We start from the raw sequence: 67,475 nt of genomic DNA on the forward strand, positions 1-67,475 counted from the left end.
GTATACCAATATAATAATAATAACAAGGTCCTTCACCAACAGCTCATCCACCAAGCAAGTAGAAAGAGGATAAGTTGTTTGGCTGGCAATAAAGGAAGAAGGAAACTCCTCTTCTAAGCAAAGAAAGAAGACTGATGTTCTCCATCTTTTGGAGCAGCAACCCATTGGCCAATTGTTGAGTTGGAATGGGGATTTAATGTAGTTCTTTCGCTCTGTAAATCACCAGTTGACATACAAACCAGATGATGAGCTGGAGACTACTAGAAGCATTCAGCTTTTCCTTCATGAATATGTCCCTGCTAACTACCACAACCCCCAACCTCATCCGACATACATATGCAACATTATTTCTTTCCTCCAAATGTAACATTCCTGTGGGCTGTTGAGAAAACAAAGGTGAATTTGTGCCTTTGTTTTGCTCCTAATTTATATTTTGTTTTTATTTATATAAACCGTCTTAAAGTATTATTCGTTTATGGGAGATTTGAATAAATTAAGACACTGGGCAGATGTGATTTTGAGGTATTTATATGCCTGTTGTCATTTGGGTGGAAAGATTGGAAAACTATATAACCAGAAAGATTATATAGTTTTTGTGTGTGTGTGTGTATACAAGAAGCACCTGGTAGTCAAATTTATAGGCATTACCTCCCATCAATTTAATTTCTGCATTTTCTGATCTCAGCGCTCTTGCTATCTGCTAGGTAAGTTCCTCCGTCAGTGTAGTTAAGAGGTGCTAAGTTTGCCTGACACTTGAACTTTATTGTATGTTATGTCCTTTTGTGTCCCTCTGTGCCCTGTTGGAAAATTTTCTGCTTTACACAATGCTCAAAGCTAACTTGCTTCTCTGCTTCCCTAGAATTCAATTCGGCACAACCTTTCTCTCAACAAGTGTTTCCGGAAGGTGCCTAGACCTCGGGATGACCCTGGGAAGGTGAGACGCTCCTGTAAGCATTGAAAGAGGGGGCAGGAAGGAGAGAGGAGTAGTTGACAGCCTAGAGTCCTGTGGCTGTTTTAATTACCCAGAAGAGGAAATCATGTTAATTAGAGAAGCAGCTTTATTTTTTCTCAAAGGAAGAGCTTGGCTATCACGTTTGTGGGCCCCCACTAGTATGAGTGACTAAGAGAGATTGTGAAATCTTTTTTTTTTTAAATAGAATTATTTATGGTAGAGTTGACTTTCATGCCCCCTTACTTATGTGTGGCACTCTTTCTAGATGTGAAAGGTAGGCTAAATAACCTTTGTAGGAACTTTTCTGTACAAAAATCCCATGACTTTTATCTTCAAAAGGGAAAAGAGATAAATCAATTTCTTCATTCGATAGACGTGGACGCTGGAGTTCAGGAGAGAGCCTTGCCTCAGATTACACAGAAGGGGAGGGTTGTGTCTGGGCATTTCCAGCTCTTTGAACTAGATACCAGAACAATTGAGGCCTGTGTTTGGACCACAGGTCATACCTCTGACATACTCATTGAACTTTTAGGACAAATTTACTCCTCAAAAATAGCCAGTACCCTCAGGATTCTGTGTGATTCTCCAGTTATTTTTCTTTCTTTTTTTTTTTTTAAAGATTTTATTTATTTATTTGAGAGAGAGAGAATGAGAGACAGCATGACAGGGAGGAGGGTCAGAGGGAGAAGCAGACTCCCTGCCAAGCAGGGAGCCCGATGCGGGACTCGATCCCGGGACTCCAGGATCATGACCTGAGCCGAAGGCAGTCGCCCAACCAACTGAGCCACCCAGGCGCCCCAATTCTCCAGTTATTTTTCTTAATATAATTTTTTTTTTTGGTGAAAATCCTCCCACATATCTACTTTTCCAAAGGTGGGAATTTCCATATATAATGATTTTGTTTTCTATGGGGATGGGTTCTCCTTCCAGGGCTCTTATTGGACAATTGACACCTGCCCTGACATCTCCCGAAAGAGAAGACACCCTCCAGATGATGACGTAAGTCTTCACTTCACGGGGAGATGCCGTTTCTGAGGCAGCTGCTCAGTCCACGTCCTGTCCTGTAGTTTTGGTCCTTTCCTGTGTTTGGGGCAAAGGATGAGGTAAAACCATGGGTCTCGGGAGGATGTTTAGTTTCTGCTTCTAGATTTCTGTTCTTTTACAACCCTCAGCTATCCCAAGACTCACCAGAACAGGAGGCAAGCAAGAGCCCACGGGGAGGCGTTCCAGGGGGTGGAGAAGCCTCACTGCCTTCCGAGGGGAATCCTCAGATGTCCCTTCAGAGCCCCACATCTATCACCAGCTACAGCCAGGTGAGAAGTAGAGGTGTCAGGGTGCACAGGGACGGACGGACGGACGGACAGGTGGGTGGGTGGCTGAACAGATTCATAGATCTGCCAGTTCAAAATTCTGTATTGAGTACCTATGATGTAGTAGGCCGATAAATTGGGAAAGAAGGGGAAAGCAGAAGAGGGAAGCTGAGAGAGAGAGAGACGTAACAGAACTTTGAGAAGGATCAGATGGAAGAAAAGTGGCAAGAAGAGAAAGGGAGCCAAAAAGGTTATGAGAATGGAAGATGGATGGAGTGTGGGAAAAAGGCTCAAGGTACATCCCCATAGGAGTAAATGAGACAGACGGGGGGAAATGATGTTCACTCATTGACAAGTTAGGAGAGGATGAAGACAAGCCAGAGAGCTTGGTGAGCATGAAAGGGCTGTGTTCCTGATTTAGCACATGGGTCGAGTCTCTCTCTTACTCCTTTTTGCAGGGCACGGGATCTGTGGATGGTGGAGCGGTGGCAGCAGGGGTTCCAAGCCGAGAAAGTGCCGAGGGTCCTCCTCCCCTGTATAACACCAACCATGACTTCAAATTCTCCTACTCAGAGATCAATTTTCAGGATCTAAGCTGGTCCTTTCGCAACCTCTACAAATCCATGCTGGAGAAATCCTCTTCCTCCTCTCAGCATGGTGAGCCTGCAGTTGGGATGGGGGCATGAACGTCCTTATACTCCTGAAAGGGTGGTAACATTCTCTTCTCTCCCTTCTGTCTTATTTTTCACACGAGGAGAGGTTGATCACTGGTCAGGGGAAGCATCTCAGAAACCAAAATTGTTTGGAGTCAAGCTCTTCTGGCTTAGTTCTGACGGACAGCTGTTTCGAGAGGCAGGCTGGGTTATTAGTTTCAGAAAGTGAGTTGGAGGGATCCCCCTTCTAGAACTAAGGGCAGTGACTTGATGGCAGCAAGCAGGTCATTTAGAGGATGGCCACTAGGGGACAGCAGTGTTTCCTTTCCCTCAGAATCTGCTTCATTGTGAGACAATTTTTTAGCATATTTATATTTATGTTGATTTTTATTAAAAAAAAAGGATGTATTTATTTATTTGAAAGAGAGAGCGAGCAGGTGGGAGGGGGCAGAGAGGGAGGGGCAGAGGGAGAGAATCTTCAAAAAGACTCCCCACCAATAGCAGAGCCCACCTCGGGGCTCTATCTCACCACCCTGAGATTATGAGATCATGACCTGAGCTGAAATCAAGAGTCAGACGCTCAACCACCTAAGCCACCCAGGTGCCCCGTGTTGATTTTTATTAGAAGAAATCTCAAACAGATGCATAAATAGAGAAAATAGTATAATAAACCCTCAGGTTTCCAACTTTTAAGACGGCGCAATTTTAACAGGTACCAATATTCTGTTCAGCTTGTTTCATTTACCACCCAGCTTTTTTTTTTTTTTTTTAACTGGAGTAATTTAATGCAATTCCCAGGCATGTCATCCCACCTATAGATACTACTTCAGTGTGCAGTCTTAATGATAAAGACTTGGTTATCCACTGCCATTATTATTCTTTTTTTTTTTTTTTTTTTTTTTTAAAGATTTTATTTATTTATTTGACAGAGAAAGACACAGCGAGAGAGGGAACACAAGCAGGGGGGAGTGGGAGAGGGAGAAGCAGGCTCCCCGCCGAGCAGGGAGCCCGATGCGGGACTCGATCCAGGGACTCCAGGATCATGACCTGAGCCGAAGGCAGTCGCTTAACCAACTGAGCCACCCAGGCGCCCTGCCATTATTATTCTTAACACAATTAATAATACTTCCTTAATATCAGTTTATATTTTGTCCATACTCAAATTTCCCGAATTACTGTGTGAGAGTAATCTAAAGTTCTTATTGGAAGGCTCCTTAAGAGATCATCTGGTCCAGCCCTCTGCAACTCCTGTTTGTTTCTGTTGTTAAAGAAATTAGAGGTGGGGGTCGACTTCGGGTGGGACATCAGAGCCTCTTCTGTGTAGTCACCTTGTACAGGCCACAGGGGATGAATGGGATGATGAAAAATGATTAGAAGCCACCTTTTGGAAAATTTATATTAACTGCCATGGATTTCTTCTTTTATATCTCGGGGGATTTAGATCTGGAGTTATGCTCCAAGATTGTAGCCTTTGCTTGACGAATGAGTCCAAGTTGGGATTGGTAGATCAGAAGTGGGGAGGAGGCAGGGGCTCTCAGAGACAAAGTGAAAAATTAGATTGAGTGAGGATTCAAGTGTTCACTCAAGTTTAATGGTGGCTGAAAGCCCCTACCTAGTCTCAGTCTCTAGCTCTTCCCTGCCCAGTGTGTGTGAGAAATTCATCCATCCTTACTCTATGCCTCACCCAACTCCATTTGTTGGTAGTGAATCCAAGAAGGTGGTAACAGCAGAAGAGTGTAGACACAGGAAGCAAGGAGAGTAGGTGCCCAATGGCTTTATTTTATTTGTAATTTACCTTTTATTTATTTATTTGAGAGAGAGAGAGAGAGAGAGCATGAGCAGGGGAGAGAGGGAGAAGCAGGCTCCCTGCTGAGCAGGGAGCCCAATGTGGGGCTGGATCCCAGCACCCTGGGATCATGACCCAAGCTGAAGGCAGACGCTCAACCGACTGAGCCACCCAGGCGCCCCTGTAATTTACTTTTTAAACTTCCCCTGATAATCTGACTGCTTTTGACACTGTGATTCCAGGCCTACCCCCAGATCCCTGAGGAATAGCATAAAAAGGTACATGCTGACCTTTTTGCTAAAATTTGAGCACTTGCCCCACTGTCAAGGCCCTCCATCTGTCTGTTGTATCTACAGAGGTGGGGGAGTCTTGGGAGGCAGAGGGAGCTGAGAGGATCCTTGCCTTCTCAGAACACCCTTACCCTTTGAAGTCTGGGTTTTTTCCCCCAAAAGCCTCCCATCTCAACCCTGTGGAAGTCCTGTTTAGTGAAAAATGCACTGCGGTGTCCAGTAAGGTCAGTCGGTTAAGCGTCTGACTCTTGGTTTTCCACTCAGGTCATGATCTTAGGGCCCTGGGATGGAGCCTTGCGGTGGGCTCCATGCTCATCGGGGAGTCAGCTTGAGGCTCTCTGCTCCTCCCCTTGCTGGCCATGCTCTCTCTCTTTCAAATAAATAAATATATCAAGGAAGGAGGGAGGGAGGGAGGAAGGAAGGAAGGAAGGAAAAAAAGAATGCATTGCCAATTCACTTGGCTGCCTCCTCCCGCCCTGCAGGCTTCTCGTCTCTCCTGGGGGACATGCCGCCCTCTAACAACTACTACATGTACCAGCAGCCGCCGCCGCCGCCGCCGCCGCCCCAGCAGCCGCCGCCCCCCCCAGCAGCCGCCGCCCCAGCAGCCGCCGCAGCAGCCGGCCCCCGCCCAGGGACCCTCCGCTGTAGGGGGTGCGCCTTCACTGCACACCCCAAGCCCGGATGGTTGTACCCCAGCCGGGGGAAAGCCGGCTGGGGCCGAAGGCTATGGGCCTCCTTCCGTGATGGCCATGCACCCACCCCCACTGCAGCACGGAGGCTACCACCCACATCAGCACCATCCCCACCCCCACCCTGCCCAGCAGCCGCCGCCGCCGCCGCCGCCGCCGCCGCCGCCGCCGCAGCCGACTCAGCAGCAGGCGCAGGGCCAGGCTCCTATCAACAGTACTGGCTTCGGTGAGTAAGGAGGGCGCCCTGACCCGCTTGTTCTGACTGAGGCCTGGAGATGCAGTTGGTTAGGCAGTTAACAGTGGGCGTCTAGCCTCGGCCCCCCATTAGAGCTCCTCTGAGCCAGCGGAAGTTGCTACTTAGAGCTCTGTGTTTTGGAATTCTTGGACCACCTGCCATTGCTTTACATATTCTCCTGCCTAGGAGCTAGGCTGCGTCTCCCTAAAGCATCCATAGCTTTACTAGTCCTCCATCTCCCGGGAGGGAGATTTTAAGATTATCCTGGTAATGTAATTGATAAGCTTGCACGTAGTCAGTCGGCCGTTAGTTGGCTGCTGGCTTACACTTCACCCTTTTTATTATCCACTCTCCCCACCTCTTTATAGCCTTTCCTCCTGACTGGTGCTCCAATATCGACTCCTTAAAGGAAAGCTTTAAGATGGTGAATCGGCTCAACTGGTCCAGCATTGAGCAGTCACAGTTCTCAGGTGAGTGATGAGAGGAAGATGACCCGAGGGAAAAGGAGGACATTGTGAGTGGGAAGCCCACTAGAAACCAGCATCAGAAGGGGTTGGTTTGGTGAAGTTTGAGGACGGAGGATTCCATGGTTTTCCCTCCATATTTCACAAGGCGGATGATGCCAGTGTTATTGTCAGATTAATTTTAATTAACTTTGCCTTAACTCACTCAAAATATGACCGTGTTTTATCCTACCCTGTTCTGTCCCTGGAGTGGGAAGGCTCTCAGGAATTCAGAGACCTGGGCCGCTACTTTGTAGTTCTGTCACCATTTACTGGCTAAGTCACTCACTCCCTTTGAAATTTTGTTTTCTTTGCCAGCAAGATGGAAATTGTAATAAGAATTTAGGAAGGAACCAACAGAAGAAGAGTTTGAACACGTAGAGCTCTAGGAGATGTCAGTTGTTATTGGCAATGAATCTAGTCAGTGATGTTGATTTATGATGTGGTGGGAGCAGTGAGAGGGGGGTAGAGACTGGAGGGGCTTCGGGACCCCTGCAAAGGGTAGCACTTCTTGCTTCTCTGTTTGTAGAACTGATGGAGAGTCTGCGACAGGCAGAGCAGAAGAACTGGAGCCTCGACCAGCATCACATTGCCAATCTGTGTGACTCTCTCAACCACTTCCTTACCCAGACTGGTCACGTGCCCCCCCAAGGGGGCTCCCACCGGCCACCAGCCTCTGCCCGTATTGCTGACTCCTGTGCCCTTACCAGTGGTAAACAAGAGCCAGCCATGAACCAAGGTAGCGAACCGAGCAAGTTGCCAAGGAGGTGGAGGCTCTGACGAAAAGAGAGGGGGAGGAAAGGGCAGAAGAGAACTGAGAAAAGTCATCTGATGAGCAGTGACCCAGACTGAGCAGCGGGACTGGTTTGTCTGCTACGTTGGCTGAACATCTAGTGTATCAGTCAAGTCCTATACTGAAAAACTGTATGAGTCCCTTTTCCACCTTAATTTGGGAGATCAGAATTACTTACGAAAAGGGCGGAGAAAGTGCCCATTCCAGATGTGTGTCGCAGTAACCCCTACCTGGATCATATCAGATGGGGTCGTGATTCTCTACAGTTACACTATCTTTAAACCAGTGAAATGAGAGCGATTCAGTGATTATGTTTCTGTATTAGTCATCCTTCGACTAGCCATGATATTTCACAATTCTAAGGACCATTAGGATCTCTTTTTGCCCTAAGTGGTGAGGACTGATAGCTTCTGCTGAAGCTACAGAAGAGAGCAAGGAAGGGAGGCGACTTTAAGGGGAGAAAGAGTACTTCTTTCCCCCTCTATGTTGGGCCCCACTTCATTGAGTAGAATGAGGTATACTCAAGTAACTCTTATCTTGCTTTGGCAGTGAACTCTTATGTGCACCCACAAGCCCCCCACCTCTACCCTGGCCCATCACCAATGTACCCAATCCCCACCCAGGACTCAGCAGGATACAATCGCCCAGGTAAGAGCCAGGAAGCTTGTTTCTCCAACAACCCAAGACTCTCCCCTGACAAGTTGTTTTTGCTTTCCTCTGGCTCTGAGCCTGCATTCTCTTCCCTTTTGCTTGCCCCTGCTGGGAGTGCGTGAACCTTCATGGTTCCTAAGGCTCGAGGGTGGGCCCCTTGCCAGGGAGATACATGTCATGGGAGCCTAAAGAAGGCTGATCTACTTTGAGCATAACTTGTGCCTGCAATAATGAAAGGAAGTTAAAGCAGGGGTGCTTGGGTGGCTTAGTCGGTTGAATGTCTGACTTTGGCTCAGGTCATCTCGGGGCCCTAGGGTCAAGCCCCACATCGGGCTCTGCGCTCAGCGGGGAGTCTGCTTCTCCCTCTCCCTCTGCCTCTCCCCCTGTTTGTGGTCTCTGTCCCTCTCTCTCTCTCAAATGGATAAATAAAATCTTTAAAAAAAAAAAAAAAAGGGAAGTAAGAGCATGCAAATAGACCAAAGATGTAGAACATTTATGTCCAGCTTTGGAATCTAGATGGAAGATATGCTCAGGCAGATACAATGAACATGTTATACAGACATACCTGCTTTGTGCCCATGTCTGCTTTCCTGTCACCTGACTCCTATATCAGGGGTCTGGGATTGAACTACCTCTGATGGGGGTGGGGGAAGTTGGAGGAAGACCCTAACTTGCCATAGATAGTATAAAAGAACAGATCATTTGCTTTTAAATACATTTTAGAAAAATTGCTATTATTATCCTGCCTAACCACAAGTGTTTTGAATTTTTTGGGTGACATCAGACTCTTTGTCTATTCCTTATCCATGTAATACATCTACAAATTTCTCTACTGTGATTTCATATAATAGTACGTTGTATATATTTTTTTCATTATTACATGGTCTTCATAAGTATAATTCTTAGTGGCTGCATAGTGTTAAATTGCCATGCGAGCTCTGTTTACTCTGGTTTATTTCCTGAGACCCCACTGAAGTGGCAGCCAGCAACAAAAACAACCCTGGGCTGATAAGGACCATGGTTTCACCAGCCCTTCCTCATGGTATTATTTGGGGCTGAGCACTGCCTATCTAGATCGGTGGAATAACTTCCCAACCACTGTCCTTCTAATTTCTTTCTCTCTTCCTGACAGCACACCATATGGTCCCTCGGCCACCGGTTCCCCCTCCGGGCACCAACGAGGAGATCCCTGATGACTTCGACTGGGACTTGATCACTTAGGGCATCATGGAGAGCAGCCCTGAGCCCGAGGCTGGGCAGCGAAGTCTGGCAGTGGGGCAAGAACGGCCCTGGCCCACCCCTTCCTCCTTGCTGTATATACTTATATAGCCTCTTTTTTTCTTGCTCTGTCAGAGGAGCCACCGCGAGATGCTGCCGAAGATAACCCCCCCTTTCCTGCCTCCTTCTTCCTCTTCCTTCTTGTTTTTTTCCGAATTCTTTTATTATTATTCTTATTATGGTATTATTATTATTATTATTGTTATTATTATTATTGGTTCTATGCTGTCCCCAGTCTTCTGCCCCTCCTCCATGGACCGTGTCCACCCCTTGCTAATTTAAAACCATCTGGCCGGAAGGTGAGGCCTTGATGGTGGCAGAGCAAGGTTTCAGACTTTGATTTACCTTTTTCCTTGAGAAACTCAATGCCAATCTCACCTTTTGGCCCTAAATTGTTTTCTGTTCCTGTCAGTTGAGTCCAGTACTAGAGAAGCCACATTCTCAAGTAAAAGGGATCTAAAACATTGCTTGGCAGCCATGAATTTGCAGGTTTTACTCAATGGTGCTAATTTTGTCCTCTGAGCTCTTCCTTGTCCCTTTATATCTTCAATCCTTACCTCTGCCGATCCTCACTCCCCATCTAGGGTAAGAGTGATGGTGGTGGTGCAGGAGGGTGACCATAAAATCCTAGTGGAATGAGAGGTCTGGGTTGGGTGGAGTCAAGTACTGTAGAGGGGCAATGGAATATAAAACAGTCTCTATGTGCTACTAGAAACTTCCATTGGCTTATTCCTTGCCCTTAGTCTATTGGAGATAGTGTTGGTCTTAGCCAGAACTCTGCTTCTGTGGTAGGGATGAGGACACCTATTCAGCATAGGTTCAGCTTTTAGGAGATGGTTTCAATTTAACCCTTTTGAGTTTTTAAACATAATTTTCTCTGGAAATTAACTGTGGCTCGTATTTGTATTTACAAATTATCCTTCAGTCCCCCTTTCCCATTCGGCAAATATTATTTTGTTCTCCTTCAGTTGTTGGCTCAACTCTTCCTCCCCTTTTATCTTCTTCCCCCATTTTATGGATCTCAAGAAAGAAAAGTAAGCCATTATCACTCTTTTAGTTTCATCACGTCCTAGGACAAGATGGGAACCTCTTTCCCACTGACCATAGCAGAACCAAACCTATAGCATTGGTGGTAGGAGGGTGGGGAAAGGGAAAAGGAGCTGGCATACACATGGGTAGGGGATATTTCAGTTATTTAATTGTGTAGGCAAATGCTTCTCTTGGAATTCAGATCATTGGGGCTGAAGCTTTTGCCGTTTGGCTTTCGAGGAGTGAAGGAAATTGGTAGATGGGAGTGAATAATCTAGAGAGGAGAGTTTACGAGGGCCAAGGGAGACCCCCCAGAAAAAGGTACAGGGACAACTTCTCTCTTTTAAGGAGGAGTGGCCATGAGTTACTGCTGCAAAGTACTTAGTGTATGTTTAATGTTAATTGTTGAATATTAGTTACGAGAGGGAAGAACAATTTTACTTCTGTTTTTATTTCACTGAATGTTCCCTCTCTGAAAGCTACAGGACAAAATGTAAGGAATGGACAAGGCCACTCTCTCCGTGATTTCTGCTTTTCGTTCGTATTCTTTTATTTACCCATGATTTCCAGGAGATCTAGCTTTCTGCTCTTCTGCTTTTCACCTCATCCACCCCTTCCTTTCTTTGTAAGGGGGTTATATATGAGAGTTTGTTGAAGAAGGCTGAAGCAAAGGGGCAAGAAAGGGCGGTTAACTAAAGAGCACTTTATTTCTGTGAAGTTCTTTGTAAGAAATGGGGGTATGAGTGGCTTGAATCCCCCGTTGGGCAGTCAGTGGGGTTGAAGTATGACATAATATTTCCCATTGGGGAAAGGAGAATTTCTCTTAGAGGGTGGCAACATGCCTTTGCCCTGTGTCCCTATTCTAGGCATCTCTTCCTGATTCCTACCAGTCAAGGTGCCTCCTACACACTTCCCATTTGTTCTCCCCAAGATTCCCCCTTTACAAATGATCACTTCTCTTTTCTAAACCCCTTTTCTACTCAGATCCATACAGGATTTGCGAGGGTAGACTAAATTGTACGTGTAAATGTCCCTTGTTTATAATTCATCTATGTCTTCTGAAAACTAGTCTCATGAAGACTCTGGTGGGCAGCCGGAGTAACTGAAGTTTGGGGCTCGGGCTGGAGATTGGCCATCAGGCTTCCTGGGATTTTAGCTCCCTTCCATTACACTCAGCCTTGCTAAATGGCACAGGACAAAGCGGACCCTCTTTGGGCCTCAGTTTCCCTTCCCCTCCACGAAATGGAAAGAATACTACTTTTTCTTGTTGGTCCAGCATTGCTGGGCTCGACGTATAGTTGTCGTCGTATTGGGTGATGTGTGCAAAACTGCAGGAGCTCGCTGCCTACAAGAGGAAATGAGGGAGAAATAGGAGGAGAGGGACGGATGGAGCAGTTACGTGGTGTAGATCCACTCATCCTTGCTTTCTGCTCTTCGACCCCCAGGTTTCCGGTTTGGTGAGTCCTTCGTACCACCCATAATGCTTTACATTGGTGCAGGCTGGCAAGGGGGTGTATGATCTCACAAGTTGTTGTTGTTGTGTTTTGCATGCTTTCTTAATAAAAAAAAAAAAGGAAGAAGAATGTTTATGGTTTTATCTTACTGGGGCTGGTCTCAAATTTCTTTTTGCCAGGGTAGGAAGGCAGAAAAGGGGAAGCATTTGTCTTCAATTGGCCTTGTACCCCTTCTCTGCCTCCCACCCCTGGGTCCGATTAGTTGGTCTTGAAATTGTTTTGTAAGGTTGATGGTAAAGAAGAATTTAAAAACATGCATTTAACATTGCTGTTTTTCCAAATGCTATTAAATATAGTGAAATATTGTTGGGAGAGGCAGTCATCCCTTGTAGCTCCGTGTATGGCCTAGACCACCTTGCCTGTGTTCTGGGGTATTTCAAGGATTGGAGATACTACAATTTCGGGAGGAGTTGGATCTCCATCTGGGACTTCCTGTGAATACTCACAGGTACTTACCAGAGTTTTTCATAAGAAATGAGGGAATTCCAATTGTAGGATTTTTTTTTTTTCAGAATACATTTCCCAGGGATGGAGATCTCAAAGGGAATCCAGATATAGCAACATTGAACCTTTATAACTATGCCATTCACCCTAATATCCTGTACACTAAGTGCAGGAGTTTGGGACTTAGACCCAGGGTCTTGTGAGATATGTTGGGACTTCCAAGAGCCTAGCTAATTGCCATTCTAGCAAGCCTCCAGCTACCCACTATGAGATTAATTTGCTGTATATTTAGAGATTATGACATATTCTTAATGTCAAACAATTAAGAGGATCCATGAATCTCAGTCTTGCAAGGAAGCACAAGAAAGAAAACATTTATTCATATCAAATATATAAGAAGATTACATTGGAAGGTGGCACTGCAAATTTTACATCATGTCAGACATTGTTACCTCACAATTGAAAGACTTCCCAGTGATTTGCAATTTTTCTACGTAGTACTTTATTACTTATTTGTAATCTAGAGCCTCACCTCAATCACTGAACAGATAATCATGCCTTGCAAGTCTAAAACTTCTCATTCTCTCTCTTTTTTTTTAGATTAAATAATTATATTCCGCTTAGGTGAGGCTATATTGTAGTACAAACCAACCTGAGATTTTAGAAGTTTAACACAATAAAGTTTATATACACAGACAAATGAGAATGTGTTAGAGTTAAATACTTTTTTTTTTTTTTAAATGAAAGGATGGAAGGAAAGCTATATGTATGGTTAGAATGGATCCATAGAATAGAAGAAAGTGTGTGGTCATGATCAAATTGAAGTATGATGATCAATGAATATTAGGATGATGGATAAGCAAAAAATATGAATGTGGATAAATTCATCTTTCAAGACAAGAAGTGATTTTATCATGTATATGAAAATTAGCTGCATAAGCACATGACTTATCATGGTAAATATCAGAAGAAATGTCTAAAATTGTTGCAAGTGTTATTTCTGGGAGATGGGAGTGGGAGGAGAGATTGGTTGGGCAGAGAGGGGCAGGAAACGTCTTATATTTCATTATAAGCCTTGGGTTCTCTTTAAACTACATGCATCTATATTACTTTAGGAAAGATAAAAATTAATTTTAAAAACCCAAAGATATACCTGGTGAATGATAACATACGTGTAGCCATGCTTTACAAAGTTGGATTGTATTCCTGGAGGGTACTCAGTCACTATGCAGTGAATTCAAGGATTATTGCTCCATCCTCCACCCTCTTTCTCTTCTCATTGGAAGTGAGTGTCTTAGGGAATATTAGTTTCAAGCAAGAGGAGAGGAACAATTTGAATCTTACGAAATTAGAGATTATTAGATGCACAAAGTCTAGTATGGAAGACGATTTAGAGGCAGGGGAGGAATAAGGGAATAAAGGAGCTTAGGAAAGGGAATGGACAAGAGATGGTTCTATCAATAGGCAGATCGAGTAAACAAATAGAAAACTCCCCAAACCGCAGTTTACATGCCATTTTATGGGTAAGATTTCAGATGCCTTAGCAGCCCATCTTTACACAGTAGATGCCTCTTTAATTGTAATAATGGAAACTTGGAATTTCCAGGTCCTGTATCCAGGAGTACTGCACATAGCAGGCATCTGACGTTGTACTCTGCTCCAGGCTCAGTCTCATAACTGCTTGTTTCCATTGACTTTTTCTTTTTGCACCTTCTTTTCATTGAAAAACATCACCACCACCACAACAAAGCCATAAAGAAATGATCATTTTCCACTCAGGTGAGACTAGATGAAATGGTTTTAAATGGAATCTGGGAGGGGATTTGTACAATACTAAAGAAAAAAATTCATGGTGGAAAAATCATTCTAAAACAGACTAGGTTCTCACTGATCTCATCGGCTTAGTTTGGGATAAAAGTAGACTATACAATGATTCTCTGATTTAGCATTTATTAGAAACAAGAGCGTTTGTTAAGACACTTGCTGGGGCCCACCCCCAGAGATTCTGACTCAGCAAGTTTCTAGGTGATTCTAACACGTTACCAGGTGACACTGATGCCACTGGGCTTGGACCACACTTTGAGAACCTATGGATTGCTTCTTTGATGATTTCTGAAATCTCCTGCTCATGATATCCCTCGTTGTTTCAGAAACATGTTGCACTGGGTGAATACCTAAGAACCTCAGCTTGGGTCAACTGCTCCATATCGTCACACAGTTGTACTGATACTGTTTCTTTCCAAAAAGACTTTGCTTTGGGGACAGCTGGTAGAGTGTGTGAGGTCTTCAGTGAAAGCTGCCTCCAGAATGCCCTTCATGGACTGCTTTGCTTTCTTCCTGAAATCTCTTCCTAGGAGGGCATAGAGGAAGGGATTAAAGCAACTATTGGCAGATGCTAGAGCAATGGACACGTGGTCCCAAGGCAGCAGAGCTTCTCCAAAGGGAGTTTCTGGGCCAAAAAACAATGATAGGACTCCAACAACGTGGTATGGAGCCCAGCAGACACAGAAGACAACCACCACAGCCATGGCCACTCGCAAGGTTTTGATCCGAGTCTTGGTGAAGCGGCCCCGTCGCATTCGGAAGATAATGAGGCCATAACAGGTCACCATAACAATAAAGGGCAGAAGGAAACCCACCACTAGCCTAGTGATGGTTATTGCCATCAGGGGTGTTTGTACTTGATTGTCATATGAAAACTGGCCTAAGTATTCATCCTGGAAATCTTGGGATAGCTCGTATGCATATAAGTAATTGGTGGAAGTACCAGAGTAAAGCTCTACGTCAGTAGAGAGAAAAGTATCAGAGTTATCTGGTGGGTCAATTCTGTGATCTTCAATGGGAAACCCACTGGGGATTATAGATGAGACCCCATCAGGAGGTTTAAATAAATTATAATATGGATGTTGACTAAATAATTTAGCTGAATCCATAGGGAGTGACTCTCCAGAAGGTCTTTGAAATGTTTGAGAATAGAGGATAGTGGTGGCTGTCCAAGGAAGATCATTTGTTTGTAAAGGGAAAGACTCTAATCTATCATCCATTTCTCCAGGCATCTGAACAATGGAGTTGTCAAGAGACCCATTTTCCAGGAGATCAGTGGTGAAGTCTGAATAACCTAATGAGCTGTAGAGACCAAAATTGTAGCCACACATATAATGGTTGTCTACGGCGAATGTTTCCCGGTACATGAACACAGGTGTACACATTACAAAAGCCACCACCCATATACATCCACAGATAGCAGAGGCTGTCCCCACATTGCGGTGATTCTGGCACCAGATTGGCTTGAGGACCAAGAGACAACGATCCAGGCTAATGGCAGTCAGCAGGAAGACACTGGCAAACATGTTGAGGAGGATGATGGAGGGGATGAGCTTGCATAGGAGCCAGCCATAGGGCCAGTGTCCTTGGAGAGCCAAGTGAGCCAGGGAGAAGGGCAAGGAGAGGCAGCAGAGGAAGTCCGCCAGTGTGAGATGGAGAAACCAAACCGTGTTCACTGTCCGTTGCATCTTTAGGCCAGCCACCCACAGCACTAGGCCATTGCCTGGCACTCCCAATAAGAAAGTGAGGCTGAGAATGATCATGGAGAGAATGACTTGGGGTTCATACCAGGGCTGTGAGGGTAGGTCAGTTGAATTGTTATCAGCGGAGAAAGGCTCCATTGCTAAACTTCTATAAAAATATAAACAAAAATATTAAAACTATCTTTTTATTTTTTTTTAAAAAGCATATCCTTAGAATTATAACCCTCTGTAGAACTAGAAAGGCCCGTTTGTTTGGGTTTTTTTATAGATTTTATTTATTTATTTGTCAGAGAGAGAGAGAGCGGCACAGGCAGGGGTAGAGGAAGAGGGAGAAGCAGACTCTCTGTCAAGCAGGGAGCCCGAGGCGGGACTCGACCCCAGGACCCCGGGATCATGACCCAAGCTGAAGGCAGATGCTTAACTGACTGAGCCACCCAGGCGCCCCCAAAGGCCCCTGTTTTAGTTTGTGTTCCTTCACTTCACAATGGACCACACAGAAACATTCTGTGATTGTTAAAATCTGCCATATCAATTTAAATGTGTATCGAAATCATAATTTCATTTGGAAGTCCCTATCAGTGTATATTTCTCCTCTTTCTTGCACTTCCAGTGTCTCAGTCTGCACTGGTTCCTTTCCTCACCCGGTGTTCCCTATTAAAAACAAGTAAGTGGGGCGCCTGGGTGGCTCAGTTGGTTAAGGTCTGCTTTCGGCTCGGGTCATGATCCCGGGGTCCTGGGATCCAGCCCCACATCGGGCTCCCTGCTCAACAGGGAGTCTGCTTCTCCCTCTCCTCCTTGCTCATGCTCTCTCTCGCTATCTGTCTCTTTCAAATAAATAAAATCTTTTTTAAAGAAAATAAAGACATAACTGGGTCTACACCTTTTTTTGTGTAGTGAGTCATTTGAAAATCTGGTGGAGGGAATGGATGGACCTTCTGCCCTCATAGAAACGAGAATATGTAAACTTAAAATCTTACATACCATTTGAGTGGTGATGGAGCTTCATAAAGCCCTTTCATGGATCTAAAGCTGGGAACCTCTGGTCTAGAAGTTATTGTTTGTCCATTTAGCTTATTTGGTTTGTTTTGTTTTGGTTTTAAAGATTATTTATTTATTTGACAGAGAGAGAGAGAGCGCATGTGCACAAACAGGGGGAGTGGCAGGCAGAGGGAGAAACAGGTTTGCCCTGAGCAAGAAGACTGACTGAGCTACCTAGGCGCCCCCAGTTATATCTTTACATACAACCTCATCTTTTCCTTTTGCTTTCAGATTTCTCAAGAGTTGTTTACCCTCTCAGCATTGAGTCCCTCATCACCCATCATTTCTTTCTTGTTTGTTTTTTCAGTGTTATTCATAAATATATACACATATATTCATATATATACATATGTGTATATATGCATGCATGTTTTTCTTGATCAAAATGTCACAAAATTTGATTATTCTGTGCATATTTAAAAATTCTTTAATTATGGTAAAATACACATAACACAAAATTTACCATTCTAACCATTTTTTAAGTGTAAAGTTCAGCAGTGTTAAGTATATTCACATTATTGTACAATTAATCTCTACCACTTTTTCACCTTGTAAAACTGAAACTCTAATTCTATTAGACAACAGCTCCCCACTTCCCTCTTCCCTCAGCCCCTGACAAACCACCATGCTACTTTCTGTTACTATGTATTTGACTACTCTAGACATCTCATATAAATGGAAATCATACATTTGTCTTCTGGTGTCTGGCTTATTTCATTCAGCATAATGTTCGCAAGGCTCATCCATGTTGTAGCATATGTCAGAATGTCTTTCCTTTTTAAGGCTAAATAATATTCCATTGTATGTAAACACCACATTTTGTTTATCCACTCATCTCTTGATGGACATCTGAATTGCTTTCATCTTTTAGCTCTTGGGAATAATGCTGCTATGAACTGGCATGGATATTGTTGTATAAACTGCTTTCCTTTCTCAGCTAGTCTCCACATTATGCAGTAAGATTGTACCTTAAGGAATACTCAGTCTTCATCTAGTTTTTTTCCAACCGTCCCCAAAACATCTTCTATAGCTGATTTGTCCACAGTTATAGCCAGTCTAGGATCACACTTTGCATCGGAACGTTATGTTTCTTAAGTCTCTCTCTCTCTCTCTTTTTAGCATAGTTTGTCTTTTTCAAGGATGCTAGCTTGTTTCAGGGTCTGTTGTTCTCACCACTCACTTTTTACCCTTTGTAATTTGTAATGTTTTAACCCCTTGTAATTTGTCTTCTGCCCCATCACAGCGCTAAAATTACCTCTAACTAACAAATCCAAACATCGTTCTCGCTGTCTGCATCCACCACTACATGTTCTTGGCCTCTGTGACATTACCCTCCCCTAATTCCAAAGACTCCCGTAAATGCACCCTACCTTATAACTTTCTTGAACAATTCACTATTCTGGCTAATGCTGTTTACTTCTGTCTGGAATTACGTCCTTCACCTTAACCTCCTTTGTCCTGCATCCTTAATCTCTGCCTCTTGAAATCCTAGCCATTCTTCAAAACAAGCTCAAATATTATTCTTCCTTGAAATCTCTTCTTATAGTCTCAATCAGAAATTAGTTCTTTAACCTCTTAAATTTGTGTGTATATGTGTTGAACCTCCTTTCATATTCTCTGTGCAGTGATGCATTTTGTCTTGTATTATAATTATTATCATGGCTGTTTTATCTATTATTCTGGCCTTAAATTTCATGATAGTAAAAATGAGTCTTGTTCTTAAGTGCTTGTTCTACTGAAGTTAGCACAATGCCCTATATGACATAAAGATCAAAGATTACTTCAGTGGATGGATGTTCATTTGGGGGGTTTAGTTTTCAACTAATTTTTTTTTTTTTTTTTTTTTTTTTTTTTTTTTTTTTTTTTTTAAATTTTTTTTTTTTTTTTTTTTTTTTTAAAGATTTTATTTATTTATTTATTTGAGACAGAGAGAATGAGAGACAGAGAGCATGAGAGGGAGGAGGGTCAGAGGGAGAAGCAGACTCCCTGCCGAGCAGGGAGCCCGATGCGGGACTCGATCCCGGGACTCCAGGATCATGACCTGAGCCGAAGGCAGTCGCTTAACCAACTGAGCCACCCAGGCGCCCAGTTTTCAACTAATTTTAAAATTCTTTTTCTTTTCCGTTTAATCCATTAAAGATGCTGTCTCTTCTAACTTCCCTGTTGTTTTCCAGTTTCCAATGCTTACTGGCTATAATAGCATTTTGTGTTTCCTTTCATAGAGTCCCAAAATATTTTCGTGACTTGGAATTAGTTCTGCTGAGCTAACCAAATGCTGTCGTAGGGTCTTACATGATTAGCAGAAGTTAAAATAACTGAGTCAACAAAATAATAAAAAAGAAGAAGTGGCTCCTTCTCCTTCTCTGTAGCCTTATTCACTCAAATATTCAAGTCCTATCAGGATCCTTTCTTTGCTGTGCACGGCAGCTACCCTGATCCACTGTCCTGCTCCAATACATGTAGTCATGTGGAGATCCATAAAATATTGAGGGAAGGATAGATCAGAGAAGCTAGGACTAAAAGGAAACATAGCAATTATCTCTCCTTGTCTCTAGTTTTATTTTACAGTTTTTGACATGGAAACTCAGCAAATTAGGGACTGTCACATATTCACCAAGTAGGAGGGTTCTAAGATCTTAAGTCCAATGTCTGTCATGCCAATACTCTTTCTACTACAAAGAATCACAGAACTAAAAAGGCTTTGGTATTTTTTTTTAAAGATTTTATTTATTTATCTGACAGAGAGAGGCACAGCGAGAGAGGGAACACAAGCAGGGGGAGTGGGAGAGGGAGAAGCAGGCTTCCCGCTGAGCAGGGAGCCCGATGCGGGGCTCGATCCCAGGACCCTGGAATGATGACCTGAGCCGAAGGCAGATGCTTAATGACTGAGCCACCCGGATGCCCCCAGGCTTTGGTATTGTTAATAAAGGGAAAGAATACGGAGAACTGTACAGACTGAAGTAATAAAGACTGAAAAGAGGGGTGCTTGGGTGGCTCAGTCTGTTAAGTGACTGACTCTGATTTTGGCTCAGGTCATGATCTTAGGGTCTTAGGATTGAGCCCCGGGTTGGGCTCTGTTCTCAGCACAGAGTCTGCTGGAGATTCTCTCCCTGTGCCTCTGCCCACCCCACCTTGTGCTCTCTCTCCTTCTCTCTAAAATAAATAAATAAATCTTAAAAAAAAATATTGAAAAGAGTAAAATTCCAATATAAATAGAGTCATTGGTGTGAGCTATATTTTAAATATCACATATCATCTGTCTTGAAATGAAAGTATGTATGAATCAGTCTTAAAACCCTTTCAGAATGAACAAGATCACTTTTTACATTTCTCCAAGTGTTTTGGCTGAAAGATACCTCTACATTTAAGATTGGTAGAATCCTTTCTTTCTTTCTTTCTTTCTTTTCTCTCTTCTTCCTTTTTTAGTTTTCAATACTAAATTGGCCAAGAGTAATTAAAAGGATAAAGAAAATCCTGAAACTAAAGTTCAGTTATAACAGGAAAAGAAAGTAGATTCCAGAATCAAATACTAACGATAGGGCAACAGAGTAACAATAAGGAATAAGCAAAAGAATAAAAGAAAAAAAAAGAGGAAAATGGAATGAGAAAAAATATATATACATAAAGGCAACTGATTTGAAAAGCGAAACTATTGTGAAAAGCTGGAATCAAAGTTCAGAAACATAGTCAATTTAAGAGAGAAAAAAATGGCATGAAAATTCACTGTTAGTTCTAGAATGAAAATATGAAGAATGAAGATAAATAGAATGTGGGATATTTAGAAAAAGAAAGGTGGATGTGGGGATAAAACAATAGAAATAAAAGTTGGGGAAGGAATGTGGGGAAGAGAAGATAATGACCCTCAAACCATTATCGGTAATAAGCAGAAGTAGCACGAGTTATCAGGTGGATGTAGGTTTTCTTACCAAAAACCTGAGACAGTAGCTGAAGACCTCAGCACCAGTCTGGAGGTCCCCACAAATCCTGTGTGGTTCTCACACTTACCCACAATCAAGTTATGAAGTATCTTTAGGAAATCTGCTGAACGCTTTCTCTTCCCTCTTTCTTCGTTTCTGACGATGATAGATGAAACTCCACGCTTTTGACTGCTATCTGACTTTACAGGATGAGTTTTGAAGTGAGTCACTCCTCTGTTTCAGATAAGAAAAGTAAAAAAAAGCAGAAGTGGGAGGGCATAATTCTCGGATGTTTTCTGCAGGACACAGACTATGGCTAAGGAGAGAGTACTTCTGTACATAAGCTTCACACTTGATAGGTTTTTGCTTGCATTTTAGAAATGCACACAAATGACCCTATGTAATGTGAGGGTGGAGGTGCTGAGTGGCTGGGATGCATGACCTGCACAATCCCAGGTAAGAATCTCAAACAGCATCTCTTAAATGCTTACTATATGTAAAGAAACATGCCATACGAGAATCAGATTAATTAAGCTATATTCTTTTTTTTTAATTTTTTAAAAAGATTTTATTTATTTATTTGACAGAGAGAGACAGCCAGAGAGAGAACACAAGCAGGATAAGTGGGAGAGAAGCAGGCTTCCCGCTGAGCAGGGAGCCCGATGCGGGGCTCAATCCCAGAACCCTGGGATCATGACTTGAGCCGAAGGCAGACACTTAACGACTGAGCCACCCAGGTGCCCCTAATTAAGCTATATTCTAATGTTGAGAGATTCACAATACAGTAGGAGTATGCACCCCTACACCCACAAAAAAAACGCCTATGATACAACTGAGACTACAATGGCAGAAGTACCAATAGAAGTAAAATAGTAGAGATCCCAGCGTCCTGGGATCGAGCCCCGCATCGGGCTCTCTGCTCAGCAGGGAGTCTGCTTCTCCCTCTCCCACTCGCCCTGCTTGTGTTCCTGCTCTCGCTGTCTCTCTCTCTGTCAAATAAATAAATAAAATCTTTAAAAAAAAAAAAGAAGTAAAATAGAACATAACAGGGAAGGCTACATTTAGCCTGAGGCAAACTAAGACAGTCTTAAGGTAGAAGTAAGATCTGGGCAGGTCCTTAAAGAATTTTTTTTTTAAAGATTTAAATTTTTAAAAAATATTTTTATTTATTTAATTATTTTTTAAAGATTTTATTTATTTATTTATTTGACAGAGAGAGCACGAGAGAGCACAAACAGGGGAAGCGGCAGGCAGAGGGAGAGGGAGACACAGGCTCCCTGCTGAGCAGGGAGTCCAACCCAGGACCCTGGGATCATGACAGGAGCCAAAGGTAGATGCTTAACGACCGAGCCACCCAGGCGCCCCTTTTTAAAAAGATTTTATTTATTTATTTCATTGGAGAGAGAGAGCGAGCTTGAACAGGGGGAGGGGCAGAGGGAGAGAGAGAATCCCAAGCAGACTCCATGCTCAGCATGGAGCCTGACACAGGTCTCAATCTCATGACCCTGAGATCTTGACCTGAGCTGGAACCAAGAGTTGGACACTTAACCGACTGAGCCACCCAGGCGCCCTTGAGCAGGTCCTTAAAGACTTCTATAGATAAGAGAAGCTCACATGCTGTTTAGAGTTTTTAAGTGGAGCAAAATGAGAGGCAGGTCTGTGGGAGAATGCTTCAGGTATTGGGGATGGGCAGAATAGTCAATCAATTAGATTGTTTCATCAGGAAGGAATGTAGAAGATTGAAGCAATGATTGCTGCTTGAAGTATACCTCTTAAAGAATTCTCACTCACATTATTCTTTTACACATATGCATATGAAATAAAATTCACGTGGGTCAAATGTATTTGAACACTGTTGCCTGGGGTAAAGGCTTCAGTCCATATTAATCAACTTATTGTCCAAACAATATCTGCTCCTTCTCTTGTTTGCAGAGAAATCACCATGAACTATTTTTTAAGGCAGAAAGAGCCCAGAAAAATGATCAGAGTTGAGAGTGATTGGTTGACTGATTGATGTCCATTGTTATCTAATGACAGGAGTAGTACATATAAGAAAGATTAATTGAAATAATACAAAAGTATAAAGGGTAAAAGAATGAAAATTTTTATTTCAAATTCCACTGCCTGGAAGTAACTAGTCTTAATAGGTTAGCATTCATTCTTTGTAAATTTGTTCTAAGTGTAACACATATCTTTTAAAAAGGTAGTTTCAAACAAAAATGGGATTATAATTTACATGTGATTTTATGACCTGCTTTTTTTGCTTAACAATATGTCAGAACATATTTCCATGTTAGTGCATATAATTCTATTAATTATGTCCTGTTTTTTTATCTAGTATTTGGAAACATGGAATAATGAAGGTATTCAGAAAGCACAAATACTAAGCATACAAAAGATAGTATTATCATGTGTGTGTATATCCACATTTTATATATATCTACATATATACATAAAATAATTCACTCCCATGTTAAAAAAACCCTTAAATATAGAAGGACTAAAATGAACACCAAAATTTCCAGAACGCCTAGCTATCCTATTTTTACTCCCTGGAGGTAATCTCTTTCATAAATATAAATGCAATTTCATTCCACATGTTGTCTTATGCTTTTTCTAGTTATCTTTTCATATCAGGACATAGTAGTTCACATCATACTTTTTAAATTGCTCCATATTATGCCATTTAATCAATTATTCCTCTGTTGATGGATAGTCTATTTTTATCAATATTTTTTTAAAGATTTATTTATTTTAGAGAGAGAGAGGGGCAGAGGGAAAGGGAGAGGGAGAGAGAATCTCAAGCAGACTAGCTGCTGAGCGCAGAGCCCTATGCAGGGCTCGATCTCACGACCCTGAGATCATGACCTGAGCTGAAATGAAGAGTCAGACGCTCAATGACTGAGTCACCCATGTGCTCTGTTTTTATCAACTTTTAAAGCAGTTACAAGCAATGCTCCAATGAGTACTTTTGTATTTTACACATCTATGAATATTTCTGTAGAATAGGTTCCTAGAGTTAAATTGCTAAATCTAAGAGTATGTGCATTTACATTTTTGAAAGATATATAATTTCCTACTAAAGAGATTCCATCAATTTATACTTCCACTAACAGTGGTGAGAACATCTTTTCCGCTTGCAAAAGATAAGGTCTTTATCATTAAGTTCAGTATCATAAACATGTACTCTACTCCTCCTACAGACACTACGCTTTGTGCTGTAGGAGATACAGAAGAAATGAGAGATGTACATCATTATAACATAATAAGGGCTGCTGGGTTACTCTGGAAAACAGTATGGAGGTTCCTCAAAAAGTTGAAAATAGAGCTACCCTATGACCCAGCAATTGCGCTACTGGGTATTTACCCTAAAGATACACATGTAGTGATCTGAAAGGCATGTGCACCCCAGTGTTTATAGCAGCAATGTCCACAATAGCCAAACTATGGAAAGAGCTTAGATGTCTGTCGACAGATGAATGGATAAAGAAGATGTGGTATATATATACCATGGAATATTATGCAGCCGTCAAAAAATGAAATCTTGCTATATGCAACGATATGGATGGAACTAGAGGGCATTATGCTAAGTGAAATAAGTCATTCAGAGAAAGACAATATCATATGATCTCCCTCATATGTGGAATTTGAGAAACAAGGCAGAGGATCATAGGGGAAGAGAGGAAAAAAATGGCACAAGACGAAACCAGAGAGGGAGATAAACCGTAACAGACTCTTAATCTCAGGAAACAAACTGAGGGTTGCTGGAGTGGAGGGAGGTGGGCAGGATGGGGTGGCTGGGTGATGGACATTGGGGAGGGTATGTGCTATGGTGAGCGCTGTGAATTGTGTAAGACTGATGAATCACAGACCTGTACCCCTGAAACAAATAATATATTATATGTTAATAAAAAATATTTTTAAAAATCTTTCTATAAAAAAAAGAAAATTTTTTATCTGGTAAAAAAAAAAATAATAAGGGCTGCTGGAAGGTTCCCAATGTGTCCAGAAACATGGAAGAGAGAAAGGCTACTTCTCACAATATAATTCTTACAAAGGCAAACAGGTGCACTGAAGAGGTAGCACTTGAGCTAGGCTTTAAAGATGGGTAGAAATTTTACAGGCCCTGGTGGTGCAGAAAAAATAACATTTTATCTGTTTCTCTGCCCTATGAGGTCATGACTTTGTTTCTATGTCCAGTGCCTGCTACATTCTTGGTATAACACATGTTTAGGGCATGAATGAATGAATGAATGAATGAATGGATGAATATGTAGTTGAAAAGTTTGTTGACTTTTGAATATAATTCAAAGAATAAAGAGTCTTTAAGGTTGTTTCTCAAGTGGATTCAGTTTCACTGGCTCCTGTCCTTCTAAAGATTATAAAGCAATTAAAACCAGGTAGAGAACTTCCAGCTGTGATCTTTAGATTTCAGATCAGGAAGGAAATTATTGAAAACATCTTGTAAATAGTACTCCTGCTTCTGGATGACTTCTGTCCCTTCTTATAAAGTACTAGCTGTTTTGTGGTGTAATGTTGAAAATTTGGTGAGATTTATGTGGTTATCTTCTGTTTTGTTCCTTGTTTTTCTTTAACATTTTATTTATTTGAGAGATTGAGAGATTGAACATGAGCAGAAGAAGGGGCAGAGGGAGAGGGACAAGCAGACTCCCCACTGAGCACAGAGCCCAACCCAGGGCTTGATTTCAGGACCCTGAGATCATGACCTGAGCCAGAATCAAGATTCAGTGGCTTAACTGACTGAACCACCCAGGCCCCCATGTTTTGTTCTTTTTGAATATCTAAATTATAAACGTCTAAGCAAAATTAGATGCTCTAGAAAGAAATTTTGAATATATATTACAAAGTCAGTCATGAGCTTTATGAGCTACTGATTAATTCTACGTTTTCAGTGATGGCAATTTGTAGTCACCTGGCCAAATTAAAAACTTCAGAATCATAGAATCTCTAACCTGCTTTGTCTGAGAGAATTAAAAATAAATATGCAACAAAAATTTCTGCCCTTAAGGACTTTGATGAAAACTGAGTTTGAATCCCAGCTCTACCACTTCATTGTGGGATTGTACAGAAATTATTTAAACCCTGTGTTTTCATTTCCTCACCTGCAAAACGGGGACTGTGTTGGATCTTATCTATTGAACTTAAGCCCATTACCATCCTTCCTTATTATCTCTCTATTGGAAGCCTGGGCACCACATGTCCTAGACCTTCTCTCCAGTGGAATTCCAAGTGGACTCCGCCAGAGGGGCACGCTCATGTGTTATTGGACGGTGAAAAGTAAAGGGAACCATTGCATTTGATTCTGGAACTTAGTTTGTTCACAAAGATTGCAAAGCTGTTTTGTTTATTTAATTTATTTATTAAGTAATCTCTAAGCCCAACGTGGGGCTTGAACTCAAACTCACAACCAGGAGGAGATCAAGGGCCGCATGCTCCACTGACTGAGATCAGGACCTGAGCTGAAATCAAGAGTCGGAGGCTTCACCGACTGAGCCACCAGGCGGCCCGCAAATCTATTTTAAAAGTAAAAAGAACAAAAACTGTAAAATAGACTAAACATTAAAACTATGTATCTATATATAGTATATATAGATATAAATATATTATACATGCGTGCGCGCACACACACACACACACACAGAAAGAGATTGATTGAAAAGGGAATCCTTTAGCTTCTGGCTCCTGTAGCAGAAGATAACTGTGGAGACTCCTGCGAAGGAGATGGGCCGGGTGGCTGAGGCAGCTGCTGGCCCCTGTGGGCTCTGGCAGGATTACTGGTTTCACAGGCCTGTGAGTTCCCAGATGCCTGTGATACAGCAACAGGAACCCTCAGCCTCAAAGACAAGTGCATCCTTGCCCGTTCTAGGTGACATGCTTCTCCAATTCTAGGGAAGCAGCCTCCTGCAGTAATATCATCTCCTTCTCTTGTATTCCTCTAGCCCTTCCAACACTTGTGTACCCAAGTCCTTATATTAAATACCCTGTTTGACGTACCTACAATGGTTTCTATTTTCCTGGCTGGGCAATGACTGATTTGGAGGAATATTCACTGTACTCTGTAGGATTGTTAGGAGTTAATAAATACATGCCAAGTACTTGAAAGAGTGTTGGCACATAAGGACTCAATAAATGTTAGCAATTAATATGCCAAAAAATTATGTGGCTTCCAGTTTTGCCTATTATATCACAACCATTCTCCCATCTTGGACATGTAACAAATAACTTACGGAATGTTCTTTTCCCATTGTTAAGTCATGTCCTTTCTGTCAAATCAAATCGTAACCCGTGGCCCTCCAGGAATGTAGATTAGATGTACTCCCTTCTTCCTATTGCATAACTGCCTAATTATGCATAGTTATAGTAGAACCAAGAAGGAATACAAATTGAAGAACAAAGTCACCCAGAAAGGGAAGCAATTCAGTTGAACAGTAAATAAAACAAAGCAAAAAACTGTTAAGCCCATCAAAATGGCAAGTATCTGATGCATGTATGCCTGGATCTTGAAAGAAGTCAGTCAAATTTGGCATGATAAATCATTCAGATCTGAGCGGTTTAAAGAAAAGTAAATGTTTCTTCTATTGATTTATTGGTTATTATTATTATTTTTTAAGATTTTATTTATTTATTTGACAGAGAGAGACACAGTGAGGGAGGGAACACAAGCAGTGGGAGTGAGAGAGGGAGAGCTGGCCCCCCCGCAGAGCAGGGAGCCCGATCCTGGGATCATGACCTGAGCCGAAGGCAGACGCTTAATGACTGAGCCACCCAGGTGCCCCTGGTTATTATTTTTCTATTATAGTATGTACCTAGGATAGCCAAGGGAGGGAGATTGAAGGGGGAGGAAACAGAGTCCAGGCACATTTTTCATGAACACCCTTTGGGGCTCTCATTCTGTGAAACTGAAAGTGGACAAGGGGACAAGCTTTCGGTTTGTGCTTATCTAACCTGATGAGAAGCCATAGGAACGTTTTTTGGTGGGGACTATTGAGGAACCGATAGCGCTCATAAATGTAAGTCTACATAATTTTTGAGTAAATTTTGGTGGATTTTGTAGGTTAGTTATCCTACTTGTGCTTTATTTAGAAAATGCTGTTGGGCTTCAGGGAGGGCATGTGTTGTGATGAGCACTGGGTGTTACACTCAACTGATGAACTGTTGAACACCACATCAAAAACTAATGGTGGACTATATGTTGGCTAATTGAACATAATAATTAAAAAAAAAAAAAAGAAAATGTCTTCTCCATTTCTTTTCTTCTTCCTCTTTTTTTCCCTATTTCATTTTCACTGAAAGGCAACAGAAGATGGTGCTACTGTGTTGGGAAACCACCTAGTGTTCCCCTCTGGTAGGGAAAAAAACCCCCCAAAACCCTCTCCCTCTTCTGTGTACCTCCTTCATACAGCTGACATTTCACTTCTGACACTTCTGGTTACCACGCCTGTGGGCTTTTCTTTTTTTTTTCTTCCCGCATCAAACAATTCTGTGAGACTAGCTGGTGTCAGTATAACTCAATTCCACACTATCTTCCCGGAGCTAGTGTTTCATCCCACAGATTAAGGGCTGAGTCCCACAGGACTGCTCTTCACTTCAGGGGCTAATGGCAAGTGGTAGGTCCCCAGGTTACTCACAACCTTTGTGCCTCGTGGCTACAAATTGGAGGTTCCCATGACCTCCTCCCCCTTGGGTTGCATTGTTTACTAGAGTGGCTCACAGAACTCAGGGAAACACTTACCTATGTTTACCAGTTTATTAAAGGACACAAGAAAGGATACATATGTACACCTAGATGAAGAGATACATAGGTGAGGGCCCTATGAAGTGCGGCAGTGCAGGAATTTTGCCCCTGATGCGGTGGGATGGGTTACTCTCCCAGTGTGGTTGTGCTCACCAGCCTGGAAGCTCTTCGAATCTCCTGCTTTGGGGATTTTTATGGCATTCTCTGCACACAGGCGTGATCAATTACTAACTCCTTTTCCTACTCTTCTACCTTCTCAAGAGAATGGGGGATGGGGCTGAAAATTTCAAGCTTCGAATCATGGCTTTGTCTCTCCAGAACCCTCATCCAGGAGCCATCTGGGAGCCTACCCAGAGCTGCCTCATAAAACAAAAGAGACTCCTGTCACCCAGGAGATTACAAGAATTTCAGGACCCCTGTGTCAGGAGTCCGGTTCAGAGACCAAATATACAGAACAAATGTTCCTAATGCTCTTATCACTTAAGAATTTACAAGGGTTTTAGGAGCTCTGTGTAAAGAACTGGGGGCAGAGATCAAGATATATATTTCTTATTATAAATCACAATATCACACGTGGTCATTTCAGATGAGATGTTCCTTATATATTTGCCACATTTTTAAAAATTTATTTTATTTATTTATTTTTAAAGATTTTATTTATTTATTTGACAGAAGGAGAGAGAGCACAAGCAGGGGGAGTGTGAGAGGGAGAAGCAGACTCCCTGCAGAGCAGGGAGCCCGATGTGGGGCTCAATCCCAGGACCCTGGGATCATGACCTGAGCCGAAGGCAGATGCCCAACCGACTGAGCCACCCGGGTGCCCTATTTGCCACATTTGCCAGCCACTGAGGGAAAAATGGTGGTAGAATGGTAACTCCATTTTATTTATTTTATTTTATTTTTAAAGATTTTATTTTATTTATTTGACAGAGGGAGAGAGACAGTGAGAGAGGAAACACAAGTGGGGGAGTGGGAGAGGGAGAAGTAGGCTTCCCTCGGAGCAGGGAGCCCAATGCGGGGCTCGATCCCAGGACCCTGGGATCATGACCTGAGCCGAAGGCAGACACTTAATGACTGAGCCACCCAGGCGCCCCTAATTTTTTTATTTTTTAAAAATATTTTATTTATTTATTTGACACAGAGAGAGACAGCGAGAGAGGGAACACAAGCAGGGGGAGAGGGAGAGGGAGAAGCAGGCTTGCCCCTGAGCAGGGAGCCCGATGCCGGGCTTGATCCCAGGACCCTGGGATCATGACCTGAGCCGAAGGCAGACGCTTAACGACTAAGCCATCCAGGCGCCCTGGTTACTCCATTTTAGTAACTATGTTCTCTGTTGTGTAGCTTCTGAAATACTGAAATCCATGTGTCAGTGCTTATCTTTACCTAAATGAACATGGTAACTCTTGTTTCAAATGTAAATTCATATCAATAATAGTAATAACTTACACACTGAGAGCTTATCTACCAGACACTGTGTTAAGCACTTCATTGGTTGCATGTTATTTAGCTCTCCCAACTCCCCAGTGATGAGATAGGTACTAATATTAGTATCTCATTGTCAAAAGGGACACTGAGTTGCAAAGAGGCTAACGAGTTATCCATGTTCACACCACTATGTAAAAGGCAAAGTTAGAACCAGACAGCTAGCCTCCAAAGCCTATCCTCTTAGGCAACTTGCTCCCGCATGAATGCTCTATTTTCTCAGTATTCATGGTAGTTTATGCTCCACAAAATCACCAAGAACACTGAATTGGCAGGTACTGAACCATTGCTGCTAGGGTAAATACAGATTTAGGTTCTGCCATTTGGTCGTAGTGTTTTGGTCAACTGATCACTGTAAGTTGACCCTCGAACACCAAGGGAGTTAGGAGTGCTGACCCTCCACAAAGTCAAAAATTCACATATAACATTTGATTTCCCCTAAACTTAACTGTGAATAGTCTACCATTGACCAGAAGCCTTACCAATAATAGTGGATTAACACACATTTTGTATGTTATATGTATTATATGCTGTATTCTTACAATAAAGTAAGCTAGAGAAAAGAAAATGTTATTAAGAACATCATACGGATGGGGCACCTGAGTGGTTCAGTCGGTTAAGCATCTGCCTTCAGCTCAGGTCATGATCCTGGAGTCCCATGTCATCCAACTCCCTGCTCAGCGGGAATCTGCTTCTCCCTCTCCCTCTGCTGCTCCCCCTGCTCCTTCTCTCTCTCTCTCTCTCAAATAAATAAAATATTAAAAAGAAAATCAAAAGAATGAGAAAATAAATTTATAGTACTGTACTATATTTATAAAAAAACCCAAACCCACTATAAATGGACCTGAGCAGTTCAAACTCATGTCGTTCAAGGGTCAACTGTATAAACTTGTTTTATATGTGTGTCTTTTTTTTGTTGTTTTTAAAGATTTTATTTATTTACTTGAGAGAGAGAGCATGAGATGGGAGAGGGTCAGAGGGAGAAGGAGACTCCCCGCCGAGCAGGGAGCCCCATGCGGGACTAACATGCATATTTTCTTTGTAAGGCACATCACAGACTTCTTGCACTTAGGAACATAACACAGCACCTCTGCACTATGCTTGGGGGCCATTTCATTTTATTTATTTTTTTTTAAGATTTTATTTATTTATTTTTGAGAGAGAGAGAGAGCGCGCGCACACAAGTAGAGGGAAGTGGCAGAGGGAGAAGCAGACTCATTGCTGAGCAGGGAGCCTGATGTGGCACTCGATTCCAGGACCCTGGGATCATGACCTGAGCTGAAGGCAGACATTTAACCAACTGAGCCACCCAGGCGCTCTGCTTGGGGGCCATTTTAAACAGAAAAATCACCAAGAAAAAGCATAAAAATGCAAAAATCTTGGCACTACATTGACTGCAAAGAGCACTTGTTTAAAATATGAGAGGTGAGGGACACCTGGGTGGCTCAGTCAGTTAAGTGTCTGCCTTCAGCTCAGATCATGATCTCAGGGTCCTGGGATCGAGCCCCCAATCAGGCTCCCTGCTCAGCGGGAAGCCTGCTTCTCCCTCTCCCTCTCCCCCTGCTTGTGTTCCCTCGCTGTCTCTCTCTGTGTCAAATAAATAAATAAAAACCCGGCTTTGGGCTCCCTGCTGGGCGGGGAGCCTGCTTCTCCCTCTCCCTCTGCCCACTCCCTGCACCGCCCCCCACCCCCCGGCTTGTACTTGCTCTCTCACTCTCTCTCAAATAAAAATAAAATCTTAAAAAAATAAAGTATGAGAGGTGAAACAAGAAGGTACAACACTACCTTGTTTAATCTCAGCTGTATATGTGCATTTCCAGTGAGTCAAATTTTCTGCCACTCTGTGTGTCCAAGAATGACTGTAGAAAGTTTGGGGAATATTGATCTTGGGGTTACAAATAAATTTAGGCAAATAGGCTAATTCACAAATACAGAATTCATGAATAATGAGGATCTACTGGAATTGCTAAAAGTCTTGCATATTCTGCCCATTAACTGGATGGAGAGGTTGAAGGGAGAAGAAAAACTTACTGAGGCAGGGGCGCCTGGGTGGCTCAGTTGGTTAAGCATCTGACTCTTGATTTCGGCTCAGGTTGTGATCTCAGGGTTGTGAGATCAAGCCCTGCGTTGGGCTCATGCTCAGCATGGAGCCTGCTTAAGATTCTCTTTCTCCCTCGCCTTCTGCCCCTCCCTTCCCTGTCTCTTTCTCCATCTTTAAAAAAAAAAAATTACAGAGGCGGAGTTGCATGCTGGTTAAGGACCTGGTCTTGGAGACATTTAGATCTATGTTTACCAGTTGTGACAGTAGACAAGTTAGTTAATCACACTTTGTCAGTTTCTTCACCTGTAAAAGAAGCAGGGTAATAATAGTACCTACGTGTTGTGAGGATTAATGATATAATGCACATAAGCATGTAGAATAGTACTCAGTATTCAATAATTGTTAGTCATTACTATAATTCAACCATACACATAGTATTACTAATACATGCAAACATTTAAATATAAATTATAGGCAGCTATTGTGTTGGTATCAGAAATGTAAGGTGTTCTCTTCCTGACATTTAATTATTAAATGAACAAATCAATAGATCTTTTCATATCTCAGCATATTTTTGTTGAAAATGGGGATAATACTACAGACCAGCCAAGACTGTTGTGAGAAATAAATGAGATAGTGTATGTGAAAGCATTTTGTAATTTTTAGAAAAGATTTATTTATTTTAGAGAGAGAGAGCACATGAGCAGGGGGAGGGGTAGAAGGAGAGGGAGAGAATCCTCAAGCAGACTCCCTGCTGAGCGAGGAGCCCAACCCAGGGCTCCATTCACAACCTTGAGATTATGACAGGCGCTGAAATCAAGAATCCTACGTTTAACCAACTGACCCACCCAGGCGTTTTGTAATTTTAAAGGTGCTATATATCAGTTAACACCATTATTGTTGTTATACAGAACATTTATTGTTGAAATCAATAACTAACAACTTAGCTGCTTTATGTATCACCTTTTAAATGTATTGTGAGGTATATAATACATTTGGAAGAGTCTGTACTGAACATGTACATATGACTACCATGAACATGTACATTTTATTTTATTTTTTTTTAAAGATTTTCTTTATTTATTTGAGAGAGAGAGAGGAGAGTGAGAGGGAGAAGGAGACTCCCCACTGAGCAGAGAGCCTAATGCGGGGCTCAATCCCAGGACCCTGAGATCATGACCTGAGCTGAAGGCAGGCGCTTAACTGACTGAGCCACCCAGGTGTCCAATATATATGTACATTTTAAATAATAATGAAATGACTACCATGAATTTATCATCCAATTCTTTTCATCCAGTTTTAAAAGTAGAATGCAACCAGTATCACTCAAGCACCCCCTTTGCCCACCCTAATCTTCTTCCTCCCCCCTGGCCCTCAATATCCACCATTGGGAATTTTGTGTTTATCATTTCTTTTCATTTTGAAAATGGTTTTGCCACCTAAATGTATTTCCCAAAACCATACAATTTTAGATTTGTTCATTTTTGAGTATTGCTCAAATGGACAATCTTGTTATTTCTTTTGTTAACTTACTTCCCCCCCCCGCAATCAACATTATGTTTTTGCGATCTATCCCTTTTGCTGCACATAGCAAGTAGTTTATTCATGTTCACTATTCTATTATACAAATATACTCCAGTTGATTTGGTCTAATGATGGACATTTATTTCCAATGTCTTGCTGTCATAAATGGTAAACAATGTTGCAATAATATTCTTGCACATTTTTCCTAATAACATCCAGCCCCTGGTTTTATGTTTGCACCTAGTGAACATATGCAGGAGTTGCTTACTTCAGTGGAGAATTTCTGGTATGGCCACATTCAACTTTACTAGAAACAGCCAAATTCCCATCAGTTCCATTGCCCCACATCCTTGCCAACATTGGATATGGACCAATTTAAAAAATTTCTGACTGTGTCATGAGAAATGTCTTCCAAAACTCTTCACTAAATAAGGAGATTACTCTGGAAATCAAGTATTTCCTTAGAAAATCATCTACAGACTCTAGTAACTCTAGTAGGGATTAGAAATTGCTTCTGTTGGATTTACATTTGGTGGTGCAGTATGAGATGACAGAGTTGGGAGGAAAATCAGACATACTTAGCTGTAGTGTCTGATCCTTTTCCTAATTACATCCCACACCTGCCACATGCCTCATGTCCTTGAGATGGAGTGGAGATTCTCAAAGGATGAGTTATTGCTGCAAAACTCCCTGGGACCAAATCATTATCCATGTTTTGTAGCTGTTAAAACCTGAACACCTAGGAAGAAGGTGTTCTTAAGAAAAGGTATTTTTCTTAAGTCAGAAAAAAGAATCCTACCTCAAGAGTTCTCATATGGAACTTCAAGTGAGCATATTCAAGTGAAACATATCCTTTGTTACTCAGGGTTGTAGAACCCAGGAGAATTTTCTCCACGAATGCTAAGGTGGCTTTGATCTTAAATTCCGTAATTCTAGGACTTGCTCAGCTTTTTTCCCCCTTAGGCCTCTAGGTCATCATCATTCTAACTGTAGATATTGATTGAACACATCATGTGCCAGGCATGTCTTATGTGTTGGGGATACAGAGTAAATCAACTGGACAAAGTTAGAATTCATGACCTCTCAGATTTAGAGATTGTCAAATTCACAAACCAGGCCAGTTTAACCTGATCCAGTAGCTGCAGGACCACATTGGGAAGCAAGGAGTAGGAAGATGTAGATTTAGGTCAATGATTGACTTTATTTACTATTTAACTAAAACATCATGAAATTATTGTAAAACTAGTACAGTGCTTCTAACTTTTAAAAATGTTCATTTTTGAATTATACAACTAATATGTGCTCATAGAAAAAATCAAATGCACACATTTAAAAAAAATTTTAATTCAATTAATTAAATGCAGACATGTTTAAAACAAAAGTAAAAATTCTTTCTCTACCTCTCCTTTTCCCAAGTGCATTTCCCAAGAAGTGATTGCTATTAAATGTATCCTTTTCAAAGTTTTTCTATGTACATGTAAGTATATGTGAAGTGTGCGTGTGTGAGTGTGTGTGAGCATTGTGCATACTCACTTTAAATTATACATATAATTCTGCAGCTCACTTACATCACTCAGTAATTTACCAGGTTATTTTTTCATTATTTACTTTAAAATCTTTACCTCTTGGGTTCCCATTCTTTATTTTATTATGATGACATATTTCAAATAGGCAAGTAAGTATATAAAAAATAGAATTAGCATCAGCTTTATCATTTATCAAGTTGTGACTCATCAGCTTTATTAAGGTTTTACTATTATGCTGTATTTACTTCAGATACTTTTTTTTTAAAGATTTTATTTATTTATTTGAGAGAAAGAGAGAGAGACAGAGAAACAGCATGAGAGGGGAGAGGGTCAGAGGGAGAAGCAGGCTCCCCGCTGAGCAGGGAGCCCAATGTGGGACTTGATCCCAGGACTCTGGGATCATGACCTGAGCCAAAGGCAGTTGCTTAACCAACTGAGCCACCCAGGTGCCCTACTTCAGATACTTTTAAAAGATATATACTCCTTCCCCAAATCTTTTAGCTCTCTCTTTCCCCAGAGATAACCACTTTCTCCCCCTAATTGCTTTTATACTTTTATTACATATGTATGACTTCATAAGCAACATGTAGTTTCATTTTCATGTATTGAAATTTTAGATGCATAGGTCTTGATTTACTATTACAATTATTACAACAGTAGCATAAAGAAGGGTATAAAATGAAAAAGAGTTTCTCTTTCTTTACCCTTTCCATTTCCCAGAAATAATAACCCTTGTTAAGTATCTTAGCTATAGTTCATAATTATTTTATGCCTATCAAGTCTAGATATTATTTATTTATTTATTATTTTAAAAAGTAAGCTCTAGACCCAACATGGGGCTTGAACTCATGATCTCAAGATCAAGAGTTGCATGCTCTACTGACTGAAACAGCCAGGCACCTCTTATATTTATTTTTTATAGAAATGACGTAATATTACACTTTTTTGTACCTTGCTGTTTTTCACTTATTAATTTACCTTTTCATATCTGAGCATATAGATCAATCTCAATGTTTAATAGGTGCATAGTACTTCATTGATAGATGTACCATAATTTAGTTACTTATTTATTTACTTATGAATGGATCAATTCCAGATTGATGGACATTTAGATTATTTCCATTTTCTAATTACAAAAATTCTGCAGTAAATATCCTATTTATTTTTGTGTACTTGTTATCTTTATATTTATATTATATTAAGTGAAAAAAATGGATGTGCGTAGAAAACTCCACGAGTTTACTATTTTTGTACCAGTATCTTGGGTGCTTCTTGTATTAAATAGTGTGGTGTGGTGAAGAGAATGTTAATTTGTAAATCATGAGATATGAGTTTCCAATCCTGACTTCATCACCAACTGTGTCTTTGGACAAATGATTTAATAAGTCTGGGATTCAAGTCTGTCATATGTAAAGTGCAAGATATCAACCACAAGGTCACTAGGTCCATTCTAAGTAAGGAAGATTTATAAACTATGATTGAAATCTCATTACAACTTTTATCACTGCATTTGTAGCCACCCTAGGACTTAGAACATTTATACTTTAACAAGTACGATTTCATGAAAGATAACAGTACCCTGAGCAAAGGTAAATCAGAATTGAAAACCCTGTGATAAATAGCTTTTTGTATGTGCGCAAAGAATAAAGAGCTGAAAAATATTTTACTGGTGGAAAAAAGTCAAGAAACCTTGACTTTTATTTTCATGTTTAAAATATATCTAAAAGTAATCAAAATTTGAGATGGATGAGGTGTCTGTCATTTCTAACAAAAGCGCTTTTGTTGAACTTGGTTAAATCACATATACTTGGAAAATCACACATAGGAGGAAATTAGCTTGATTTCTGGGACAGTTAATCTAGTCTCCAGTCCGGAACTTTTGAATTGTGTAGCTGATACCCCCTACTGGGGTGGGCAGAGGTGACTTCCAGCCAAGACATTTAGCAATTTTTGATTGGGAAAGAACAAATTATCCCAGTAAAAATGGACAGAAACAATCATTCAAAAAAGTATGGTGTTCTTACTACATTCTGAAAACTGTGATGGATATTGGGTAAACACAAACATGTTTCTTGCCTTTGTACCTATAAACAGTTGAATACAATGTGATAAGAATTAAAACGTAAGTATAAATAATGCTGTAGGAGAATAGAGCAGGGTTTAGGGAAGTTGAGAAAAACTTCTCAGATAAATTGATATTTAAATTACATCTGAAGGCATTTTACCAAGGAATGAATGGGAAGGGAATTTTAGTCTGTGCAAATATGAACAAAGATGGTGGGTTTGGAAAATTACAGCAATGTGATTAAGTTAGAGAAGACACTGGGAGTGAAAGGAAGATGGTGTGAGAAAAGTGGCTCTATGTGAGCCTGAAAAGAAAGGTTGGGGCAAGATTATGAAGAATCATCTAGCTAAGAAAATTAGACTTTATCGTACAGCCAGTGGAGAGTTTGTAAGATGACTCTTTCAAAAGGCAGAGTACAATGTACATAATAATCTTAGTAGATGATCTAATTATCAGAAACATTCTTGGTCTTTCTTCATTACTTTTTCTTTAACCTGTAAAATAGTGAGCAAGTGAGTCAAGATGTACTACTAGGTATTGAAATCAGTTTTGTGGATTGAGAACAATAACATAAAATAGAACAGAACACAGTAAAAATTATAAACTGCTATCATGTTTAATAGGGTTATCATTTTGGGAAAACTTTGTTTCAAGTATATATGTGTGCATTGGGTTCTAATATAAAATGTGTTTTTACTGTGGGTAAATTTCACTCATATGTGGAATTTAAGAAACAAAACAAATGAACAAAGGGAAAAAAGAGAGAGAGAGGCAAACCCAGAAACAGATTCTGAACTATAGAGAACGAACTGATGGTTATTGGGGGTGGGGGTTGATGGGATAAATGTGTGATCGGGATTAAGGAGTGCACTTGCTGTGATGAGCACCAGGTGACGTATGGAAGTGTTGAATCACTATATTGTACACCTGAAACTAATATTACACTGTATGTTAACTACATTGGAATTAAAAAAAAAGTACCTGGTGAAGTCACAGAGGAGGTATTATTTGAGCACATATGTGAATGTATCAGTTTGTCAAACTGACAGGCTAGAGGAAATTGTTCAAGATAGAAGGTTTAATGCATGTAAAGGTGTGAAGAGTATGAAGAACACGGACAATTCTGGAACCAGAAGTAGTTGAGGATTACTGAAATTTTAAGTGAGGGCGCCTGGGTGGCTCAGTTGGTTAAGCGACTGCCTTCGGCTCAGGTCATGATCCTGGAGTACCAGGATCGAGTCCCGCATCGGGCTCCTTGCTCAGCGAGGAGTCTGCTTCTCCCTCTGACCCTCCCCACCTCATGCTTTCTGTCTCAAATAAATAAATAAAATCTTTAAAAAAAAAAAATTTTAAGTGAAAGTTTATTGGCTTTCTTTTTGTTTGTTTTTTTAGCATGGATCTTTTCTTATCATGCCATTATATCAAGGTATATTTAAAAATATTTTTTATGTTATATTTTTAAAGATTTTATTTATTTATTTGAGAGAGAGAGAGTGTGTGAGAGAGAGCGAGCACGCACACAAGCAGGGGGGAGGGGTAGAGGGAGAAGCAGAGTCCCTGCTGAGCAGGGAGCCCAATGTGGGACTGGATCCCAGGACCCTGGGATCATGACCTGAGCTGAAGGCAAATGCTTAACTGACTGAGCCACCCAGGCATCCCATGTTATATATACTTTAATATATATTTTCTATTGATAGATGTTCATGTTGTTTCACATTACTATTACAAACAATGCTGTAATAAATATTGTATCTACTTTACTGTGTATATAAGAATGTCTGTAGGGGCGCCTAGGTGGCTCAGCTGGTTAAGAGTCTCTTTTCAGGTCATGATCTCAGGTGGTGAGCTGGAGCTAGGTGTCCGACTCCCGTCTCAGGGTGGAGTTTGCTTGAGATTCTCTCCTTCTTCGTCTGCTCCTCCCCTCCCCTCGTGTGCTCTCTCTCTCTCCTCTTCCCTCTCCCAAAATAAATAAATAAAATCTAAAAACAATAACGTCTCTAAGAGGGGCGCCTGGGTGGCTCAGTCGTTAAGCGCCCGCCTTCGGCTCAGGTCATGATCCCAGGGTCCTAGGATGGAGTTCCACATCGGGCTCCCTGCTTGGCGGGAAGCCTGCTTCTCCCTCTCCCACTCCCCCTGCTTGTGTTCCCTCCCTCGCTGTGTCTCTCTCTGTCAAATAAATAAATAAAATCTTTTAAAAAAAGTCTCTAAGATACCTATTAGTGGTTTTACTAAATTTAAAGTTATATACAATATTTCGATCAATTCTGCTAAGTTTCCCTTCAAAACGTTGTATTAATGGACACTCCTGGTATTAGTGTATGAGAGTAGCTTATTTCCCACATCCTTGCCAGGGATATATATCGTAAGTCTTTAATTTTAAGATTATCACTTTGCCAGGTAGACTATTATTAAAGACAGGTTTTCAACCAGTCAGTATAATGAAGGGGCGGAGACCACTGCCATTGTAGTCAGACAGACTTCAGTTCGTACTTGGTTTTGACATCTTCTATCCCTGCTAATTAAATTGGTTCAAAGTGACAGTGTTGTGGCAAATTTACATGCGAAGTGTACAAAGAACATATTTATGGAAAGAGTTCAATAGGATTTATCATTACAATAGGATTTGGAGCAAATAGTGGTCATTAAATAATAGCTCATTAGTCGTATTGAATTTTTTTTAAAGATTTTATATATTTATTTGACAGAGATACAGAGACAGAGGGAACACAAGCAGGGGGAGTGGCAGAGAGAGAAGCAGGCTTCCCGCTGAGCAGGGAGCCCCCCACGGGGCTCAATCCAAGGACCCCCGGGATCATGACCTGAGCTGAAGGCAGACGCTTAACGACTGCGCCACCCAGGTGCCCCAGGCTTCCCGAATTGATCAGTAATTGAGTTGGTGCCATTTAAGAGTTTAAGATGTTCACATTTTCAAAAAAGATAACCAGAATGCACACTGAAAGTGAGGCATACTATTTCAACAGGTGTTGTTCTGTAAAATCCAAGATTAAAAGGTGCTATTAGGCAACTAATCAGGCTGGGCATTTTTAAAATTTAGACGCTGGAGGATTAAAATCCACCATGCCTACTGCTGGGTCATATATTTACTGTAGGTACCCGGTTCGGGATTACCAACATGCAGATACCCTTTTCCTGCCGGGAAACTATGGTTAAAAAGCGGTTCTTGTCAGAAAAACATTCTCCAGATTTCAAGGCGGTCCTCCTGCTCCCTAAGCACTGCGGGCAAGATGGAGCTTTCCCTAATCACCTTTCGGGAATGGAGATTTCTATAATGTGGGTCACGCACTGGAAAGGCCGTTTTGCCATTACCCAAAATGGCGAACTGCGCAGCTTCACGATTTCCAGGTTTCAATATGGCTTCTCCGACCCGTACCTCCGGAGGTTAATCTCAAGAACCAAACTAAAATCGCGCGGAAGTAGCGTAAACGGAAGTTGCGCGCAGTCCAACTTCCTACCTTCTACGTCCGCCCCCGTTCCTACGCCCCGCCCCTGGTGGCGCGGAGTGCAGAGCCAAGATGGCGACCGAGTTAGAGTACGAGTCTGTTTTGTGTGTGAAGCCAGACGTTAGCGTTTACCGGATTCCTCCACGGGCCTCCAACCGCGGTTACAGGTACTAACCCCGATACACTGCAGCACACGCATACCGGGTCGGGGATGACAGTTTCCTCCTCAGGTAGCACGCTGCGAGTCCCTTGCCACTGCCACCTCTGGGTTGTCACCTTGCTAACCTCCCTACCTGGGTTGTTATCGCCCTGCCCTCCTGTTCTTTCCCCACTGTGGAATGACATCCTGGTTTCCGCCGCTTTAAAAAAAAAATTACCGTCTGCACCCACCCCCCCCTCCTCCCTTGGGCCCCTCTGGGTTACCCATCTGCTCCCCATCATCCACATCCAGTCGTGCCTGCTCCATTGCCAGTCACCTTTGGTTCGTTCTTTTCCTGCGTCCTTCAGTTTGTCACCTTGTCGAAACCCCCTCCCGTCCTCCCTCTCGTACACATTTCCAGTACCCCGTGCGCTTTTGTGAGTAGTCATTGTGTTGGCCATTCTGTAGGTGATACAGTTTATCTTCTGTGCTGTTGTCAGTCTTGCTACCAAATACCATCCACCATTTGGTTTTCCTTTCAGTTCTTTTGCTAGTGGGCAAAGGTTATGATAGGTTTTCCAGTCGGTGTCTATTCTGGTTTTTTTTTTCAGTACATTTTCTTGATGATTACATAGTATATTCTATTTTCCTTACTCCCCTCCCTTCTTAACCTCTCCGGTAGCTTTTTTTCTCCAGAGTTAATGCAGCATTTTCTCTGTAGGGCCAGCTAACCGCCTTGTAATCCAGTGATGGTGAGGTTCTGAGGATGCTGTAGGAGGTCATGAAGTCATGTAGTGGAAAGAGTTAACATGTTAACTGGGTTACATGTTAAGAAATATGAGTATGATCCCTGACAACTTAACAGTTACATGATTTGGGACAAATCTCTTAACCTTTCCAAGCCTTAGTTTTTCTCATCTGTGAAATAGGAAAAAAAAAAGTTAATGATAATAAAGCCTGCTCTAGTTATGTACCTCACAGAAGCTTTTGGAGGGTTAAATGAAATAATATAATAAATGTGAAAGAATTTAGGAAACAGTAAAGCAGCATATAAATATATAAGATACTGTTCTTATTGTTCTCTGATCCACATCACCATCATGATTTTCCTCTTGGCATTTATAATTATTTTGGCTTTTGTCCTCCTCCTGTGTCCATTATTTTGCCTCCTTACAGGAGGTTCATTCATCATGAATCAGTATCTTTGTACTTGCTGACTTGTGCATTAGACCCTGTGGGTTGTACCTTTCGGCAAAGAGGTAGTCCTAATTCCAGGCTTTCAATCAGACTCCAAATTGACCATGAATAGGAATCTACATGCTTTTTGATGGTGGTTACAGGTTATAATATGTATGACTCAGCTGAGACATCACCTTCCTTGGGAAGCCCCCTTGACCCTTCCATTCTGGCTTTGGTATGTTCTGTGTGTGCTTCCATAGCACCTATGCTTATCTCTATCATAGTGAGTGCTCTTCCTTCTGTATTGTAATTGATTGCTCCATCTGTTTCTCTAGACTATCTGTGAACAGCTTGTTTCTTTTCTAATTTTATAGTACCAGGGTCTAGTACAGTGTCTGGCACATAGTGGGCACTCTGTAAACGTGGAAGAAATTTGTAGATTACACTTAATCACGTAAGTTAGCATTGAAATAGGTGAAATAGCTCATGACTTCCAACTTTAGTAGTAAAGCCTTCCTAAAGGATTTGATACACCATAGAGTGGGGTTCTCTTCTTTTTCTTCTACTTTAAGGTTTTTTTTTTAAAGACCTTCCTTCTCTCATCTGCATTCTCTACCTTCACTTTCTAGTTTATCCATAACCTTTTGTCCTTATGTCAGTTAATTGCACTGAGCCATCAAAACATTTTTTTTAATTTTCCTCTTTTTCTTGTTATCTATGGTTTCCATGCTTATTATTGACATTTCTTATCCTCCAAAAGGCATTTTTTCATTAGCCACTTTTACTATAGTGAATGAAGAGAGCTGCACTAAGTTTGCATCAAGATTCCCATTTATTTGCTTTTGGCAAGACACTAAACTCTTTTTGTTTTTTAAAGATTTTATTTATTCTAGAGAGAGAGAACGAGAGAGCACACAAGCAGGGGGAGCAGTAGAGGGAGAGGGAGAAGCAGACTCTCCACTGAGCGGGGAGCCCGATGCGGGGCTTGATCCCAGGACCTTGGGATCATGACCCGAGCCAAAGACAGATGCTTAACCAACTGGGCCAACCCAGGCACCCCGACACTTAACTCTTTTGAACTGTGGTTTCCTCATTTGTAGAAATGGATATACTACTACTTATCTTGCAATATCCTCTCACTTAATTTTCATAAGAATGGGCATAATGCTTGGCACGTAATAGATGCTTAATAAATATTACTTTTATGTCTTTTTGTCTATCTAATCTTCTTGTTTACAGAACCCATTTTATATTATGAGCATGATTCTTCTTTAGGCTGCCATTAAAGGAAAAACTGGGCTTTTTAGGAAGCAGAAGGAATACTTGGTTTGAGTGACTAATAAGATTAGAGGGAATGAATGACTTTGATTCACCTATGGTGAGCTCTTGCTTCTCAGGCTTTCTTTTTTTTTTTTTTTTTAAACCTTAGCCTTAGCTTTTTTTTTTTTACTTATTTATTTATTTGAGACAGAGAGAATGAGAGAGAGAGCACATGAGGGGGGGAGGGTCAGAGGGAGAAGCAGGCTCCTTGCTGAGCAGGGAGCCTGATGTGGGACTCGATCCCGGGACTCCAGGATCATGACCTGAGCCGAAGGCAGTCGCTTAACCAACTGAGCCACCCAGGCGCCCGCTTCTCAGGCTTTCACTGACAATTTAGGTCGATGAGAAAGCTATAAATGATTAAGAAATAGTTTCCCAACCTCTAAAACCGTTTTTATATTCATCACTGCCCTCCTCCTCAGCTTAATCAATAGTAGACTCAATAGTCTGTTTTAATGTGATGAGAATGCTGGACTTCAAAGTTAGGCATCATTACTTACTGTGTTACTGTTCTTCACTTAGAGAGACAGAGATGATAGGCTTTTCATGCCTATTCCGTATGGTTGCTGTAAGGATTTATTACTGAGGTAAGTGAAAATTTGTGAAGTCTGTTCAGAAGACCAGCGAAACCAAGAGTTCCTCAGGCTAGGTTTTGGGAGCAGGAAAGGAACTAAGGCTCAGGGCTGAGGGAAATTGCTGCTGGGAATATCCATTCGCTTACTGAGAATTTGTTAAATATTGGCCACTAGACATGCAAGATAAATAAGACAAGGAACCTGTCCCAGGAAACACATCTAGTAGGCTTGTTCCTAATATATTCAATACACTATGTTTAGCTTATGGTGGCATGACAGAAGTAATTACTCATTTAAAAAAAAATTAAAATACAGGGACCTTTAGAGCATTGTAGTCTGGATCAGATTCAAGTACTTGAGCTTCTTTGAGGCAGGGCATCAAGAGAGGAGGACATGACAAAGATTTGTCTTATAAATCCTGTTCAAAACCTGTGCTCATTTTCATTTTTCTCTTTTCCACCTTTTGCTTACCCTCTCCTTAAACTTATTCTTGTTTGGATATACCTTATTGTTACCTTTCTAACTTGCAAGTATTCGTTTTCAGGTTTCTAAGGGATGAATTTTGTTTTGTTTTTACCATTTTATTTTTAAGTAATCTCTGCACCCAACGTGGGCCTCGAACTCACAACCCTGAAATCGAGAGTCACATGCTCTACTAACTGAGCCAGCCAGGTGTCCCAGGATGAGTTATTAATAACTTTTACTTTGCCCTCTCTTTTCCACATGCTGACAAAACAAAATCACAAGGCAGTGCTTTGTAAAATTGGTCATATTTAAATAACATCTTAGATTTCATTCAAATTCATTTATCATACAGATTATAAGTATTCAGTATTTTGTAATGTTTCCATGGACGTCGCTATCTCTAGCCCACATGTCTTTCCTAAACTCCAGACTCATATTCAAATGCCTTCTCTATAGCTTTGCTTGAAAATCTATTTGACATCTCAAACTCTACATATTCAAAACTGAACTCCTGATCTTTCTTCCCAGACATGCTCTACCTATAGCCTTTCTGTGTCATGTATTGGCAGCTCCTTTGCTCAGGCTAAAATCTTCAGTCATCCTTGACTTCACATTAAATCCATTAGAAAATCCTGCTTATTTACTTTAAATAAATAAATCCAGAATCTAGCCACTTCTGCTGCTCTCTGTTCCTAGTCACCATCATGACTCCTGGATTACTGTAGTAGTCTCTTAACTAATCCCCATGCTTCAGTACTTACATCCCTACATTGCTTCTGCACACAATAAAGTAACCCTTTTAAAATAAAAGGGAGGGCGCCTGGGTGGCTCAGTTGTTTGGGCGACTGCCTTCAGCTCAGGTCATGATCCTGGAATCCCTGGATCGAGTCCCGCATTGGGCTCCCTGCTCGGCAGGGAGTCTGCTTCTCCCTCTGACCCTCCCCCCTCTCATGTGCTCTCTCTCTCTCTCTCTCTCAAATAAATAAATAAAATCTTTAAAAAAAAAAATAAAATAAAATAAAATAAAATAAAAGGGAGATTGGGATGCCTGGGTGGCTCAGTAGGTTAAGCATCCAGCTCTTCATTTTGACTCAGTTCATGATCATCTCAGGGTCATGGGATCAAGCCCTGTGTCCGGCTCCACGCTCAGTGGGGAGTCTCTACTTGAGATTCTCTTCCCCCCCTCTCTTTTTCTCTCTCAAATAAATAAATAAGTCTTTAAAAAAATAACTACTCTCTTAAAACAAATAAAATAAAAGGAAGATCATATTTCACCTCTGCTTAAAACCTGTAATGGCTTCTCCTTCACTCAGAGTCAAAGCCAAAATTCTTACAAGACCTGTAAAATTTGGCCTTCTGTTATCTCTCCCACTTCATCTCTTTATTTTATTCTTACTGCAGTGGCTTCCTTTGAGGGCAAACATTCCAGACACAACCCCACCTTAGCACCTTTGCACTAAGTGTTCCAATCCTGGAATCACCTCCCTCCAATATCTGCATGAGGAACTTTCTTGCTTCCTTCACATTTTTGCTCACATTTCACCTTGTTAATAAGGTCTCCCCAACCACCTTCTTGAATGTTGCAACCTATTTACTCTCCCACTACCCTCCCAATTTCCCTTTTCTGCCTCTGCATTTTCTTTTTATTTTAGCACTTATCATCTTCTGAGATACTAATTATTTTACTTTTTTATGTTTATTTTTTATTATCTGTTTTCTATGATAATGTAAACCTCATGAGGGTAGAAGTCTTCGTTTTGTTCATTCACTGTTGTATCCCAAGCATCTAGAACAGTGCCTGTGACTTAATACACACTGTAAATATTGGTTGAATTCAGTGAAAGATGATGATACGTTTAGGGATTTGGGACGGCTTCTGTTACCTAGTATAATTCATTTAGTAGACTTTGTTGTTACCTGATCAGTCAAATACTATTATATAAATTATTATTATTATTTTTTGAAAAGATTTTATTTATTTATTTGACAGAGAGAGACACTGAGAAAGGGAACACAAGCAGGGGGAGTGGGAGAGGGAGAAGAAGGCCCCCTGCCAAGCAGGGAGCCTGACGTGGGGCTCTATTCCAGGACCTTGGGATCATGACCCGAGCTGAAGGCAGACGCCTAATGACTGAGCCACCCAGGCGCCCCACTATTATATAAGTTATTGTCTGCAGTATGGAAATAGTATCATGAGAATTTTTTTAAATTGCTTGTATTTGTACTTTACGTGTTTTTCTTGATGCTTATTGGATAATCCTTACGTAGTAAGGATTTGTTTGCTTTGGGCTCTATGTAATAATGAGACATCTATGTAGAGGGGATCATGAGTTATTCTTATTGATTATTTAATAGGTAGAAAGAATAAGCAACCAGGACAGCAAAACAGGAATATGGCAAATGATTCTGTGTAGGTTTTTAGTAATTAAAGATATGGACCTGAGACTTCCTATTTTCCTATCCTAGGGCATCTGACTGGAAATTAGACCAGCCTGATTGGACTGGTCGCCTCCGAATCACTTCAAAAGGGAAGATCGCTTATATCAAACTTGAGGATAAAGTGTCAGGTAATCTGCTGCTGACTCTTTAACATATTAAGAGTATTAGTTTGGTGCATTTTTATAAGTACATTTAAGTTGGGGACTGGAATGGAAATATTTGTTAACTGGAGTTTTAGATTTTTGCTTCCTTTGCTCAAAGAAGTCTTTTCTTACCTGTCAGGGGAGCTCTTTGCTCAGGCACCGGTAGAACAGTATCCTGGTATTGCTGTGGAGACAGTGACAGATTCCAGCCGCTACTTTGTAATCCGGATCCAGGATGGTACTGGTAAGGAGTCTGGGATTTTGAATGGGATGATATTAGGAAAATAGGTAAATGCACTTCAATGAAAGTGTGTCCTAATTGCATTTATCTTACTTCAGTTTACTAAATTTTTCCTCTCCTTTCTCCATAGTTAACTATAGTTGCTAAAGGACAAGGATTAACATGTTATTTGTAATAGATATGAACGCAAGTTCAAGACATGGTAATTAATAGGTAGATGTAAATAAATCAAAATGTCTAGCTAACCAAAGAATTAACACATATTGCCCATTCATTCATTGTTTGTGGTGGGTTTTGGTGGGACTGTCTTAAATCATCTATGTCTAGGGCAGTCTATCTTTTCTCCATAGTCTATATCAGAGGTGGTTAAACTTTTTCTGTTTGGACACAGATCATAAATATTTTAGATTTTTGTTCTCTATTGTAACCACTTAATTCTGCTGATGTAGTATGAAAGCAGCCATTGATAATATGTAAACAAATTGGTGTAGCTGTGTTCAAGTAAAATGTTACTTATAAAGACAGGCGATGGCAGCATTTGGCCCTTGGGCTGTATGTAGTTTTTGGACCCCTGGGTTGTGAGAAAATGTTTTATGTTCACGACTTGATTTAGTTAAGGTGACTGTTAATTTTCACTGGGTGGAATTTTCCCTAAGGGACACTTCCTATTCTGAGTATTTCTGTCTTTTTCACAGGGCGTAGTGCTTTCATTGGCATTGGCTTCACAGATCGGGGTGATGCCTTTGACTTTAACGTCTCCTTGCAAGATCACTTCAAGTGAGTGAAACTTGTCCTTTAGTTACCTGGTTAAAAGGTTTTGGAAGTGCTCCTTTTCAGCTGAATGGACACTATCTCTTTTACCTCCTGGTTTCTGTATTTGGTAAAAGAGTTCATTATGAATTTGAATCTTCCCATTTGCTGTTTCCTTACATTATCTTTGTATCTGCTTTGGCCTTTCCTTAAAACCTGGAACATGTTTTTGGTCCCTTGTACAGTGTCTTGAGATGCTTTTGCTTATGTCTCTAGGGAATTGGCACTTGATTTTAAGTGGCTGAGGGAGGCATATAATAATAGCAGGACTGTATGGGAGCTACGTGGGGAGTTGTGTGCCAGTTTTGTTACTTTGTATAGCTGACATGTTTTATGTCTGTTTCAACATTTCTTCCGCCTGCCTGGTTTTGGCACAGCTGTGGTGCATAGCACTGTGCACAATGTCAACTTCCTACTTCAGGGGCAGGCATAGGCATAACTCAGCTTTTCTGCCTCAGAACTCTGAAATTGTGGAATTCCACTCCGTTGGCATAAGGAAGCAGCCTGGAAGGACTGAGGAATTAATTACACTCCCTCAGGGGTAGCCCTCAACCATGGAGGATGGGGATTGGCAGCTAAATGCCCTCCTTTGGAGGGACAAGTTAAATATGTATTCTGGGTGGCTCCTCAGTACCATTGAACCCTGTTGCCCTCTTTCATGGCTTTTCTTCCTTTCCTTCCTCATTCTTCATGTTTCCTCACTCTGCTTTCTGGAATCTTGTTTCATATAAGTTAGTTACACTCGGATTTGTGTGTCGGACTCTGCTTTTAGGTAATCCCAAATTAAGATAATTTACTCTTTTACTGAAGGTGGGTAAAGCAGGAATCTGAGATTTCCAAAGAATCTCAGGACATGGACAATCGTCCTAAGTTGGATCTGGGCTTCAAGGAAGGACAGACCATCAAGTTGAGTATTGGGGTGAGTATGATTTCTTTCCCCCACTCCCTGTATTTTTATAATAAGCTTGTGACTTTTTCTTTCTCTTCTCTGTTTTCTCATTGTAGAACATTACAACTAAGAAAGGAGGTGCTTCTAAGCCCAAGACTACAGGGGCTGGGGGCCTAAGCTTGCTCCCACCCCCACCTGGAGGCAAAGTCACTATTCCCCCACCAACCTCCGTTCCCATCAGCAATCATGTCACTCCACCACCCATTCCAAAATCTAACCATGGAGGTAGTGATGCAGGTAAATCTCTCTCTATTACTTTTAACTTTGAGAAATCATCATATCTTAGGTTTTGATTGGGTAGCACCTGTTTGCCAAGGAGTGTGTTGATGTTTTTGCTATGAAATGGCACTTGGTGCTGACAAGGTGATTCTGGCAGCCTCTAGTAAGGAATTAAAGCTTTTCTAGTGAACTGAGAGTCATGGTATTTGGTAGGTTCTTTGTCAGAAAATGAGTAGATATTAAAAAGACTATTTTCTTCATTGTACCTTGGTTAGATGCTAGCAGGCCTGAGAGTCAGATGGAGTAAGATTTTGGTCATAGCTCTGCTATTTTATATCTTTTTTTTTTTTTAAAGATTTTATTTTTATTTATTTGATAGACAACGAGAGAGGGAACACAAGCGGGGGGGTGGGAGACGGAGAAGCAGGCCTCCCGCTGAGCAGGGAGCTCGACACAGGGCTCCATCCCAGGACCCTGGGATCATGACCTGAGCCAAAGGCAGATGCTTAATGGACTGAGCCACCCAGGCACCCCTGTCTCAATATCCTTATCTGTAAAATGGAGACTTAGAATTACCCCAGGATTGTAAAGGAGAAATGATGTGACACCACCTAGCACAGTCCATGGGACGTTGTAGCCATTCAGTAAATGTTATTTCTTTTAATCTTCTCTGTTTCTTCACAAAGGCAGTTGGGAGAAAATTAGACAGCATCTGGGTTTGTGAATATATTTTCACTCTTCTATACTATCTGATGGGGAAAACAGAGTTATTTCCGTTTCAAAATGAGAACATTAGAACTCGGAAAGGAGTTTTCCAAAGGTTAGAGAAGCAGATATTAGAATCTGTAGTTTTAACTTATATTGCAGGGATGCAGAGCATTCTTATCATTGATTGCTAAGAGTAAAGTTTCTCTTTCTGGAATTTTGAGGTAAAAATGGTTATAACCTACTTCTTCTCATAAGTGTCTCCAGAAGGCACTGGGGATAATGTCTAAAATTTTAATTTTTTTGAATTAAACTTTTTATTTTAAGGTAATTGTAGCTTCACATGCAGTTGTAAAAAATAACACAAAGAAATCCTGTGTACCCTTTACTCAGTTCCCCTAAATGGTAACATTTGCAAAACCAAAGTCAAATATCACCAGGAAATTGACATCAATACTACCTACTGATCTTATTTAGATTTCACCAGATTTACGTGTTCTCATTTGTGTGTATATGTGTGTTTTTAGTTCTATGCACTTTTATCATGTGTAGGTTCCTGGATCCATCACCATGGTCAGGATACAGAACAGCTCCATCAGTACAAGGATCCCTCATGTCATCTGTTTATAACCACACCTACCTCCTGCATCCTGCCCCAGACCCGGTCACTAACCCTAGGCAATCACTAATTTCTTCTCCATCTCTATAATTTTGTCATTTCATGAATGTTATATAAATGGAATCACAGAGTACATAACTTTTGGGGATTGGCTTTTTCCACTCAGCATACTTCCCTTGAGATTCATCCAAGTTGTGTATATTAATAGTTTCTCTCTCTCTCTCTTTTTTTTTAAAGATTTTACTTATTTGACAGAGCACAAGCAGGGGGAGCGGTAGGCAGAGGGAGAGGGAGAAGCAGGCTTCCCGCTGAGCAGGGAGCCCGATGCGGGGCTCGATCCCAGGACCCTGGGATCATGACTGAGCCGAAGGCGGACGCTTAATGACTGACCCACCCAGGCACCCCTAAGCTTTTATTTCTCAGATCTTTATTATGTTTTCCCTTTTCTTTTCTCATCTCTTTACTGTGTATTCAGATATCCTTTTAGATTTGGATTCTCCTGCTCCTGTCACGGCACCAGCACCGGCTCCAGGTTCTGCAAGCAGTGACTTGTGGGGAGACTTTAGCACTGCATCCAGGTATGAGCCTAGTGAAACCACTATACTCTCAATCAGGGCACAGAGGATGTGTTACAGTCAAATGAAATCTTGAACTGGGAAAGCAGGGCATTTGCAGGTCATACAGAGTCTCTGGCAGGAATTCTAGGTAAGGAAGTAGAGGAGTGCTGGGGCTGGTGGGGTAAGAAAGCTGTAGGATGAAGTTTGAGTGGGATATTTCACGCCTTGATAATTAGAATTTCTAGTGAGGTACAGTTTCAGAAATTCTGGGTAGCAGTTTCTTGGAAGCTATTACGTGAAGAATGGAGTAGCTATCATAATTCCTTTGGCTTTCTCTCTCTTCTCCTGTCTTGCAGCTCTGTTCCAAACCAGGCACCACAGCCATCCAACTGGGTCCAGTTCTGAATAGCATTGGCAGGACATTAAGGACAGACTTGAAGAAAAAAAATGACCTTGAGGGCACCAATCTGTGAGGGAAGCTAGGAACCCCTTCTCTCCCCAGAACCAAAATTACTGGACAATCTTTTTCATAGCTTCTCCATTGCATTCAAGCTGGTTTATATCACTCCCCTGTGTTGTTACTTGCTGTATAGCCAAGAAAGTATCTCTTATCTCCTGTTCACTATTAAGGCAGGGAATAATGGGTCTTACCGTACTTGTGGCTGACTATGCAGGGCTCAGAAGGCCAGGTCTCTCTGCGGGGGAAATGAACTCTACCATCTGTAAAATTTTTCTCTGTCTTTTCAATTCTTTAGTTTATTTCCAAATCATCTCATGACCCCGTGTGCCCTACTTAACAATTTCAGGGGAAACAGAAACCTTGAAATTTCCTTTTCCATTAACCTAAGACCCTAAAAATGGACTGGCTGACCTCAGTGTTTACAAATTCAGAGTTTTGATAGGGGTAGGTATGAAGAAAGACCTGTTTCCTGGGTCTGTGTTACAGATCCTCCTTCAGGCTTATCCTGTTCAGTGAACATCCCGTGCCAGGTGCAGCTCCGTCACCCTCTCATGTGTTTACATGTTTCTTCCTATGCTCAGAGGGTTTTGTTGGTGGCACTTTCACTGTTCTTTTGTTTGCTGAATAGTGCAACAACTTTGACCAGTGGGTGTCTCTTGGATGAAGGAGGTTCAAGGGGCCGTGTTTTCCAAGTTATGTTGTAGAGAAGCGTTTACTTTCTTGCAGCTCCATCTATCTGCTGCATTTGAAGTGTGGCATTACTTTGTATTTGCCCCATTATTTGACCTGAAGTTGAAGGGTTTAGAGTTTTTAACAGGATATGTAGAGCAGAAGGGTTGAAAGCACGTAACTCTCTTTCAGTACCCACATTGCCTTGCTGCCTGGGTATCTGGCCCCTTTCCATAAACATTTATTTTTCAGTCCATCGAGCTCTTCACTAGAAAGCTGCTATTACCTACATCGTCATGTATGGAGGAAGTCGGAGAGTCCCTGGCACGCTAGCTGTGATAGTTTTGCCCACGTGATGGCCTTGATAAACCGTCACCTGGGGTATCTCAGAAGCAAGTTGCTCTCCCACCACTTTCCCTTCCCTCTACCCCACCATTCCTTTTATGATGCTGTGAAGAGAGTTCCCTTTCTTAGGTGAATGGGCACTACCTGTTTTGTTTGTTAATGGGCAATTTTGAGGATGAAATGGGAGGATATCATTTCTTCCCTTAGCACTTCTTTGGATGTGTACACTCTGGTTGAAGGGAGTCTTATATTTAGTTTCAAAATATATTCTCTCTCCTGTATTTCCTTCCTGACTCTTTTAAACTTTGGGTCCATTTTTTTCATTGCCTCCTGTTCCAGGCAGCTCTATTCTTACAGAGCCATGGCAGGACATTTTTAAAATTCCAATAGAAAACACTAAATGGAAAGTTCTGTAGAATCACTAGTGACTAACTACTGGGAACCTATTTTCTCAATCTTCTTCCATGTTGTGTTCTTTGTATTCTCAAGATGATAATATATTATGTATTTGAATTGCTGGAAAATTGAAAATGAAATTTTAAATATATGTATATAAAGCATATGCTGTATTGGTGCAATAATGGTAATTAAAAATGTGGAAAAAGGTAGTGTCTCCTTTATCTTTTAATTTGCCTACTTCAGTGCCTTTTTAATTTAACTGACCCAATATAAATGGGCCAGTAGGTAATAAACAGACATTTTCATGTCTCTTACTCTTTTTTAAGAAATAGGGCTTTTAAGTTCAGGTTACACTTCTGTCTTCATGGTTCTAAACCCACAGAGCACTCCTAATAGAGATGATTTATAGGAATTATTTATTTGCTGGTATAGTTCATTTCATTTGCTTCAGATTGTCTTTATGATCTAGGCCACCTCTCACATCCCAGAACTATAAGCAGCTTAAATGAGGGGAATCAGTGTAAGAGATGAAACTAAAGTCAGTGTCACAGACTTTGGAAACCAGAAGATCTTGGAGTTCTCATTCAGTGATTTTCACAGAAGGTGAATCAGAATGATATATGTGCTTGCCTTTTTTTTTTTCTTTTTTCTTTAAAGTAACATGCCGTTCCCTCCAGAGGTTCTGATGCACCTCCATTTGCTTTCCTAGAATAGGGCCTACATGGCTTTCCCACCCATGGCCTTTCTTACCATTACCGAGGTGGTGAGGCACTGTCATTGATAGAAGTGTATCCTAAACCTCAGGAAGAAGGTGGACAATCTTTTTTTTTTTTTTTTTTAGCTCAATCCCTGCAGTTATACATTTGTATCTGTCTTCACAGTTGTAGTGTGAACTTTTATTACTCCACTTCCTCCATTCTGATAACCTTCTAGGCAGTTGGCTTGCCTCTAGCTTTCTTTTCCTCCAGCTCCAATTCAGCTTACCTGTTACCACCAGAATCATCTTCCTAAACCGAGCCCTGCTTATGCCCTTTCTTCCCCAGTTCATTGTCTTCAACAATTTTCCTTTGCTTACAGAATAAAGTCCATAGTACCATTTCATCCTCAACTCTGTCTTCCCTTCCACTCACAGTATGCTCCTGGAACTAGGGTACTAGTCATTCTTCAGATGCCATTAGCACCATGAGCACTGAATGCTTGCTAAAATTCCCTCTGCCTAGAATACCTTCCTGCCTGTTGAAATCCTTTCCAATCATAAAGCTAGTGTAAATACTACTTCATGAAATGTCACCTATCCTCCCAGTCTGAAAAATGATCTCCTTTGTTTTGTTTGGGTTGCTGTCGAAACTCTTTCTTACTAGTTTATAAACTCTTTGAATATAAAGACCATGTCTGCATTTTTATCTATTCACTGTACTTCCTGTATACCTTTCTATATAGCTGATGTTCACTTGTTGAATAAACAGTGATTTCAGTGAAGAAGGACTAGAAGTCAGTAAGTTGAGTGTTTTCCTTCTTTTACTCATTCTCAGGGTTGTTCCTCGCTACATGATGTAAGTATTCCTTATATGCTTTGTCATAGTTGGAGAAAATCTCATTTATGTGCTCCCGAGTCCGTCAGTATTAGGGATCGGAAAAGCAGTGATGAAGAAAAATTTTACTTGGTACTTTCCCTATGACCTGGGAAAAGAAAAATGATATCATAAAACACAGCTGTGGGTAGGTTTGGTAGCTTATTGTCTCATTTTGATTATTATAACTGTCTAAGATTACATTGTACTTTGGTTATGTTTTAGTTATTTTCTAGCTTCTAAAAAATCCACTTCTGTTATTGCCTCTTAACTGTACATGAAGAGAATATATATGGTTTGTCACTAGAGGACTCCTACTCAGGAGCTGCCCATCAAGCACATATTCTGTTGAGAAAGGAAAAAGGAAGAGAGTGATTATCTTTACTTCCAGGTTCCTTAAGCCTGGAGAATATAAATAGCCTTGTGATTGTTTTCACAGAAATTTTATGGTTTGGCATTTATTTCAGATTTTTTTTTTTTAAGATTTTATTTATTTATTTGAGAGAGAATGAGAGAGAGAGCACATGAGAGGGGGGAGGGTCAGAGGGAGAAGCAGACTCCCTGCCGAGCAGGGAGCCCGATGCGGGACTCGATCCCGGGACTCCAGGATCATGACCTGAGCCGAAGGCAGTCGCTTAACCAACTGAGCCACCCAGGCACCCTTATTTCAGATTTTTTAATAATCATTTTCAGTCCCCTTTTGAAAGATAACAAGATACAGGGGTAGTATGTTTTTTAAAAAGCTCTGCTATGCTTGAATTGCCTATATTGGAGCTGGGAGTAAAATAATTGTCCGCAGTGACCTCATGTTCTGCCTTATCAGTCTGGGGATAGTGTCATCCCCTCCATTAAATACAGTAATGCATTAAGACCCATTGTGGATTAATTGCTTTTTAATATTTTCTTTCTTTAAAGATTTTATTTATTTGACAGAGACACAGTGAGAGAGGGAACACAAGCAGGGCGAGTGGGAGAGGGAGAAGCAGGCTTCCCGCGGAGCAGGGAGCCCGATGTGGGGCTCAGTCCCAGGACTCTGGGATCATGACCTGAGCCGAAGGCAGATGCTTAACCGACTGAGCCACCCAGGCGCCCCAATATTTTCTTTTTTTTAATGTGTGCTCTGCCACTGAAACTGTAATAGGAAAGAAGGCCTTGGAGCCCTTTCTGTGAATGCTTAATCTGGCTGCATATCAGCATGGGACCACTAGAGGGCGAGCTCCCTCTAGCAACTCTAGCACAACTGTAGGAAATACTGCCCAGACAGCCTGGTGACAGGGAAGGTGTTTAAAAAGAAAGACATAGAAGAAAGACTCAAGGGACACATCTATGGAGTATAAACATGCATTTAATGCAAAGTTTGTTGGGAATGTAGAAAAATTGCTGTTTAGGTAGGCAGGAAATGAAGTGGAGAATAAGATTTTCTTTAGACTTTAATACTTAAATAAATATTTGAATGGGGAATATACTTACTAATTTTAATGACCTCCCCATCAAAATAGATGATTAATAGGTAGTAAAGTATAGTAGTGGTTATGAGCATGGATTTGGGAGGGAACAGATTGCCGTGGTACAAAATTTTGCTTTGCCACTTAACTGGCTTTTTAACTTTGGACAAGTTACTTAACCTTTGTTTGCCTTAGTTTCCTCATGTGCAGTATGAGGATAATAGTTCCTACCTTATTGGGTTATTGTGACAATAAAATTAAAATTTTAAAGTGCTCAGGACAGGGTCTGGCACACAGTACTACTACTGCCGCTTGGTGGCTATTCTAATTCTGAGTATCAGGATGTGCAATGAAATGGTAAATGTAAGAGCAGAATGGTGTGAGTTCCTTTCTTTTTTAATTTTTTAAAATTTTTATTTATTTATTTTTTAAAGATTTTATTTATTTGAGAGAGAGAGAGAATGAGAGAGAGAGAGCACATGAGAGGGGGGAGGGTCAGAGGGAGAAGCAGACTCCCCACTGAGCAGGGAGCCCGATGCGGGACTCGATCCTGGGACTCCGGGATCATGACCTGAGCCGAAGGCAGTCGCTCAACCAACTGAGCCACCCAGGCACTCAATTCCTTTCTTTTTTTTAAAAGAAAATTAAATTTTTATTGAGTTATAATTGACATAACATAACATTACACTAGTTTGGGTATACAACATGTTAATTTGATACATTTATTATGTATTGCAATATGATTACCACTGTTGTGATTCTAACACCTTTTTTTAAAAAAGATTTTATTTATTTATTTTAGAAAGAGAAAGCTCATGGCTGGCAGGGGAGGAGGTTTGCGGGGGGCAAGGAATCTTGAGCAGACTCCGTGCTGAGTGTGGAGCCTGGTGCAGGGCTTCATCTCAGGACCTGAGATCACGACTTGAGCTGAAACCAAGAGTCAGTTGCTTAACAAACTGAGCCACCCAGGTGCCCCTGTTAGCTAACACTTCTATTACATCACAAATTTATTATTTCTTTTTTCTGGTGAGAACAATTAAGATCTAGTCTCTCAACCTCTTTGAAGTTCATAATGCAGTATTATCTTTAATCACCTTGCTTTGCATTAGATCTCCAGGACTGACGTATCTACTGGTTTCAGGTTTGTACCCTTAAACCCCCTCTCCCCAACCCCCACCCCGTAGCCCCTGGTAATCACCACTCTACTCTTAGTTTCTATGAGTTTGGCTTTTTTCAATTTCATATGTAAGTAATAACATACAATATTTGTCTTTTTCTGTCTGACTTACTTCATTTAGCATTGCCCTTCAAGGTCCATCTACATTGTTGCATATACACATATATACATCTTGTATTTTTTATCATAAATGGACACAAGTTGTTTCTATATTTTGGCCTTTGTGAATAATGCTGCAGTAAACATGGGAGTGCTTATATGCCTTTGATATCCTATTTTCATTACTTTTGGACGTATACCTTGAAGTGCAATTGCTGGATCATATGGTAGTTTTCTTTTTAGTGTTTTGAGGGACCTCCCTACTGTTTTCAGTAGTACTGTACTAATTTATCTTTCCATCAAGGTGTACAAGCATTCCCTTTTCTCCACATCCTTGCCACTTGTTATCTCTTGTCATCTTGACAACAGCCATTCTAGAAGTCGTGAGTTGATATTTCATTGTGGTTTTGATTTGTGTTTCCCTGATGATGACTGATGTTGAGCATCTTTTCATGTGAATGAGCCCCAAGCATCACTCCTGCCAGTCTAGGCCCTACCCTAGGGCTTGGAATAGAGTAAAGTAGTAATGGTATCTTTGTGGTCTTGAGTCACAGTTGACTGCTTGTGACTCTGAATAAACATAACCTACCTTTTGTAAATGAAAGAAAAGAGCTGACGGCCATTTTATGTCTTCTTTGGAAAAATGTATGTAGTTCCTCTGCCCATTTTTAATTCGATTGTATTTTCGTTACTGAGTTGTTGGAGTTTATTATATATTTTGGATATTAATTCCTTCTCAAACATGGTTCGTAAATATTTTTTCCCATTCCATAGGTTGTCTTCATTTTTTTTTTAAATATTTTATTTTTTGAGAGAGAGCAGGAGTTGGGGTGGGGGGCGAGGGGCAGAGGGAGAGGGAGAAGCAGAAGTAGACTCCCCGCTGAGCAGGGAGCCTGACATGGTGCTTGATCCCAGGACCCCAAGATCAAGACCTGAGAGAAAGGCAGATGCTTAACCGACTGAGCCACCCAGGCACCCCATCTTCATTTTTTTTAAATGTTTCTCTTGTTGTACAGAAGCTTTTTAGTTTGATATAGTTCTACTTACTGATTTTTACTGTTGCTCCTGCTCTTGATGTCGTATCTAGAAAATCATTGCCAAGACCAATGTCAGGGAGCTTTTTCCCTATGTTTTCTTAGAGAAGTTTTACTGTGTCAGGTCTTACATTTAAGTCTTTAACCAATTTTGAATTGATTTTCAAGAGTGCTGTAAGATAGGGGTCCAATTTCATTTTTCTGCATGTGGTAATCAGTTTTCGGAACACTTTGTTGAAGTCACTGTCCTTTTCTCATTGAGTGTTCTTGGCGCCTGGTCAGATAAATGCAGGGGTTTATTTTTGGGCTCTCTATTATGTTCCATTGGTGTATATGTCTATTTTTATGCCATTACTATACTGTTTTAAAATCTATAGTTTTGTAGAGTAGTTTAAAATCAGGAAGTATGATGCCTCTGGCTTTGTCCTTTTTTTCCTCATGATTGCTTTGGCTATTACTTTGGAGTATACTTTTGTGGTTCCATACAAATTTTAGGATTGTTTTTTCTATTTCTGTGGAAGATGCCGTTGGAATTTTGACAGAGATTACATTGAATCCATAGGTGGCTTGGATAATATGGACATTTTAACAATATTTATTCTTTCAGGGGTGCCTGGGTGGCTCAGTCATTAGGCGTCTGCCTTCAGCTCAGGTCATGATCCCAGGGTTCTGGGATTGAGCCCCGCGCCAGGGTCCTGGGATCCAGCCCTGCACCAGGGTTCCGGGATCGAGTCTGCGTCGGGCTCCCTGCTTGGCGGGGAGCCTGCTTCTCCCTCTCCCACTCCCCCTGCTTGTGTTCCCTCTCTTGCTGTGTCTCTCTCTGTCAAATAAATAAATAAAATCTTCAAAAAATATATTTATTCTTTCAATTGATGAACACAGGATATCTTTCCATTTTTTTGTTTTCAGTTTCTTTTATCAAAGTTGCAGTGTTTGATGTGTAGAAATTTCACCTTCTTGGTTGAATTTATTCCTAAAGTGTTTTGTTTTTGATGCTATTGTGAATGGGATTATTTTCTTTATTACTTTTTCAGTGGTTTCATTGTTAGTATATAGAAATACAACTGATTTTTGTATGTTTATTTTGTAACCTGCAGCTTCACTGAATTGGTTTATTAATTCTAACAGTTTTTTTTTTAATGAAGTCTTTAGGATTTTTTATAAGATCATATCATCTGCAGAGACAGTTTTCCTTTTTGATTTGGATGACTTTTATTTCTTTTTCCTGCCTCATTGCTTTAGCTTGGACTTCCAGGACTGTGTTTAATAGGAATGGTGAGTGGGATTCCTTTTCTTATTCCTGATCTTAGAGGGAAAGCTTTCAGCTTTGCACTATTGTGAATGTGTTATCTGTGGGCTTGTCATATATGGCCTTTATCATGCCGAGGTATATTTCTTCTGTAACCAATTTGCTGAGAGTTTTTATAATGAAAGGATGTTGTATTTTGTCAAATGCTTTTTCTTTTTTTTTCTTTAAAGATTTTATTTATTTTTTTGAGAAAGAGAGAGAGAAAGCACAGAGGGAGAGTGTGAGGGAGAAGCAGGCTCCTCGCTGAGCAGAGAGCCCGACGTGGGACTCAGTCCCAGGACCCCAGGATCATGATCTGAGCTGAAGGCAGACACTCAACCCACTGAGCCACCCAGGCTCCCCGTTAAATGCTTTTTCTATATCTATTGAGATGTTCATGTAATTTTTTTGTCTTTCATTTTATTAATATGTATATCACAGTTCCTGATTTGCATCCAGGGATGAATCCCACCTGATCATGGTGTAAGATGCTTTTTTTTTTAAATAAGATTTTTTTTTTTTATTTATGCATTTGACAGAGAGAGACATAGCGAGAGAGGAAACACAAGCAGGGGGAGAGGGAGAGGGAGAAGCAGGCCTCCCACCAAGCTGGGAGCCTGATGTGGGGCTCGATCCCAGGACCCTGGGATCATGACCCAAGCCGAAGGCAGACGCCCAAGGACTGAGCCACCCAGGTGCCCCTGGAGACACGTTTCTTTTAAAAAAGTTTTTTAATTTTTTAATTTAATTTAATTTATTATTAATCTTTTAGTTTCATAGGTAGAGTTTAGTGATTCATCAGTTGCATATAACACCCAGTGCTCATTATGGAGACACGCATTTCTTTCCATTTAAAAGCCACCACATAAACTCCATCTTTTTTTAATCAAAATCCTTAATTCTTACAGGTTCCAAGAAATCAGAACCTTGGATTCAAAAGAAATTTAATGACAGTTTTGCAGAAAACATCATAACTTCTTTGAATGATAGTTATCCAGTTTCTGCTTGGGTAGATCACTCTTTGAAAGATAACCTTTTAGAATACAAATGAATTTAGGAATTCAGCAGGCCTGGATTAAAATTAAAGGTCTAATTTTATTGGCTCTGTGGCCTTGGGCCAATTAAATAACTTCTTAAACTCTCAGTTTTCTCATTGGTCAAATGGGGAGTGACAGTGCATATTTTTCAGTATTATTTTTAATATTGAGATGATGAAAACAATGTATTCATCATAGTGCAGGACATAGTAAACTCAAATGTGTTAACTGTTACTGTAATCCTTTTTCTTTTTTTTTTTTTTAAAGATTTTATTTATTTATTTGAGAGCGTGAGAATGGAGAGAGAGAGAGCGTATGAGATGGGGGAGGGTCAGAGGGAGAAGCAGACTCCCTGCTGAGCAGGGAGCCCGATGCGGAACTCCATCCCGGGGCTCCAGGATCATGACCTGAGCTGAGGGCAGTCGCTTAACCAACTGAGCCACCCAGGCGCCCTGTAATCCTTTTTCAGTAGTAATGACTAATAGCAGGGCTGGTTGCCTTTTTTTTTTTTTTTTTTTAAGATTTTATTTATTTCTTTGACAGAGAGAGACACAGCGAGAGAGGGAACACAAGCAGGGGGAGGGGGAGAGGGAGAAGCAGGCTTCCCGCAGAGCAGGGAGCCCAATGGGGGGCTCGATCCCAGGACCCTGGGATCATGACCTGAGCCGAAGGCAGACGCTTAACGACTAAGCCACCCAGGTGCCCCAGGGCTGGTTGCTTTTAAGGGGAGGAAACCCAGGTTGAGTCATAACAATAAGTAAATAAACAGTAACATTACCAGGAAGGGCAAGGGTGAAGATGGTCTTTATAGAGTGATTGGTACTAAGAACTTCATAGACTGGAACCAGCCCAAGGATTGCTGTTATATGGCTATGGTATCCTATGAACTATGCTTAGAAGCCTTAGGAGTCTTGATTATTATTCTTTGTATAGATTTGATGGAAGCATCATAAACCTGCAGTGGGAAACCAACAATTTTATTTTTCCAAAAACTGGTATTAACTTACCCTTCTTTTTAAAGGTAGAGTCAGAAGAAGAAAAATATGTCAGTCCAGGTTTTCTTAGTTCTTTTCACTGAACACCAGTGCTTTCCAATAATTGATTATTCAGTCTAGCCAGTTTGAGGGCCTATCAGTTGCTGGTCATATGTAGAGCTGTTGATGCTCTGTTGTTTGCCTGCCGTACTTTGTGGGCTTCCAGTTTTTAAAAGTGGTTGGTAAATGAATTGTGTGCTTTTTGTGTGCACTGTCTTTGCCCCAGCTCCAGGTTATAATGGCCCCTCAGACAGGGCCCTCTAGTCTCCATTCATTGATTGCATTTCACCCCTTTTTGGTGTCTTTCTTTGTATTTAACTGAGGTGTCTCTCACAGACCAGCCCACTGACACCTCTTTTTGACCATCTCAGTGTCCTTAGTACCACGTATCAGGGAGTATTTCTGAGTCTCTTTCTTTGCTGTCCTGGAACAAAGGATAGTATAGGTCTTAGGACCTATCACCATCACTGTCTCAGCCAGAGCACTTACGTGAGCATCAAACCAGGAGAAATTCCAATGAGAATGGGTACTTCATCTTGTGATCCAGATTTATTCAGCCCTCTGAGAGAGACTGATTGTAGCAATAACCCTAATTTGACCACACCTTCTTGTAGTATTTGTCTTGTAGCATCTGCACTGACTCTGGGCTTGACTATGAAATGCTTTGGCCAGTGAAGGACTACATACTGTGATGCAAGCAGGGATTTGAAACATATGTGTGCATTGGACTTGCTCTCTCGCTGCTCTTGGAACCCTGCTTGGTCTACTGGAGGATGAGAGACCACATGGAACAGATATAAGCTGTCTCAGTTGGGCCCCTCTTAGAGAAGTCCCTGTCAATATGCTATCTGACCACAGATACATGAACAGGCTGAGCTGAGATCAGCCACACCTGACTCAAACCAGAACTATCCAGCTGAGCCCAGCCCAATTTGCCAAACTCAGGAATTTGAGCTAAATTAATGGTTGTAGTGTTAAGCTACTAAGATTTAAGATAGTTGTTTATACAGATAACTGATATTCTCACAAATAAGTCCATTATGAATATTATAATAAAAATAAAAAGGATATGGTAAAGGCAAAGTAAATAACATTCTGAAACAATTTTAAATTTAATGTTACTTATTAGGAGAACAAAATATTGGATTAGTTATAAGTTTGGTTTATTTCAGTTCTTGCTTTTTTTTTTTTTTTTTTTAAAGATTTTTATTTATTTATTTGAGACAGAGAGAATGAGAGAGAGAGAGCACATGAGAGGGGGGAGGGTCAGAGGCAGAAGCAGGCTCCCTGCCGAGCAGGGAGCCCGATGCGGGACTCGATCCAGGGACTCCAGGATCATGACCTGAGCCGAAGGCAGTCGCTTAACCAACTGAGCCACCCAGGCGCCCCTCAGTTCTTGCTTTTAATAGCTATCAGTTGTAAAACATACCTCATAATGACATGGCTCAAATGGGAAGAATATTATTAGCTGTACTTAAGAAGTTATGATTCTCATTTTTCAATTCTCTCTATAAATCTTTTTGTTAAAACCACCTAGTAGTTATCTTCTTTCATGATATTAATCTAGCCTTACAAACTTACGAGTGTTACATTTTATTTTTTTAAAGATTTTATTTATTTATTTGACAGAGAAAGACAGCAAGAGAGGGAACACAAGCAGGGGGAGTGGGAGAGGGAGAGGCAGGCTTCCCGCAGAGCAGGGAGCCCGATGTGGGGCTCGATCCCAGGACCCTGGGACCATGACCTGAGCTGAAGGCAGACGCCTAATGACTGAGTCACCCAGGTGCCCCGAGTGTTGTATTTTAAACTCCTTAATAAATGAGTTCAAAACCCACTAAAACCATCCATTTTGAAGATTTCAAAAAGGAAGATGGATAAGTCATATCCTTATATAATTTTTGGCAAAAGGAAAATCACAGCATGATGGAAATATTTTTTCCTCATCATCAGTTTTCCAACCGCTCTTTCCATAAGTTTCTTTTATAAAGTAGTTGTCTTCTCACTTACTGTTAAAAATCACCTTTACCTTGAAAGCCCAGGTTAATTGTGTGTGTGTGCGCACATGCATGCTCGTGTGCCTTAACATCTGCTAAAGCATAGCACTGTAAGCTATTTCATAGCACTGGAAAAGTGAGCAGAATTAGAACACTTGTCTTTTTTTTGTTTTTAAGCATAGCAATAATTAAGTTTCCCAATTCTTTTAAGTAATTTGCCAAAGTGAACAAGATGGTCACTTCCCATCTTGTTAAAAAAAATCACAAATATTTAATATCTTATGAAACTAGTCATTTTGAGGTATTGTAATGATTTATGATACCAACTGCCTGGAGTTAGGCCAGATTTCATAGATTAAGGTCATAGTCCTCCACTAGACTGCCCTCATTTCAGATACTAGCCACAAGTTTGGGGAATTCCAGGGCTTCCCTTACTTCTGATCAACTTTGTACAAATTTGGGGGTTCCCATGACTCCCTCAGGTTTGATAATTTGCTAGAACAACTCACTGGACTCAGGAAAGTGCCAGCCATACTTTCATTATAGCAAAAGGATATAAAAATCAGAACTGTCCAAAGGGAGAGATGCATAGGGCGAGATCTGAGAGGGTCCCAAAGATGAAGCTTTCATTGTCCCTGTGGATGCACATTAATGTATGACAATACACATAGTATTACCAGCCAGAGGAGCTTGCCTGAGCTTCAGTGCTCAGAGTTTTTATTGGAGTTTGTTACATAGGCATGCTTGATTGAGTCATTTGCCGCAAGGCTGAACTCAGTCTCCATCCCTCCCTGGTCTGGGCTGATTTCTCATGGCTCAAAGCCCCAGCCCTCTAATCCCATGGTTGGTCTTTCTGGCTTGGTCAGTCCCTATCTTGAATCATCTTGTTGGCACAAACTAGGGGCTCACTAAGAGTGACTTCATTAGCATAAACTGTCAGGGCCCACTGTGAATAAAGACATTCATATTACTCAGGAAATTCTAAGGATTTAGAGGCTGCCTCCCAGGAACTGGGTACAAAGGCCAGCCAAATTATTAATTGCACAGATATTTAAACTATAATATGATGGAACATACAGAGAGTGAATGAACAAGTGAAGGTACACCATCAACTTAAGAGTTGTGGAACCTCCACTCTTTCCTCGTGATAGACCCTGTACCACACATGACATGCAACCAACACTGAGCCCGTATGATAGTAATAAAGCTTATTTTACTTAACATTTTAAATACCTATTAATAGATGTTCTAGTATTTTATTTCTGTGCCCTGGGGTATTGTGCCCCATTTTAGAGATCACTGCTCTAGAGATCCCTTGGCTAAATTATTTAAACAGTGCTACAGACTGAATGGGTCTCCTGAAAATTCATATGTTGAAATCCTAATTCCTGATGTGATGGTATTAGGAGGTGGGGCCTTTTGCAGGTGACAGGTCACGAGGGTAGAACTCTCATGAATGGGATCAGTGTCCTTATACAAGAGACCCCAGGGAGTTCCCCCACCACTTCTGCCAAGTGAGGACGTAGTGAGAAGACAGCCATCTATGAATTAGGAAGGGGGTTTCTCACCAGATAGTAAATCTGCTGGCATCTTGATCTTAGACTTACCAGCTGCTAGAACTGAAAAATAGATTGTTGTTTAAGCCACACAGTCTGATATTCTGCTGCCCTTGACATGTCTCCCTGTAGATAGAATGTATTTCCCTGCCCTATTCATATCCAGTCCAGGCGACTTCCATTGGCCAATGGGATCATAGTGGATATCATGTATACCTTATCTGAATAGAGGATTGGAATGTTTCTGCATGTTTCAGCTTATCAGGAGCTGCTCTAGGAACCTAGGTTCCAGAATGAGAAAATACTAAGAGAAGAGCCAAGCAGAGTTACAATGAACCTTATGCAGACCATAAGCTCACATGCAGTGTGAGTGAGATACAATTGTTTGTCGTTGTAAGCCATTCAGATTTTGGGGTTGTTTGTGATATAGTGTAATCCAGTTATAATGTAATTTACTCTAGGGAAAGAGAGATACCTTTAGGAACATATTTTGTCTTTTCTTTACAAACTAGGTTGTTAAGTCTCTGATAATCAACGGTTATTCTTGGGAGGAGGATGTATTCGTGCATACATGCAAGTGTGCAAGTACTTGTTAGGTCTAGTAGTTATTTGCTAGAAAATTTGCAAGAATCAGCCCTTCCCCATCTTACCTTTTTTCATACCCTTTTCCCTTTCCTTACCAAACAGTTCAGTCCTAAATGAAATCTTAGGTAGAGCAGAACAAGGTAGGTGTCTGATGTAGGGTGGGATGGGGGAGCAACAGTGGCCTGGTGCAGGATGTCAGAACTCAGGCAGGGTGAGAAGGGTGATATTCAGGAGGTTGGCTTGAGAGTGGTGTGGGAGTCCAAAAGAGTCCAGAGAACATCTCTGCCGGAGTGGGAGAGTATTTCCGGCATGGGGAACCACACTCTGTAGTGAGGAGAGTGTCCACACATGGTAATAGCCTGGTATAGGGAGGGTATCAGAAGCAGCCTGCTCTGGGGTGCCAGTGTTGGAAAGGTGAAGAGGACATCTATGTGGTGGGGTAGCCCGGTGCAGGGAGCTTAAGCAGGATGATCCTTCCTGGGAGGTGGGAGACCTGGCATGGGGTTTCATGGTCCAAACAGAGTGAAGAAAGTGTACATGCAGAGGGTAGACCTGGTGTGGGTTTTAGAGGCTGAACAGGGTAAGGAAGTTGTCCATGTGGGAGGGTAGCCCAGGGTGGGGACTCCGAGCCCAGGAAGGGTAAGGAGAGCTTCCACGCATCCAGGGGGATCTTGTGTAGGGTTTTAGAACCTAAGTGGGATAAGGATGGATTACAGGTGAGGGTTAGGGAGCCAGCATCAGCAGTCAGAGTCTAGGCAGAGTAAGGGGGGATTTCCTATGGAAGGTGGCCTAGCATAGGGTGTCACACCTGAGCAAGATGATGTCCATGGGGTTTGGCTAGCTCTGCAAGAACACCCAAGCAGGATAAGGGCTCCAACAATAATGGTGGCCTGGGTTGGGAAGTCAGAGCCCAATCAGGGAGAGAAGAGCATCTTTGTCAGGGTATGACAAAGACAGAAAATTGACTAAATTCAGGGGATTACTCAAATAAAAAAAAGTAGTCAAAGACAATGGAAGCAGGTTTCTTGCTGTAACAGAAGGGAGTTAGAAATGTGGAAGGGAGAAAACTAGAATGAACTCTTTAGTGTTGGATTGGAATTAGAGGTTATTAGTGTGAATGCATGGTTTTCAACATACCTCGATATAGAAATAAATGAGGTTAGTGTGTGTGTTATGCAGGTGATGGAGGAGTTTGGTGGGGGAGATTAAAAGAAGGAGGATCATTTGGAGAGAGCTGAATCTAGGATGTGAGCTAAGAGCATGTCTGGGAAGATTCTATATGAAGGATTCAATTTTTCGAGTGCTTTCCTCTTGTCCTTTAGAAAAAGTCATATTTGTGACTGAGTTATCTCCTAATTTGTGATTCCATTAAATTATCCTAACTTGTTAAAAAATAGTCACATTGACCTATATCGTCTTGTTGCGGTGTTGTGGGGATTAAAGGGATAGAGATGGGTGGTGTAAAGGCTGGCCTACTCCATTAACATCCAGCAGAGAGAGCTGCTTTCAGGAGTGCTGGAAGTGACTGTAGCAAAATGAATGGAGAGCCATGCGGGAGTTAGTTAAGAACAGGGAAAAACAGCACTGAGGAGCAGCTTCAGAGGACATATGATAAGCTTTGACTTCCCTACTACTTTAGAAGATACTGACTGAAAGTGGAGAGGCTAACATGTGAGTTTTTTGTCAGTGATCCTCTCAGAATGTGGTACCCAAAAGGTGCCTGATCAGCTACAAATGATGAAGAGAATACAGCATGAATGAGTATATGCCCAGGTTGGTCTAGAAATAATTATGTTTGCATGTAGATGTACACAAATATTTGAATTTCATTCTTGCTGGTGAGTTCCGATAATACAAGTCTCAGAAAAGATTTCTCAATTGCTTAGTTTCCATTTGTTTACTTCCTGTTTTTTTTTTTTTAATTTACCCTTTGAGTTCCTAAGTTCCTACTTTTATTA

General features: G+C 41.1%; 3 protein-coding genes across 3 annotated transcripts in view; 2 read left to right on the top strand and 1 right to left on the bottom strand.

Annotated features, from left to right (window-relative positions):
- The window catches only part of FOXJ2 (forkhead box J2), a 17,141-nt gene extending 7,823 nt beyond the window's left edge, over positions 1 to 9,318 (top strand). The window contains 10 exon segments of the mRNA XM_021690643.2: positions 860 to 934; positions 1,883 to 1,951; positions 2,125 to 2,265; positions 2,721 to 2,919; positions 5,474 to 5,561; positions 5,563 to 5,906; positions 6,284 to 6,385; positions 6,948 to 7,157; positions 7,761 to 7,859; positions 8,995 to 9,318. Of these exon segments, the coding sequence (XP_021546318.2) occupies positions 860 to 934; positions 1,883 to 1,951; positions 2,125 to 2,265; positions 2,721 to 2,919; positions 5,474 to 5,561; positions 5,563 to 5,906; positions 6,284 to 6,385; positions 6,948 to 7,157; positions 7,761 to 7,859; positions 8,995 to 9,083 (1,416 nt within the window). The 3' untranslated portion in view covers positions 9,084 to 9,318.
- A 4,689-nt stretch (positions 9,319 to 14,007) lies between these two features.
- C3AR1 (complement C3a receptor 1) lies at positions 14,008 to 20,744 on the bottom strand. The gene is made up of 2 exons (XM_021690644.1): positions 20,698 to 20,744; positions 14,008 to 15,802 (listed from the first exon to the last, which is right to left on the bottom strand). Exon 2 carries the CDS (start codon positions 15,790 to 15,792, stop codon positions 14,338 to 14,340), a length of 1,455 nt encoding a protein of 484 aa, XP_021546319.1. The 5' UTR covers positions 15,793 to 15,802; positions 20,698 to 20,744; the 3' UTR covers positions 14,008 to 14,337.
- Positions 20,745 to 40,531: 19,787 nt separating this feature from the next.
- On the top strand, positions 40,532 to 52,898 carry NECAP1 (NECAP endocytosis associated 1). The gene is made up of 8 exons (XM_021690485.2): positions 40,532 to 40,631; positions 46,609 to 46,709; positions 46,864 to 46,968; positions 47,661 to 47,742; positions 48,586 to 48,694; positions 48,781 to 48,961; positions 50,743 to 50,845; positions 51,181 to 52,898. The coding sequence occupies exons 1-8, from the start codon at positions 40,537 to 40,539 to the stop codon at positions 51,227 to 51,229; spliced, it is 825 nt and encodes a 274-aa protein (XP_021546160.2). The 5' UTR covers positions 40,532 to 40,536; the 3' UTR covers positions 51,230 to 52,898.
- Positions 52,899 to 67,475: the final 14,577 nt, after the last annotated feature.

The sequence above is a fragment of the Neomonachus schauinslandi genome, chromosome 5 (assembly GCF_002201575.2).
Source record: "Neomonachus schauinslandi chromosome 5, ASM220157v2, whole genome shotgun sequence".
Taxonomy (NCBI): domain Eukaryota; kingdom Metazoa; phylum Chordata; class Mammalia; order Carnivora; family Phocidae; genus Neomonachus; species Neomonachus schauinslandi.

Excerpts from the sequence above, each read along its gene's own strand:
- C3AR1 (XM_021690644.1), bottom strand. The coding sequence starts at position 15,792 with ATGGAGCCTTTCTCCGCTGATAACAATTCAACTGACCTACCCTCACAG.
- NECAP1 (XM_021690485.2), top strand. The coding sequence starts at position 40,537 with ATGGCGACCGAGTTAGAGTACGAGTCTGTTTTGTGTGTGAAGCCAGAC. Across the intron at positions 46,710-46,863 it reads ACTTGAGGATAAAGTGTCAG|GGGAGCTCTTTGCTCAGGCA; the intron begins GTAATCTGCTGC and ends CTTACCTGTCAG. Across the intron at positions 48,962-50,742 it reads CCATGGAGGTAGTGATGCAG|ATATCCTTTTAGATTTGGAT; the intron begins GTAAATCTCTCT and ends CTGTGTATTCAG.